Source organism: Thalassophryne amazonica, chromosome 3 (genome assembly GCF_902500255.1).
Source record: "Thalassophryne amazonica chromosome 3, fThaAma1.1, whole genome shotgun sequence".
In the NCBI taxonomy this organism is placed as follows: domain Eukaryota; kingdom Metazoa; phylum Chordata; class Actinopteri; order Batrachoidiformes; family Batrachoididae; genus Thalassophryne; species Thalassophryne amazonica.
This window is the reverse complement of record NC_047105.1, coordinates 112,650,258-112,722,346: the sequence shown is the minus strand read 5'-3', so window position 1 is coordinate 112,722,346 and position 72,089 is coordinate 112,650,258. Positions and strand designations below refer to the sequence as shown.

At 41.3% G+C, this 72,089-nt stretch overlaps 1 protein-coding gene, 1 non-coding gene and 1 pseudogene across 4 annotated transcripts; all 3 read left to right on the top strand.

The window, feature by feature from the left end:
* Window positions 1–33,647: 33,647 nt before the first annotated feature.
* On the top strand, window positions 33,648–36,663 carry LOC117507447 (annotated as a pseudogene).
* Window positions 36,664–37,197: 534 nt separating this feature from the next.
* csnk2a4 (casein kinase 2, alpha 4 polypeptide) lies at window positions 37,198–68,890 on the top strand. Of its 3 annotated transcripts, none has more exons than XM_034167323.1 (13): window positions 37,198–37,319; window positions 43,889–44,177; window positions 44,275–44,386; window positions 45,916–46,017; window positions 53,253–53,303; window positions 53,570–53,629; window positions 55,293–55,376; window positions 56,317–56,427; window positions 57,598–57,699; window positions 60,888–60,988; window positions 65,478–65,626; window positions 65,757–65,846; window positions 67,572–67,690. In XM_034167323.1, exons 2-13 carry the CDS (start codon window positions 44,077–44,079, stop codon window positions 67,688–67,690), a joined length of 1,182 nt encoding a protein of 393 aa, XP_034023214.1. In that variant the 5' UTR covers window positions 37,198–37,319; window positions 43,889–44,076. The 3 variants fall into 3 exon arrangements, with proteins under 3 accessions (XP_034023214.1, XP_034023212.1, XP_034023213.1); XM_034167321.1 differs by having other exon boundaries at window positions 37,204–37,348; XM_034167322.1 differs by lacking the exon at window positions 37,198–37,319 and having other exon boundaries at window positions 44,077–44,177; window positions 67,572–68,890.
* Window positions 53,349–53,485, top strand: LOC117508059. Its single transcript, XR_004559968.1, has one exon. It is a non-coding gene; the product is annotated as a small nucleolar RNA SNORA57 (small nucleolar RNA).
* Window positions 68,891–72,089: the final 3,199 nt, after the last annotated feature.

The following is a 72,089-nucleotide window of genomic DNA, read 5'->3' as shown; positions in this document are numbered from 1 at the left end:
TTCTTTGGACAGTTTTGCCCATTCCTCTTTGCAGCATGTCTCAAGCTCCATCAGGTTGGATGGGGAGCGTCAGTGCACAGCCATTTTCACATCTCTCCAGAGATGTTCAATCAGATTCAGGTCTGGGCTCTGGCTGGCCCACTCAAGGACATTCACAGAGTTGTCCTGAAGTCACTCCTTTGATATCTTGGCTGTGTGCTTTAGGTCATTGTCGTGCTGAAAGATGAACCTTTGCCTCAGTCTGAGGTCAAGAGCATTTTGGAGCAGCTAAAATTCTTGCTCTGGTAGTCAGACTACCAGAGCAAGAATTTTAGCTGAGGAAGCGTCTGCGATTTGAAGCGAAATGTCCTCACGTCAAGCAACCCAGTCCAGTCGAAGATTCAAGCTTCTCTACTATGGAAACCACCTGGACAACTGAGAACCGACACAGAAACATTTTGGAGCAGGTTTTCATCCAGGATGTCTCTGTACATTGCTGCATTCATCTTTCCCTCAATCCTGACTAGTCTCCCACTTCCTGCCACTGAAAATCATCCCCACAGCATGATGCTGCCACCACCATGCTTCATTGTAGGGATGGTGCCTGGTTTGCTCCAAAAATGACACCTGGCATTCATACCAAAGAGTTCAATCTTTGTCTCTTCAGACCAGAGAATTTTGTTTCTCATGGTCTGAGAGTCCTTCAGGGGCCTTTTGGAAAACTGCAGGTGGGCTGCCATGTGTCTTTTACTAAGGAGTGGCTTCCATCTGGCCACTCTGTCATACAGGACTGATTGGTGAATTGCTGCAGAGATGGTTGTCCTTCTGGAAGCTTCTCCTCTTTCCACAGAGGAATGCTGGAGCTCTGACAGAGTGACCATTGGGTTCTTGTTCACCTCCCTGACTAAGGCCCTTCTCCCTGATTACTCAGTTTAGTCGGGTGGCCAGCTCTAGAAAGAGTCCTGGTGGATCTGAACTTCTTCCATTTACAGATGATGGAGGCCACTGTGCTCACTGGGACCTTCAACGTAGCAGAAATGTTTCTGTACCCTTCCTCAGATTTGCCTCGAGACACTTGGAGGTCTACAGACAATTCCTTAGACTTCATGCTTGTTTTGTGCTCTGACATGCACTGTCAACTGTGGGACCTTATACGTAGACTAGGGATATAACTTGAATTTTTTGCCTCAAAACCAATTTCCTGTATCATATTTAGATGCGCTTTTATGCATATGCAACTACAGTAACCTTACTCTTTAAAATAGTTCACCCATAAACCCATGTTTGTACTCTTATGCAAAACTGTTTGAATATGGGCAAGGTTGCATAGCAATTTATTGGTTTTCAGTAAATTCTAAAGACTTCAGTGGTGATTAGATTATATTGCAGAGTCATCATGGTTTTTCCCTTTTTTGTTCAACCAGGGTTATAGTTTTTGGAAATCCACCCAAATGCAGCCAAGTATTAAAAATTCCAAAGTGAGTCATGGGTGAATGTTTTTGATCAAATCCAAATAACAAATTAATATTCATTGTTGCCCAATGAATGCCCATCAGAATATGATACAGGATTATGGGATTGCAAAAAACTTGTATACTTAATGTAGACAGGTGTGTGCCTTTCCAAATCATGTCCAATGAACTGAATTTACCCCATGTGGACTCCAATTAAGCTGGATGATCATCCCTGATCATTTCAGGGATGATCAATGGAAACAGGATGCACCTGAGCTCAATTTTGAGCTTCATAGAAAAGGCTGTAAATACTTATGTACATGTGATTTCTGTTTGTTTGTTTTTAATAAATTTGCAAAAAAAAAAAACTTTTTTCACATTGTCATTATGGGGTATTGTGTGTAGACTTTTGTGGAAAAAACATGAACAGGGCTACCTGCTTTTAAAATGGCAAAAAGAAAATACTCTCACCTTAAAAAAAAAAATCAAATGTATTAATTTATATAGGTCCAAATCGCGATGAGGTCGCCTCAAGGCGCTTCACAGAACATCATTTAAAAAGCAGAACAAAATGAATTAGAAGATTAAAAACACAATAAAAGAATAAAAACATAAATAAGTAAAACAAATAAAAGAAAATACATAGTAACATAAAATACTAGTGATAAAACAGGGGAAAAAAATCTAAACTGTCTTCATCTTAGATTAAAAGTCTCCACAGAGTCTGACTTACAGATCTGCGCAGGCAGATCGTTCCACAGAGCTGAGGCACGGTAAGAAAATGCTCTGTAACCCGACGACTTTTTATTCACCTTAGGGACACACAGCAGACCTGCACCCTGTGATCGCAGGACCCGAGCCGGTACATGGGGTTCAACCAGGTTGGCCAGGTAGGGAGGTGCCAGTCTGTGAACAGTTTTGTAGGCCAGTAACAAGACCTTAAAGTCCGATCTCAGAGAGATCGGAAGCCAATGAAGGGATGCCAAAACCAGTGTAATGTGGTCAAACCTTCTGCTTCGTGTCAGTAGTCTGGCAGCAGCATTTTGAACCAGCTGAAGACCCCTAATGCTGGACTGCGGTAAACCAGAAAACAGAGCATTGCAGGAGTCCAATCTGGAAGAGACAAAAGCATGAATCAGAGTCTCAGCATCAGCCATAGATAGGATGGGACAAATCTTCGCTATATTTCACAGATGGAAGAAAGCAGTTTTTGGTTCTTGGTTCAGTGAGACATCGCTATCAACTTGACCAGTTAATGCTTAGCCTAGGCTCGTGTGTCATACACGCAACAAAAATATAAACGCAACACTTTTGGTTTTGCTCCCATTTTGTATGAGATGAACTCAAAGATGTAAAACTTTTTCCACATACACGATATCACCATTTCCCTCAAATATTGTTCACAAACCAGTCTAAATCTGTGATAGTGAGCACTTCTCCTTTGCTGAGATAATCCATCCCACCTCAGAGTAAGGTGTACAGGTGTGCCTTAGACTGCCCACAATAAAAGGCCACTCTGAAAGGTGCAGTTTTATCACACAGCACAATGCCACAGATGTCACAAGATTTGAGGGAGCGTGCAATTGGCATGCTGACAGCAGGAATGTCAACCAGAGCTGTTGCTCGTGTATTGAATGTTCATTTCTCTACCATAAGCCATCTCCAAAGGCGTTTCAGAGAATTTGGCAGTACATCCAACCAGCCTCACAACCACAGACCACGTGTAACCACACCAGCCCAGGACCTCCACATCCAGCATGTTCACCTCCAAGATCGTCTGAGACCAGCCACTCAGACAGCTGCTGAAACAATCGGTTTGCATAACCAAAGAATTTCTGCACAAACTGTCAGAAACCGTCTCAGGGAAGCTCATCTGCATGCTCGTCGTCCTCATCGGGGTCTCGACCTGACTCCAGTTCGTCGTCGTAACCGACTTGAGTGGGCAAATGCTCACATTCGCTGGCGTTTGGCACGTTGGAGAGGTGTTCTCTTCACGGATGAATCCCGGTTCACACCGTCCAGGGCAGATGGCAGACAGCGTGTGAGGCGTCGTGTGGGTGAGCGGTTTTCTGATGTTAATGTTGTGGATCGAGTGGCCCATGGTGGTGGTGGGGTTATGATATGGGCAGGTGTCTGTTATGGATGAAGAACACAGGTGCATTTTATTGATGGCATTTTGAATGCACAGAGATACCGTGACCAGATCCTGAGGCCCATTGTTGTGCCATACATCCAAGAACATCACCTCATGTTGCAGCAGGATAATGCACGGCCCCATGTTGCAAGGATCTGTACACAATTCTTGGAAGCTGAAAATGTCCCAGTTCTTGCATGGCCGGCATACTCACCGGACATGTCACCCATTGAGCATGTTTGGGATGCTCTGGACCGGCGTATACGACAGCGTGTACCAGTTCCTGCCAATATCCAGCAACTTCGCACAGCCTTTGAAGAGGAGTGGACCAACATTCCACAGGCCATAATTGACAAGCTGATCAACTCTATGCGAAGGAGATGTGTTGCACTGCATGAGGCAAATGGTGGTCACACCAGATACTGACTGGTATCCCCCCCAATAAAACAAAACTGCACCTTTCAGAGTGGCCTTTTATTGTGGGCAGTCTAAGGCACACCTGTGCACTAATCATGGTGTCTAATCAGCATCTTGGTATGGCACACCTGTGAGGTGGGATGGATTATCTCAGCAAAGGAGAAGTGCTCACTATCACAGATTTAGACTGGTTTGTGAACAATATTTGAGGGAAATGGTGATATTGTGTATGTGGAAAAAGTTTTAGATCTTTGAGTTCATCTCATACAAAATGGGAGAAAAACCAAAAGTGTTGGGTTTATATTTTTGTTGAGTGTATATATATATATATATATATATATATATATATATATATATATATATATATATATATATATATATATAATAGCCATATAATAAACAAATTATTAACCTCAATTGCTCCATCTGTATGGGAATATCAGACCTCCATGTTTTTCTCACGGACCTCGCGGTTGCTCAGTCCGTACTGTCAACACATTGGTCTGATATTTTCCCGTACAGACCTTGGGCTCATTTAATAATCCTTTAATATTACATAATTTAAAATAAAATAAAACCCAGAGCCAGCATTTATCCAGAGCAACTCTATAATTTAATGTAGTAATTGCTCACCTCTCTACCAAATTTATTAAATAAAAACAAAACTGTAAAGTGACTGTAGGACAGACATAGGTCAAAAAATAACCACTAACCACCTTGATGGAGGTTGTCAACATGACTGGCAAAGGAATTTAAGTGAAATATGTTATTACTGTATAAGAGCAGCAGAACACGTTTGACAAAATACAACAGTAGTGCTGTCATCCAAAAAGGCAAATATGATCACAGTGTAGTACTGAGAAAGGCGGACAGATGTTCTAGATTCTTGTATATTGTTCTAAATCCCACGTGAAGGGAAGGAAAGTTGAGAGTATCCATAACTGCTTTTACGTCTTATAAAAGTTTGTGATATCCCAGTACAGGACAGTATAATGTACACTCTGAATGTAAATTATCCTGTCAAAGTCATCCACAGCACTCTCCTGATCTTTGTACCCATCTGGTAAGCATTTGCGGAGCACACCATGGAGCAGATAGGAAGGACTGAGACTGCGATCCACCACACTTAGACCTAAACAGACCCTTATGGTGCTGGAGCGCTGTTTGACGAGGCAGACGCCTTCCGCCCTCGTGCTGCCTCTTATTCGACCCTACAGATCCCCGGCCACCCCGCCTATCAGAGGAGATAATCGCCATCGGACACGCACTCATGTGCCTTTCATGGGACAGCCTTGGACAGGCCGCTTCCGATTTTTACGATTGTTTTCCACTGAAGGGTGGAGTGGGAGAGAAGGGAGCAAACTAATCTCCTGCTGGAGCCAAAAGAGTCTAAACTGAGCCAGACAGAGCAGGCAAACAGTAGTGTGTGTGTGTGTGTGTGTGTGTGTGTGTGTGTGTGTGTGTGTGTGTGTGTGTGTGTGTGTGTGTGTGTGTGTGTGTGCGTGTGCATGTGTGTGTGCGTGTGCGTGTGCGTGCCTGTGTGCATGTGTGTGTACGTTTGTGTTAGTGTTAGGACTGGACAAAAAAAACAAGGCTGATACCAGTACTTTAAAACCCTAATAAGTACTAGAAAGTGATACAGAAAAACATTACAAAACCAAAGTGTGTTAGCGGCTTACTCTTACATTGTTAAAAAAAAAAAAATAGCCGTTGTTTTTACAAAAAAAGTGTGCAAATATCTTTACAGAAAATACTGTAAATTGTACAGTATAAAACCACTGTAATTTGTAAAATAAATAATAATAAAAGCAGACCTGGATACAGACAGCCTTGAACTATGGATGTTCTGCTGGGGAAGCAAGTACATTAACTGCTCGCACCACCGTTTTACCGAGAGGTGTGAAGTCTGAAAATGTAATGAACTGCAGAATCTGCTTTATCCTGTTGATATACAACCCCTGGCAAAAATTATGGAATCACCGGCCTTGGAGGATGTTCATTCAGTTGTTTAATTTTGTAGAAAAAAGCAGATCACAGACATGACACAAAACTAGTCATTTCAAATGACAACTTTCTGGCTTTAAGAAACACTATAAGAAATCAGGAAAAAAAATTGTGGCAGTCAGTAACGGTTACTTTTTTAGACCAAGCAGAGGGAAAAAAATATGGAATCACTCAATTCTGAGGAAAAAATTATGGAATCATGAAAAACAAAAGAACGCTCAAACACATCACTAGTATTTTGTTGCACCACCTCTGGCTTTTATAACAGCTTGCAGTCTCTGAGGCATGGACTTAATGAGTGACAAACGGTACTCTTCATCAATCTGGCTCCAACTTTCTCTGATTGCTGTTGCCAGATCAGCTTTGCAGGTTGGAGCCTTGTCATGGACCATTTTCTTCAACTTCCACCAAAGATTTTCAATTGGATTAAGATCCGGACTATTTGCAGGTCATGACATTGGCCCTATGTGTCTTTTTGCAAGGAATGTTTTCACAGTTTTTGCTCTATGGTAAGATGCATTATCATCTTGAAAAATGGTTTCGTCATCCCCAAACATCCTTTCAATTGATGGGATAAGTGTCCAAAATATCAACGTAAACTTGTGCATTTATTGATGATGTAATGACAGCCATCTCCCCAGTACCTTTACCTGACATGCAGCCCCATATCATCAATGACTGTGGAAATTTACATGTTCTCTTCAGGCAGTCATCTTTATAAATCTCATTGGAACGGCACCAAACAAAAGTTCCAGCATCATCACCTTGTCCAATGCAGGTTCGAGATTCATCACTGAATATGACTTTCATCCAGTCATCCACAGTCCACGATTGCTTTTCCTTAGCCCATTGTAACCTTGTTTTTTTCTGTTTAGGTGTTAATGATGGCTTTCGTTTAGCTTTTCTGTATGTAAATCCCATTTCCTTTAGGCAGTTTCTTACAGTTCGATCACAGACGTTGACTCCAGTTTCCTCCCATTCGTTCCTCATTTGTTTTGTTGTGCATTTTCGATTTTTGAGACATGTTGCTTTAAGTTTTCTGTCTTGACACTTTGATGTCTTCCTTGGTCTACCAGTATGTTTGCCTTTAACAACCTTCCCATGTTGTTTGTATTTGGTCCAGAGTTTAGACACAGCTGACTGTGAACAACCAACATCTTTTGCAACATTGCGTGATGATTTACCCTCTTTTAAGAATTTGATAATCCTCTCCTTTGTTTCAACTGACATCTCTCGTGTTGGAGCCATGATTCATGTCAGTCCACTTGGTGCAACAGCTCTCCAAGGTGTGATCACTCCTTTTTAGATGCACACTAACGAGCAGATCTGATTTGATGCAGGTGTTAGTTTTGGGGATGAAAATTTACAGGGTGATTCCATAATTTTTTCCTCAGAATTGAGTGAGTCCATATTTTTTTCCCTCTGCTTGGTCTAAAAAAGTAACCGTTACTGACTGCCAGTGTTGCCACAGTTACTTTGAAAAAGTAACTTAGTTACTTTACTGATTACTCAATTGTAAAAGTAACTAAGTTAGATTACTAGTTACTTTTTTAGTTACTTTTCCCAGCTGCCGACAACAACCCTCTGCCACCTCAACATGACAATGATACCTGTTTTGCCAAAACTCACTTTATAGTCACCCTTTCTTGACTTCAATGAAAATAAATACTTGTTTTATAAAAAGTAAAATAAAGACGTCTTTCTTGACCTCATATTTAACTGTTGACAGCACTGTAACAGTAAAACTTGCAATTTCGAGCCTACATTGTTTATAAAGGTAACTATTAAATTCTAACATTTTTCTACCATTTAAATTCTCTCTAAACATTTTACTTGTCGAAATTATTATTATTTTAAGCAATATTAGTTGTAGTAAAAAACGGCTTCAAAATTGCACCTTTAATCTAGGGGTGTTGTGGGGGAGGGGGCACATCCTTGCCCCACGCCCCCATTCCATCTAGATTCGCCCCTACTTTGGCGTTTGAGCACAAAGAATGGATAACATTTATTTATGCAGAAAACAGGACCAGATTTACAGGTAAGAAAGTTTTATTGCGTTTTCACATCATGTGGTCCTCAGAAAGAGAGTTTAGGTGCATTTGAGTGGAAAATAGTGTTAGTTGTTGACACGTCGCGGAGGATCAGCTGTTTTTAACGACCAGATACAGAGCGGCTCAGCTCAGAATTCTAAATAAAGGAGGGAAAAAAGTATAAAAATGTCTTTGTAAAGTTCAGTGCAGGTGTGCTGATCACCGCCCTTTAAGAGGTGAGGACGAGTCGAGCAGCTGCAAAAAACCGCGGATTAAAAGCTCACAGCTCACTTAAAGTGGGACGTTCAGTCGAACCCCGACCTCCTGCCCACGGACCAAGTTTAATGCTGCTATCGACCCACAATGAAAAATAATAGTAACGCACAGTGACATGGAGAAGTAACTTTAATCTGATTACTGATTTGGAAAGATTAACGCGTTAGATTACTCGTTACTAAAAAAAGTGGTCAGATTAGAGTAACGCGTTACCGGCATCACTGCTGACTGCCACAATTTGTTTTTTCCTGATTTCTTATAGTGTTTTTTAAAGCCAGAAAGTTGCCATTTGAAATGACTTTAGTTTTGTGTCATGTCTCTGATCTGCTTTTTTTTCTATAAAATTAAACAACTGAATGAACATCCTCTGAGGCTGGTAATTCCATTATTTTGCCAGGGGTTGTATATATCCTACTCAGTTCAATGCTTCAGAGCACCTCATATGAACAATGTGGCACTTAAATATAACAAGTCTTTTTGGCTTCTCCCTTGTTCAACCTGAGGTCTCCACAGCAGATCGAAGGTGGACCTGCATGTTTATTTTGCACAAGTATTGCATCGGATGCCCTTCCTAACACAGCTCCATGATACATGGAGGATGGGCAGGGGTGGCCTTGAACCAGAAAGCTTTCGCACCAGAAACAATTGCACTTACCCACTTAGTCACCACCCCTTGGCCCATTCTGCTTGACCATTGGTCTGGAGATAGAAACTGGGGAAAATGCTGTCCAAGGCCCCAACAGCGGTGCAGAAAGCCTTCCACACAAGTTGTGAACTGAGATCCTCGGTCCTACACAGTGTCCTTTGGTGTGCCCTGTAGCCTAAACACTTGATGGAGTAGGAGGTCAGCCGGATGGGAGTTTGGGAAAGGCCAAAAAGTGAGCTGCATTGGTGAATCAGTCTATGATAGTTAGGATGGTGGTTTGTCTGTTGGAAGGAGGTAGTCCTGTGATGAAGTCTAAACTGATGTGAGGACAGGGTGACAGGGTATAGGCAGTGTCTGAAGCAGTCCCACTGCTGGGTGGTGTGATGGTTTACCCCTGGCGCAGAGAATACACAAGGTCCTTCTTGACAGGGGTTAGTGTGGGCCACCAGAAGTGTCTTACTACGATGTCCAAGGTCTGATTAATGGCAGTGACATGGCAATTTGGAGGAGTCACAGAACTGCAGGGATGAAGAGATGACGGGGGGGGGGGGGGGGGCGCTCCTCCTGAACCAGGGCATTGTTGCTGTTCATCTTTGTTGACCTTCTCAAACCCCCAGGTGAGGTTCTCCACAGTCAGGGAAGAAGGAATGTTGGTGTCAGGAGTGAGAGTGTGATCAGGAGCGGAGAACTGCTGTGAAAGTGTATCTGGTTTGGTACTCTTGTTTCCAGGTCAATATGTGATTGTGAAATTAAAATGTCCAAATAACAGGGAACACCTAGCCTGGCGAGGGTTTAGTGTTTTGGCTGACTGGATGTAGGCCAAATTTTGGTCGTCAGGGTATGATGGCACCCTCCAGCCAGTGCCTCCACTCCTCCAATGTCCATTTGACTGCTAACAGCTATCTGTTACCAACATCATACTTACACTCAGCAGGTGTCAGACAGCAGGAAGAAAAGCACAGGGGGTTGTTTATGGTCAGCATTAGATTCCTGTGAGAGAACGGCACCTATTGGTACCTAATTGTTTTTAATGGGTATGGAGATGAAACCCCTGAAATCAATGCACAGATGCGTAGTCCTGTCTTTCTTTTCCACAAAAAAAAACATGCCTCTAATGGCGATGATGATGGTCCGATTTATGCCTGCTGCTATTGTGTCTTTGATGTACTGTTCCATCGATTCCCCTTCTGGGGGCAACAGGTTGTACAACTGACCAGATGACAGTGGTGCACCTACGAGTAAATTGATGGAACAGTCATAAGGATGGTGAAGTGGAAGAGACAGCTCCTGGGGCCTCATGTACAAACACTTGCATGGATTTCCTACTGAAACATAGCACACACTAAAACCCAGAAAATGTTGTACGAACAAAAACATCCAGATATATCAAAGTGTGCGTACACATGGATCCAAGTACATTCCTTTTGTACATCCCAATCAATGTGGAATTGAGTGCACCTGCAGAAGTACCAAACCTTTCCCTTTCCACTGTCCACCTGAATATGCAAATTTATGCAAATTGAATGGAATTCTTCAATGCCATTGCACAAAATACAATGAAATTGGATAGCAGTCCTCTTGGTGCTCTAAAATAAAATAAAATATCGAGTACTAAAATAATATAAGGCAATGCAAAAAAATCCTGCGCATACATCTCCCCTCACTGCCCTCCCCTATCCCCAGAAACCTCACATACATACACATACATTCTCCATACTCAATTGGAATGGCAGGTGAGGTAGACTGGAAAATGTGCATAAGTGCAAAAAGTGCATGCAGTCAGACCCTCAGAAGGGCTCAGTCCCTCAGATCTTGATGGACCGTGTGTGAATATGATTGGAAGTGTTCAATGTCCGTATTGTAGTGGGGTAGAAACTGTTTTTGAATCTGTTTGTGCATAATTTGATGGGCATGAAACGTTTGCCAGAGGGCAGCAGTGCAAACATATGATGACCAAGGAGTGAGGGGTTCTTCAAAATGCTTTCTGATCTGGTGATACAGCGGGAGTTGAAGATGTCCTGCAGGGCACAGTCTGAGATTTTTTTGGGGCGGCGTTAATAATACATTGTAGGGCCTTCTTGTCCATTGCTGAGCAGCAGGTATACCAGGTGGAAATGCAGTAGGCCAGCACGCTCTCAACAGAGCAGCAGTAGAAGGACACTAGCAGTTTCTCCTCCAGGTGGTGTTTCCTGAGTATTCTCAGGAAGTGGAGTCGCTGCTGGTCCTTCTTGACCATGTGGTAGGTGTTGATAGACCAAGAGAGGTCCTCTGTAATGTGTATGCCCAGGAAGGCAGGAACCCTCTCCACACATTCCCCATTAATGTGAAGGGGCTCCATTGCTGACTTTTTCTGTGAAAATCCATGAATATTTCTTTTGTTTTGGAAGTATTGAGGAAAAGATTGCAGTCCTTGCAACACCCCACCAGTCTGTGGACTTCTTCGCGGTAGGCAGCCTTGTCTCCCCCTGAGATGAGACCAACGACAGTTGTGTTGTCCACATACTTGATGGTGGTGTTTGTAGGGTGGGTGGGGGTACAATCATAAGTGTACAGAGAATACAACAGAGGACTCAGTACTCAGCCCTGCGGGGAGCCAGTACTGAGTGTAAGTTGGGATGAGATATGTTTGCCTATTTTCACTGTTTGAGGTCGGTTGGTCAGGAAGTCCATAATCCATTGGCAGATGGATGGGAAGAATCCCAGGTTAGTGAGTTTGGTGATAAGTTGCCCCAGTATGATGGTTTCTGTGTAGGCTCTCAGTTGTCCAGGTGGTTTCCATAGTAGAAAAAGCTTGAATCTTCGACTGGACTGGGTTGCTTGACACGAGGACGTTTCACTTCAAATCGCAGAAGCTTCCTCAGCTAAAATTCTTGCTCTGGTGGTCTGACTTCTGTCTTGATGCTTGTAGAGAAGAATTATTCTTCTCAATATTTTTTGGCTTTCTTTAGGGCCCCCTCACACGTAGCACAAATAAGTAGCAATCAGGGCAGAGCACAGCAAAACAGCCCAAGTGAGCGAACCACGAAAACATCGAGCCGACCTCAGGAGGAACACATGATCGGGCAGGCGTGGATGAACCCGCCGTGACAGTTTCATGCACATGCATGAGCATGCACGAACTGTCACAGCAAGAACACAGTGCAAGCAATGGGAGCATGTGAAATAACATCACACAGCTGCTGTGGAAAAAAAACACATGCCACCCACAGGATTCGAATCTGCAATTTACAAAAGCTTTGATTAACAGACGGAATCTTTACCACTGCATTATCATCACTGTCCTATAATCAGAGCGTAAAATGCCTAAAATCAACAAGGAGATAACCATATTTTTAAAAAGAGAAAAGCGCCGTAATTGCCGCTGTTGTGGAGGAAAGAAAAAAAGATGGAACTGCATCACATCATGGCTCTGCTGTGGAAGAAAAAATAAAAAATAAAACCACACACCATAAAAAAACACAGCATTTTATTGAATCCCTCTTATTGAGCAGACAATACAAGTATGAACCGTCTGTTCCTCTGTAGATGACCCATGGTCACAGACATACAGTCATGACATGACATAAATGAAGTAGCGCGCTCTTATCTGCTGGCCCGGTGTGTCCAGCCAGCCCCGTGTGCATGTCAGGCCCGACACGTGTGTCCTGTGGATGGCACGTCACAGGACAAACATCACATCATGTTGAACAGAGCTCACGTGGGTGATGTGAGATTCAGATCGCCTGCTGCATGTTATGATCTGACCATCCGTTTCACCTGGAACAACCTGTCAATGTGTGTGTTGTGTGCTTGCGTAGTGCTCGCTGCAGCCGGTCGCAACAATGATACATGTTTTTATGTATGTCCATGTGAGGACAGCAAGCAGACACACGCGAGTCACAGTGGACAGTTGTAAGGTCATGTCCGTCAAAACACAGTATGTGTTCCCCAGCTGGGACGTCCACAACCACAGATCTCAACAGCAGCTGGTGTCGGTTGCCACACCCCCCTGTCAGTTCAGTGCACACACCAACGTGTCACTCTGTTCCTGTGTTATGTGATCTTTTTTTTTTTTTGTTATTTGTTATGTAATTGTGTATGTAGGTAGTATAGTACTTATTAATATACCTGTCCTGGCTGTGGTCTCTGTGTTTTTAATGTGACATGTCATGTGCACTGAACCGTCATTCATTTGCAGCTGTCAGTGAGTCTCTAGTCAGTGGCTGGGAGGCAGCTCGCTGTGCTGTGTGCACTCTGACGTGGCTGGCTGCTCGATCTGTACATCCATATCAGCAGTTCATGCAAGTGAGCTATACGCTCTGTGAGGGCCTTTCTTTCTTTTTCAGTGTTTGTCATGATTTGATGCTGCATGTGAAATCTTGGTATGAAAATGACAAATATATCAGTTAGAAATGCACGGCTTTGTACTGGGTGTAAGATAAAGCCCAGGACCTTTTATCTGCTGACTTGTCAATGAAACTCTAACATGCTGTTAAACATTGTTAATGTCAAAATAGATATTGACCTAACTATGTATTAATAATTTTCTAATGCACATTTCAGTGTCCAGTATGCATGTATCATTGTCAAAGTAATCTGACAGGTGGAGTGTACTGGCGGGCAGCATGCTGAGCGGTTAGCACTGTTGATTCACAGCAATAAGGTCATAGGATCACTTCCCACCTGGGGCCTTTCTGTGTAGGGATTGTATGTCCTCTTCGTGTTTGCGTGGGCTTCCTCCCACATCCAAAGACATACAGATTAGGTGAACTGGATACTTCAAATAGTCCATAGGTGTGAATGTGTTTGTCTGTCTGTGTGTAGCTCTGAGATAGACTAGTGTCCTGTCCAGGTTGTACTCTGCCCAAACCAGTCTCACGACAGTTCATGATTGCATTACGAAAAGTCAATTAATCTATGGGTTTGTGATATCGTCACGAAAATGGGGTGCTTTTCGTGATGGGGGCACAAAATGTGGGGTGACTGGTGGATTATGGTTAGGGTTAGGGGAAGGGGAAGGGAGACACTTATGTTATGGTTATGGTTAGGGGGAGGATTATAAATAGTAAAATAAAAAAAACTGAGTCATGAAAAGCGCCCCATTTTCGTGACAGGAGCATGAAAAAAGAACGTGAAACTGGGCTGACCCTGCCTCATGCCCTATGACTACTGGGCTAGACTCCAGCCACCCCCTGTGACCCTTAATTGGAGTAAGCGGGTATAGAAAATGGATGTTTATTCACCCTGTTGAGATATCCCATAATCCCTTGTGTGCCAGGGAGTTGCTGCAGTCTAAATAACATGGAGAAACCACATGACGACAATTGCAAATGAACATTATACGACCAAAATGTAATTTTTTTATGCTTTTCATTATATTCGTAAGAGACTGCATGCATGAGACCCGTGTCTGCTACGTTTAACCTGCATGGAATTTAATAAATGCAAAACAAATTTCAGACATTTTATATATATTACTCTGGAACAAACACAAACAGTGCTGTAAAGGACAATAAGCAGGATGTTAAAGAGCAAACTTCACTTTCCCCCAGAACGACATGAATAGGAAGCGATCGTGGCTCACAGTGATTCCCACTGAAAATAACAGAGAAACAACCTGAGCTTCTGGCATGTTTACATTAAACAAACACACTAACAACACCTATAAACCCAGATAATATATTCACCAGAGTTTTAGGCACAACATACAAAGAGGTTTATGCTGCGATGTTAATGCTGTTGTCCGTGTGCAATGGTTTAACTGCAGCCTGATCTGAGCATCTCAATGCATTTCTCAATGTTAATGACATCTTGCAGAGCGGCGAACTCTTTGAAGTGTTGCGAGATTTTGCGGGATTTGAAACCTCAATAGGGCAAATTAGACTGACAAACAAGTTCTTCATTGTCCAAAGGTCGATGGACTAAGGTCATCTTTACTTTAAGGTTATCGAGATTAGTGTGTGCGTAGGTGTGGGTTGTGTACAGGCAATGATGTTGACACACTTCCTTCTGAACAGCGGACACGATCAGGACTGTAGTTTCCCTCCAAACATGCCATGAAGGAAACAGTGGAACGACCTGAGACATTAGCACAGACAATGTCAGTCTACTGGGCCAAGAGCCAAGCCGCACGCAATCAGAGGATTGCGTGCGGCTTGGCTCCTGCACCTCAGTTAGGGCAGAGGTTCCTTAATGCAGAGGTAAAAGGTGACTAATCTGGAGCATAATTTGACCCACTATCCAATAATACTGCAGTATTTCTGCAGAGACTGAAGGAAAAAGTAGAACTCCAGGAAAGCTTGGTGTCCATTACAATCTCCAAAGTATTTCTTGTCAGAGTGCTCTGGGTGTGTCAGCATGTTGTTGTTGGTGGTGGTGGTGGTGGTGGTGGTGTTTTTCTGTGTACACAACATTCTCAGCCCAGTGACAAGGTGAACAAACTCAATGTAAGGAAGCCTGTGGATCTGCATTTTCACCAGACATGAAGAATGAGCTTGGGCCAGTAAATGCAATTGTTCGGGACTTGGAGCGTCCTGTGACTGAGATGGATGGGAGGAAGAATATACATCTGAAAACTTTGAACTACTTTCAACACTCAGAGCAATTGTTTTGAGGATATCCTCAATCAAGGCCCCAAAGAGCACAATGAATAGCCTCACTGACAGAAACTTACTACCCTCCAGCAACCTTCACATCCCGCCTTGTGCCGAAGAGACAGAATACCCGGACTCGTGCTCCAACAACAACACTGCTGACCTCTGAACTTGGTCTCTCACTGGAGAATTCAAAATGAACCAGCTGCAATTTTAAACACGTCACCAATCCAACAGTAACTGGTATTAAATAAATCTTAATACTGTATATTCAGTTGGTGTCAAATTCACTTTTACTGTAGATTTCAGACTTTATTCAGCTTTATATTAACCGCATTCTGTATTCAGTTTGCTGTATTATTTCCATCAAGGAGGTTCAGCTTTTGTGACACTTTACAGTTTTTTGTCAGCATGATATCTCCAAAGGGCAGGAAGAGATTTAAATTAAGTTTGGAGGAAGAAGAAGAACAAGAAGAAGAAGAAGAAGAAGAAGAAGAAGAAGCAGAAGAAGAGCTCGAGTCAAAGAAAAGTTGACTACATTTTGGTTCACGCACACACACACGCACACACACACACACACACACACACACATATATATATATATATATATATATATATATATATATATATATATATATATATATATATATATATATATATATATATATATATATATATATATGTCTATTTATATGGGATGTGTATTTTATATGTAGTCTATGGGAACCTGTAAATTATCCAATAATTGTAACATCATCATCTTAAATCATCATTTATCTAAAATGATTGGAATTAATGATCACAGGTGTTTAAATAATGGCAGTGGGTCTAGTTGAATGTGATAATGGCAGTGGGTCTAGTTGAATGTGATAACAATGAGTAGTGGGGAGCGGAATAACTATTGGTTTCCGTATGAGGTGACTGCTGACTGAGATAAAGGATGAGGTTGTTGACCCCTGGCTCATAGCATGGGAACATGTACAGATTCTGGACACCATAGGCTAGAAAATGAAGTACCTTGAAATATGTAATGTAATATACCATTTTAAAGGGCAATGCCTGGAGTATTAACCTACGAGGTTTCAGAGCTTAATACCTGCTCAGTGTGGAGACAGCTGAATCAACTTATGTATTCAGATCACCTTGCCGCGAGCAAAAACAAACAAACAAAAAAAAAACACACACATTTTTGAAGATTCTTGGACCATACTTTGACTACGATATAATGTTTGTGATAAGAAAGAGCTTAAATGCACTCAAGGGTATAGAAAAAAAACGTAATTGAATGTAAAGAAAACATTTTACAGTATTGTAACAAATGGAGACAAAAAATTGAAACAATGTTTGATTAAAAAAAAATATCCCTCCATTTTGGTAAAACTAAGTGTATTTGAAAATAAGTCCAGGAATTTAAGCAGAAATTTATTATTACATGATACTGAAATTGAACTTGTAACTGAAACAAAATTTCTTGGGGTTTTTAATTGATGAAAAATTAAGCTGGAAAACACATTGATTATGTTAAACCTAACATGTCTAAAACCATTGCAATTCTGTATAAAGCAAAAGCCTTCCTCTCGCAACAATCAACTATTTTATATCATTCATTACTTGTTCCATATATGACCCATTGCACTGAGGTTTGGGGAAACATATACAAAGCCAATATTTTTACTACAAAAGAAAGCCATAAGAATTATCAGTAACAAACCATACCATGAACCAACAAACCCATTATTTGTCTGTTTAGATATTTTAAAATTCTGGGACTTGGTTGATTACACCACAATTCAAATCATGTATAAAATTAAAATAAACTTTTTCCTCAACATGTCCAGGATCTGTTTAAAATGAGGGAGTTACAGTTTGAGAGGAACATTAGTATTTGAGAAGTCAAAGATTCGAACTACTGTAAAAAGTCGTTGCATTTCTGTTAAAGGTGTTAACATCTGGAATAAATGTCCTGATAACGTCAAATTATCTGGTACCTTAGTTGGCTTTAAAGTGTAGGTGACACCAAATAATGTGCACAAATAACCACAAAAAATGATGAAATATTGATATTTAAAAAAATCCTGAACAATAAAAGTTGAAGGATAAACACCTGCGCTCTATTACAGCCCTCAGCCGTGGCCATACTGTTACTACGTCATCACAAGAACAGGACCTGCTGATTCAAGCCCAAATCAATTGAAAACACGAGGGAGGTCAAGCTGTTTTTGGACGATTTTTTTTCTAATGAACTTTTTTTAAAGTCCAGTCTGAAGGTGATTCTGAAGAAGCTGTGGGGACGCAGCCTTATGGTTCTGAGCCTTATTTAGACCACGACGAGGGAGAAGAAACCTTGGAGGAAAACCTTCAGTCTGACAATAGTGACAATATTGGCAGAGTTCAGAACACAGAATGGTGATTATAAAATAAATAAATAAATAATGCAGGCGATTTCGGCATGCGGGTGGAGATGATAAACGGTTTTTTGTTGTTGTTGTTGTTTTTACCAGCTCTTTGGTCGTAATGAACTGATAAAAAAAATAGTTTGTTTTTATTATCTGTGACATAAGAAAAAAGTGACAAGGAAGTGTGGATTTTTTGTTCATGTTTTTTTTTCTTCTTCTTAGAAACACATACATACATTTCAAATCTGAAAAATGACATGAGGGACTGAAAATATCAGCTATTTTTAAAATAAATCTTGTTTCCGTCTTGAACACAGTTAGTGTACTGTACGTTAGTAACATGTTATTGTTAAATATTAAAACCATTCACACAAAGAGTAAATAATAAAGACTTACTTGTCCGTTTCATTAAGATCATCTTCACAGTCTGATGAAACTGTATCCACATAAAGCCTGAATTTGGAAAACGATGTCTGAAGGTGATTTAATCCTGGCTGAAGAAAAGTCCCCCTGTGACAACGGCAGTTTGCGCCAGGATACAGCGCTGACACAGGTGTAATCTGTTGACTGTGTCTGCGGCTGATGGTTCGAGTCTCTGCTGTGAACGGAGCCTCCTCTTCCTCCACCGCCAAAGTTGAAAGAGCAGCAGCTCATCTGCTTATAATGTCTCAGTCTGCATGCGATGAAATTACCTCATGAGTCACAAAACAATGAAATAAAATAATGTGAAAATACTCAGTTTTGCCTCTGTGTGGAGTGGAGAAGCTGCACAACACCATGCACACGCGCTCATCAATATAAGCATTCCACCTGCCAATCAAAAGGATTCTACATGCCAGACTTAAGCGTTCTGACACGTATAATACCGTGCAGCACCACCCGAACCACTCAGTGGAAACGGGGCTGTCAGTAGCCTGTAAAAATCCATAAATTTGCTGCATCATTATTTAAGTCGCATTATTTAAGTGTGTGTGTGTGTGTGTGTGTGTGTGTGTGTGTGTGTGTGTGTGTGTGTGTGTGTGTGTGTGTGTGTGTGTGTGTGTGTGTGTGAGTATACATTTTACTTTTGTGGTAAAAGGGGTGGTCGTTTATAAGCTTTTGCTTCTGGCCACACCCTTTCAGTCACACAGGTTCACTGTTAAATTTTCAAAGACAGAAAGTAGTTTTGAGAAAAAACAAAGCTTACAAAAATACATGATGATGTTGATTAAATTAGTGACCAATGATTTTGATAGTCAACATAATCGTGACTAGTCAACTAATCATGGCAGCCCTACTCTGTAGTCAGCAATGTGCTGTCTCTCACTAATCTTGTACATCTCACTCTCCTCTGCTGTCATTTTTGCAGCTCGCTTGCTTTTTAAACTCCTTTTTAAATAAATCTTCCTATAAACTATGAGATTTTACATATTTTTTCATGCTAAATCCTTGCGTAGAATCTCAGAGAACAAAGGGACCCACAGCAAACTATATATCGTGTTGTGAAAGTGTCGTGACACGGACCCACAACAGGGGGCGTTAATGAACGGACAATGGATAAGCCAAAAAGTAACAATTTAATGTTGTGAATCGCACAACAACGTACAGACAATAACAATATGGTGGACTGTCAATCATACACCAGGTGACGTGTGGGCAGGCTCGACGATAGAAGACGCCTGGAGAGAGAAGAGCTGGATCCCCACACAGCTTCCAACACCAACGGAGCTGAAGAACACCGGAGCCGCCAAGCCCTGCGCCCCAGGTGGCCGCTGTCTTCAGCAGTCAGACCCGGTACTGCTGGCAGAGAACAGTCCAGATGAGTGTGAGTTCGCACACTCAGTAATCCCACAGTCTGTATTAAGTAAAGGAGGGAAAACCTCCACCTCCAATCACACACACTCGTGCAGCTCCTGGTCAACCACTTATCTGAGTTGGGGTGTGAGGCGAAGCCGTCGCTGTCACACCAAACGCCAATCCTCCAGATAAGGAAAAAACTCCAGGAAAACGGCTGCAAATAGAAGTTCAGGTTAAACACACACAGTGTCAGGCAGCAGAGAAATTACCTGAATGGTAGTTGATTTCTCGGCGAGGAGGTGGAGTTGCAGTCCGGTCTTTGTAGTGGTGGTGATGGGTGACAGCTTGTGTTGATTAATGACAGCTGTCACCTCCAGCAAAGCCGACGCCCTCTCGTGCTTGAAGCCCACACTTCAAGCAGGGCGCCATCTTGTGGTGGTGGGCCAGCAGTACCTCCTCTTCAGCGGCCCACACAACATATCACATTGATTGTTGGGAAAACAGCTATCACTTCATCTAAATTGCCAAAATTAAAAATTAATATATATATATATATATATATATATATATATATATATATATATATATATATATATATATATATATATATATATAAGCCTGAGAAGGAAACAATAACTGAGTGAACATGTTCCCTTGCAACGAGCTCCCCAAAACATGAATCTGCTGCAAATCGTGAATTATCCGCAACCCATTAATTGGAAGTCTCACGGGTCTGCCCAGGTCTTCCACCATTCAGAAGATTCAGACGGCTTTCTGTGGCTTTTTAGTCGAGTGAGTATCCGAGAAATTGTGGAGACCTGGGCATGTCCCAGCATGTCCCGTGAGACTTCCAACACAGACTTGCTTTTGTTCTCCGCCATTGTGGCTTCTTCCCGATGCGCGAATGCCTCCACACGTCTTTTCATTACAAAATCTCCTGTAACAGTGGAATCTGATGAAAAATGGCTGATGTCCACCTTTTCTGCCATTTCTCTGGTAGTCACACGACGTCCCGGATCAACACAGCCTTCACTTTGGAAATGATCTGCTCGTTTCGGCCTGTCGATGGCCGCTTGAATCGCGGCGCACCCTCAGCCGCTGTGGGCAGTCTTTAATCCGGTTGTAATGCTCCTTAATCTGTGTGATGCCCATTGAATCTTCACCGAAAGCCATCTGAATTTTCCGAATGGTTTCCACCTGGCAGTCTCACATAGTTTCTGAAAAAATTTTCATGCAGCAAAGCGGCAGTCGCTCGGCCGTTTTCCTGACAATGAAAATCCGACTAGGAGGCTGGACCACTCCTCCCACAAGGCGTGCTCACAGGCGAATGACGCAACCGACAGGCGTGAAAAAACTCACGCATGCGCACGAAGGTTCAAGCTTGGCTGATGCAATCGCACATGATTCAAATCCATATAGTTTTTGCAAAAAATAAAAGGTCGGATACTTTTCTAACAGACCTCGTACAGTCCACCAAATCATGAAGAAATTCACATTTTGAGAGATGTGCATTCACGTTTAAGGAGATATTTTTCAGTATTCACATTTCGCAGTTCATGGTTTGTTAACAATCACAGTTTGCAGCTGATTCACGTTTTTGGGGGTTAACAGGATTAAATAGATCCTAGCAGGCTACAACCACAGAATAAATCTCCATGGTGTCTTATGCTGTAACATATCCCACTTTCCACAATCCTACTTTTGTGCAACTGGATCACGGATAATTGAGCCAGGATAACCATGATATCCCAGCTTAATCCCTTATCTTTCTTTGGTGCAATGGGGCCTAGGGAGTGGATCTATCCCTGATTTCTTTCTTTGTTTTATTTTGTTTTTCTTTTTGTCAAATTTCTTTGATTGTGATCAAAGAGCAGATCCACCCTTTGATCTGTGATCCCTGGTCTTTAATCGTGTTTCTGTTGATCTAATTATAAGATCAAAGCAACCAGCAATCAGTGTGAAACATCTGTCAAAAATGGGTGATCAAGATCATAGGTCAGCAGTCACGATCAAAGGATGCTGGAGAGGAGATCCAAGGAACAGCTCTCTCACAGTACAAAGACGTGTGAACACAGAACTCTTGGTGAGGTTATGTGTTTTCTGGGTTCTCTTTTCATGCTCACCTTGTTTAGATCCAGCTTGTCATAGATCAAGTTATTTTTAGATGCAATCAACTTTATATACAGAGGCTGGGGAAGGTCAAGGGGCATGTTTTGAATGCTAGCACCACTGGATATCAGCAATAGACCTGACCTGATGTTATTATAAACAGCCACTGTTCACACACAGTACTACTGCAATGAAATGCTACTTGTGGATGCATCACATGGTCATTTTTAAAGGTTTGTCTACATTTAGTGAGGTAAATGTGCATACATTTAGCACCTTATTGATGTTTCTGTATGTTCATTGGTGAGGAGAAGCAGTATATTCTTGAAACCTTGGTGCCTTGTAAAACAACATTAATAAGCCCATTAGCTTCTGCTTGCTAACGTGGTGGTTGCATTATAAATAAATAATACACCACTTAAATTAATTTTGCTTTCTGTTGCATGAAGCATTAGCTGTGTTTGTCTAAAAAAAAAAAAAAAAAAATTCCACCTGCATTGTCCCTCTCATGTGGGACAATCCTGCTGATTCCCATCACTTCCAAGGAAAATTCCAGCATCTTCAACTCTACTTCATGTCTTTTTATCCGCACCACCATCTCTAAGCTGTACAACATAACTGGTCCCACTACAGTTTTATAAATTTTCTGTTTCACTCTTGCAAATTATCCTGCCAACAGAAATCCCTTTTACAGTCTTCCTCACCCACTCTACCCTGTTTGCATTCTCTTCTTCACCTGTCTAACATGCTCTCCATTGCAACAGTTGACCCTAGTTACTTAAACTCATGTACCTTCAGCATCTGTAGTCACTGCGACCTCACCATTCCACCATGCTCCCACTCATTTAGGCCCATATAGGCTGTCTGGCTCCTTTTGACTTTCATTCCCCATCTATCCAAAGCATATCTACACCTCTCCAGGCTAGTCTCAACCTGCCCTCTACTCTCATCACAGTCATCTGCAAATATTATTGTCCATGGAGACTCTTTATTTATCCAGCACTGAGAATGCACCTGCTTGTACACCCTAGGAGGCTGAGTTAGTTTGTTTCAGTGTTGTAAAATTGTCTCATACAAGGTCTATTAGATAAGAAACCGACACTTTTATTTTTTTTTTAACTGTATGGATTTGAATGACATGCGATTACACCAATCATGCTTGAACCCTCGTGCGCATGCGTGAGTTTTTTCACGCGTGTCGGTGACGTCATTTCCCTGTGGGCAGGCCTTGAGTGAGATGTGGTTCAACTCTCTCGGCTGAATTCCTTTGTTTCACATGCTGCTCGAGACGGCGCGCGTTACTTTATCAAAATTTTTTCTGGACCTGTGAGGAATATCCGAGTGGACACTATTCGAGAAATTTAGCTGGTTTTCGGTGAAAATTTTAACGGTTGATGAGAGATTATGGGGTGTTTCTGTCGCTGTAAGGACTTCCCACGGAGCGGGACGTCATGCAGCGCTTCCAGGCGCCGTCGTTGGCCTGTTTTTACCTGAAAACATCCTAATTTAAGGCTTAATTCACCCAGGACGTCGTGAGAGAACAGAGAAGATTCAGAAGAGGCCGGCATGAGGACTTTATGCGGACATTCAACTGTTTAAGGACATTTTGTAATGAAAGACATGCGCACAAATTCGCCGAGTCGTTTCCGTGACAACTCGGCGAATCTGTGTGCGCCGCGACAGGAAAAACACCTCCGTGTTGAAAACCATTTGTAAAATTCAGGCGGCTTTTGATGGCTTTCAACAAGTGAGTAACTGAGAAATTGTTTAACAGCTTGGGCATGTTCCAACTTGCCCGTTAAGGTTTCCAACGGAGGTATTTTTCCTGTCGCGACCCCCCGCGGTCGGGTCCGGCCCGACATGCGACTCTGCCCGCACGTTCTTTCATTACAAAATGTCCATTAACAATGGAATATCCGAATAAACTCCTCATGCCGACTTCTTCTGAAAGTTCTCTGTTCTCTGACAACTTACTGGGTCAACAGAGACTGAAATGTGGAAGTTTTCAACTTGAAACGGCGAGACGCTGCCGCCTCGAAGCGCAGATCGCCGTCAGGCGCCGTGGGCCGTCCTTACGGCGACACTACCAGACCAAAATCTCTCATCAGCCGTTAAAATGTTTACCAAAAACCATCTGAATTTATCGAATGGTGTCCACTCAGTTGTGCCTTACAATTTTTGAAAAAATTTTTATCAAACAAAGCAGCAGTCTCTGAGCCATTCCTAAACAATGAAAAAACGACGAGAGGGTGGGCGACTCCTCACTCAAAGACTGCCCACAGGCGAATGACGTAACCGACAGGCGTGAAAAAACTCTTGCATGCCCACGAGGGTTCAAGCATGTCTGATGTAATCACACGTGATTCAAATCCATATGGTTTTTGAAAAAAAAAAAAATAAGGTCGGATACTTTTCTAACAGACCTCGTATGTCCCGATTTGTGGGTTTGTTTGTTTAGGGGCTGTTGATTGTTCCTTCTCCAGACTTAAAACTAATGGAAATTGTGCTCTGACACCTAAGTTGTAAAACACTTTCGCTGTGCATGAAGTGGTCATATTATACACCATTCAGTTTAAGCTGTTATACTAGGAAACTAGGTGTCAAACAATAGATATTAATATTTAGATTTTTTTTTTTCCAAAAAAAAATACCTTGCTGAAACTAATGTGATGCAACTTAAAAAGTACAATAAAACAATAATAACTAAAAACAAAACAATAACTTTCAGACTGCTAAGAAATAAGTAGTATTATTTTTTCCCCAATATTTATTTAATTCATTTAAAAGAAAAGCAGAAATGAGTACATTACAAGACACTGAATGAAAAGGAGCAGAGAGAAGAACAAGTCTTATATTTTCTGCCCCTTTTTACAATACAATCTTTCAATTTTAAGCATCATTATTCAACCTTATTTAACAGATTACATTTTTTTGACTTTGTCACATACCACTGACTTATTTCATAATTTTAGCTATTATTTAAAAGATTACATTTTTAATAGGTTACATGTTAGACTTAAAACATTTTAGACATTATTAACAGATTACATTTTAGACTTTGTCACAACCCACTGACTTATTTCATAGTTTCATACTTACTTAATACATTTAGTTTAATATGTTTTTTAAATAATTTAAGCGACCTTGATTCTTTGATTTCTTTGTTGAGGTTTTTCCATAATTTTACACCATTCACTGCAATACTCCGTTCCTTGACTTTGGTTCTGAATCTTGGTTTTTTAAAGACTTCTATTTCTTTCAAATTATAACTACTTACTCTTTTTTTCAAACATATTTTGAATGTTTATTGGTAAGGTATTTTTATTAGCTTGGTGCATTGTTTGTAATAATTTCAAATCAACTAAATCATGAAATTTAAGTACCTTATACTTAATGAATAATGGATTAGATGGATCTCTAAAACGACTATTGCTAATCGTTTTTAAAACTCTTTTCTGCAGAATAAATAATGGTTGTGTATACGTTTTACATGTTCATCCCCAGATTTCTACACAATAAGTTCAATATGGGACAATCAATTAATTGTACAATGTTAATAAACCATAACTATTCAACAAAAATTTTACTTTATGCAAAACAGCAATGGCTTTCGCTATTTTTCCTTTTGTGTAATTTATGTGTGACTTCCATGTAAGATCTTCATCAATCATGACTCCTAGAAATTTTGTTTCTTTTACCCTTTGTATGTCCATTCCATCTATTTTTAATGATACATCATTTTTTTCCACTCATTAAACAATATGAAATTTGTCTTATTAAGATTTAGTGACAATCTGTTTATATCAAACCAATGTTTAACTTTTTCCAACTCTGTATTTATCACTTGTACTACTTCCTGTATATCTGATCCAGAGTAAAATAATGTTGTATCATCAGCAAATAATATGCTGCCAAGTACTTTAGATACATTCACAAACTCATTGATATACAAAATAAACAGTTTGGGTCCAAGTACCGACCCTTGTGGTACTCCATAAATAATGTTACACAATTCTGATTTAGCATTATTTATCTGAACAAACTGTTTTCTATTTTCTAAGTATCTTTTTACCCACTGATGAGCAATACCTCTAATTCCATATTGTTGTAATTTGTAAAGCAATCTTGAGTGGTCGATAACATCCAAAGCTTTTTTCAGGTCGATAAAAATACTTACAAAATAATCCTTATTATCTATTGCTGTTGATATTTTCTCTGTTAATTCCATAATTGCCATAGCTGTCGAATGTTTTGTTCTGAATCTGTACTGAGCATTATTTAAAATATGATGTTTCTCAATGAATTTATCCAACCTTGTCACAAAAACTTTTTCCATAATTTTAGAAAACTGTGGAAGCAATAACACTGGCCTGTAATTTGAAAAATTGTGTTTGTCTCCATTTTTATGTAATGGGACAACCTTGGCAATTTTCATTTCGTCTGGGAAAATTCCTGTTGACAGAGACAGATTACAAATGTAAGTGAATGGTTTGATAACAGTTTCTATTATACTTTTTACAGTCATCATGTCTTTTGATTACACAGTTTTTTTTTTTTTACAATATTTCTTATTTCATCTTTTTCCACATTGTCAAGGAAAATACTATTGACCGTATTTACAAGTGTATTTAATTTATCTTCTACTATTAGTTTATTTCCCACCAGACTTGATCCCACATTTGAAAAATAATCATTAAACTCATTTGCAACTTCCTTTATGTCATATATCTCTTAATTTTCCTTGACAAAGTAATTTGGAAAAGCTGATTTCGCTCCATCACTTTTAATCACACTATTTATAATTCCCCATGTTGCCCCATGTATTAAATGGCTACAATGCTATGCCCGCTCTGATTGGCTGATTTCCGGTCTGATATTTTTCCATATCAGACCGGTTACCATGACAATCGGTCTGGAACGCACATCACATTTGTTACAAGCCATAAAGCTAAAAACACGATTAGAAAAACCAAGTCGGACATAAACATACTCCATAAATATCTAAACAGCATCAAAAAAAAAAAAAAAAAAACACAGATTGAAAGCTTACCAGCTAACGACCGGACCATCTGCTATGGAGGTGAACAGGTCGGACTATGAGCCATCAGCGTACGTTTGCTTGTGTGTGTGTGTGTGTGTGTGTGTGTATATATATATATATATATATATATATATATATATATATATATATATATATATATATATATATATATATATATATATATAAAATAAACGCTCATTTGCTCGGTTAATAATCCTTTAATATCTGAACCCTGTTTTTTGTTGTTGTTGTTTTTATACAGAATGCATGGTGATGTCACACAGAGCACAATAAAGCTCAGTGAATGTGTCTTACAAAAAACCTCAAAAGTTCAGATGTGAATTTCCTTGATGAAAGATTGTCATTGATCCTACACGTGTCACTGACGTCTAAAACACATTTTTGTTCTTTGTCATAAATTTTTCTCATAATAGTGTAGATTCCACAATCACAGTCATAGAACTGAAGTATTTTCAGGATATTTAACCCCTTTCATATTTTAATATAACAGAACAATAAACACTAACTTTACACAATAGAAACCCTTTAAGATTTGACACTGGTCACATTTGAAAAAATAAAATAAATCAGAATTGCTCAAACCAACTAGTCTAGTTCAGGTTAGATTTTACCAAAAAGTTGTTTTTCTTTTTCTTTTTCTTTTTGAAGTGAGAGCACTCTGTGATCTTTGCTGTGTAAAGGTTTGGTTGTTTTTTCACACAGTACGAGTTGTTTCTGTGTGTGCGCGCTGCCCCCCTTTGGAAAAATAAGGAAACGTTTTATTCCTGCCTTGTTTTGTCATTGATTTTTTTTTTTTTTTTTTTTTTTTTTTTTTTTTGCTATCGTTCCTTTTAATCATGATGATTTTTCGTGATCAAAAAGTAAGACATGAAAACAATGTCATACTGAGATTATTTCGTTGTTAATTGTGCCCTTTCAGACATTCCCCTTTCTGCTGTAATTCAATTCTGAACATGGGTGTAGTAAGAATGGTCTTTGTTTTGATTGCCCCCCTTTTCAAAGTAAAATAAGTGGTTTGCCATGAATGTGTTCAAAATGAAGCCAAAGCAGAAGTGGCATATTTTGCAGTTCCTTGACAGGCAGCTTGAACTGTCTCCAAAAGATTCACTCACCAGGTTAAATTCATCATGTCAAATTTTGAACTTTTAAATCCAGACTTAAGATACATTTATTCACGCGCTCGTATGGCTAGCATACTGGCATAGTATGGTACTATGCTTCCTACCCTTTTAAATTAATTTTATTAGTAAACACACATGGAGGTGACTTCATGTTGTAGGACTCCCCAGTTTCCCTGATCTGGACCAGGTGTCCATCATGAAGGGTCTTAATGACTGAAAGAACAAGGTCACAGATACAAGTGGGGGAAATAAGATTCCTTCGTTTAAGTATCTGGGTTTACACTCGGGGCTAAGACAGGGCCAGACAGAGTGAGAAGCTCAAATATCCAGGAGGGACTCTAGAGTAGAGGTGTTGCTTTTTATTATTGAAAGGAGCCAGCTGAGGTGGTTCACACATCTACTGAGGATGCTCCCTGGTCAACTCCCTAGGGAGGTCTTCCAGGAACGTCCAACTGGGAGGAGGCCCCAGGGAAGACCCGCCACCATGACCAAGATAAGTAACAGAAAAATTAATGAACAGATGAAATCTTCATATTTTTTAGATTTCTATATTGCTTAGTACTACTTAGTGCAGAATGTCTCAAACTGATTCCGGAAAGGGCGAAAAGGGTGCAGGTTTTCTTAGGCTTCCACCCACTCCACCAGGTGAGTTCACTGATAAACTGATTCCATCTGCTCAAAGTGATGTGAATCCCTCAGGCAGCACTGCATTAAAAATCAACATCATTGTGTAAAGGATCTTACCGCGTGGGCTCAGGAACACTTCAGAAAACTATTGTCAGTTAACACAGTTCGTCGCTACATCTATAAGTACAAGTTAAAACTCTACCATGCAAAGCGAAAGCCACACATCAACAACATCTAGAAATGCTGTCACCTTCTCTGGGCCCGAGCTCATTCGAAATGGACAGACGCAAAGTGGAAAAGTGCTGTGGTCTGATGAGTCCACACTTCATGCAGTCCATTTACCATTTCAAATTGTTTTTGGAAATCATGGACGTCGTGTCCTCCGGACAAAAGAGGAAAAAAGACCATCACCAGTGCACCAGAGGGGGAGGTGATTGTCTAGTGGTTAAGGCATTGGCTTGAGACCAGAAGATCCTCGGTTCAAATCCCAGCCTGACTGGAAAATCACTACGGGCCCTTGGGCAAGGTCTTTAATCCCCTATTGCTCCTGGAGTGTAGGGAGCGCCTTGTATGGCAGCACGCTGACATTGGGGTGAATGTGAGGCATTATTGTAAAGCGCTTTGAGCGCCTGATGCAGATGGAAAAGTGCTATATAAATGCAGTCCATTTATTTACAGTTTACCATCCAGATTGTTACCAGCGCAAAGTTGAAAACCCAGCATCTGTGATGGTATGGGGGTGTGTTAGTGCCCATGGCATGGGCAACTTACACATCTGTGATGGCACCATCAAAGCTGAAAGGTCCATCCAGGTTTTGGAGCAACACATGCTGCCTTCCAAGCAACGTCTTTTTCAGGGACATCCCTGCTTATTTCAGCAAGACAATGCCAAGCCATATTCTGCACGTGTTACAACAGTGTGGCTTCGTAGTAAAAGAGTGCGGGTACTAGACTGGCCTGCCTGCAGTCCAGACCTGTCACGCATTGAAAATGTGTGGCGCATTATGAAGGGCAAAGTACGACAATGGAGACCCCGGACTGTTGAACAACTAAAGTCGTACATCACACAAGAATGGGAAAGAATTCCACCTACAAAGCTTCAACAATTAGTGTCCTCAGTTCCTAAACACTTGAGTGTTGTTAGAAGGAAAGGTGATGTAACACAGTGGTAAACATAACAATGTCCCAGCTTTTTTGAAATGTGTTGCAGGCGTCCATTTCAAAATGAGCAAATATTTGCACAAAAACAATAAAGTTTATCAGTTTGAACATTAAATATCTCGTTGTTGTGGTGTATTCAATTGAATATAGGTTGAAATCACTGTATTCTGTTTTTATTTACATTTCACACAATGCCCCAACTTCACTGGAATTGGGGTTGTAGAAAAAACAGTGACTTGACCAAATCTAATTTTTTTCTAATTTATTTAATTTATATGGCGCCAAATCACAACAAAGTTGCCTCTAGGCGCTTCACACAAGTAAGGTCTAACCTTATTAACCCCTAGAACAAGCACACAGGTGACAGTGGTAAGGTAAAATCCCTCCAATGATTTGAGGAAGAAACCTCAAGCAAACCAGACTCAAAGGGGAGACCCTCTGCTTAGGCCATGCTACTGACACAATTTATCAAATGAATATACAGGAAATTTTGGGCATCCATGTTGGTTCACAGGACAGGAGGCTTGCAGAAGAAGACAAGAAAAAACAGAATCAGGCGGCAGAAAAACAACAAATGCATGTTAATTTGTCAGCATTAAGCAACAAGAACAGAAGAAGAAAAACAGGTGAAAACAGAAGAAATACTAAGGTGATCGCTGGCCACTAGTCCTAAGCTTCACTAAAAGACCCAGAATTTAGGTAAATTTGAGGCCGCGCCACGCTCCGTTTGCTAATAAAATGAATTTCAAAGAGTAAAAAGCATAGCAAAATACTATGCCAGTATGCTAGCCATACGAAAGGGAAAATAAGTGCGTCTTAAGTCTGGACTTGAAAGTCTCTACAGAATCTGACTGTTTTATTGACACAGGTAGATCATTCCACAGAACAGGGGCACAATAAGAGAAAGCTCTGTGACATGCAGACTTTTTATTTACCCTAGGAACACAAAGTAGTCCTAGAACACAGAGCCCGGGCCAGTACGTAGGGTTTAAGCAGGTCAGCTAAGTAGGGAGGTGCTAGTCTGTGAATAATTTTACAGGTTAGTAACAAAACTGGACAGGAAACCAGTGAAGAGGCACCAAAATGGGTGTAATGTGGTCAAACTTTCTGCTTCCTGTCAAAAGTCTGGCAGCAGCATTTTGAACCAATTGGAGACCCCTAATGCTGGACTGTGGTAAACCAGAAAATAGAACACTGCAGTTGTCCAATCTAGAAGAAACAAATGCATGAATCAGCGTCTCAGCATCAGCCATAGACAGGATGGGACAAATCTTTGCGATATTTCACAGGTGGAAAAAAAGCAGCCCTCGTAATATCTCTAATGTAGAGGTTAAAGGACAACGTAGAATCAAAAATTACCCCAAGGTTCCTCACTTTGTCAGTGTGATGTATGACACACGAGCCGAGGCTGAATGACCTATGCAGATGACCTTGTAATCCTCAGTCCAAGTGTTGGTTTGCAGCACCTCCTTATCATATGTACTGAATATGGTGTCCAATATGATATTAAATATAATGCCAACAAAAGTGCTGTTTTAATATGCAGAACCAAGAAGGACAAATTGCTCAAATTTCTAGCATTCAGTTTATCCAACAATAGTCTTGAGGTCTGTGAAAGGATTAAATACCTTGGTCATTAGATAACCGATCAAATGAATGATGATGACCTGAACAGTGTGGTGTGCTATGGTAAATACCATTGCATGCAAGTTTAGTCTCTGTTCCACTCAATGTTTCTGTGTAGGCTCTCAGTTGTCCAGGTGGTTTCCACAGTAGAGAAGCTTGAATCTTCGACTGAACTGGGTTGCATTACTCTAAATAAGGGAGAGACACTCCTCTTCTTCTTGTCTCTGTCTCCTGTCTGTCTGGTCTCTTTGTTCTCTGGGACGTCTGCACTTTGTCCAGGGACCATCGTGGGTACCCACATACTGTGAGTGCTTTCTGAACAAGTTGTTCAGGACTCTTCAACACAGAGCCCTACAGGTGCCCACAACTGCAGAGGGAAGGGCTAAAGAACAACAACTTGTTCAGAAAGCCCTCACAGTATGTGGGTACCCACGATGGTCCCTGGACAAAGTGCAGAAGTCCCAGAGAACAAAGAGACCAGATAGACAGGAGACAGAGACAAGAAGAAGAGGAGTGTCTCGCCCTTATTTAGCAGGAATAGGGGAAAACTACAGAGGATCTTCAGACAGCACAAAATCCCAGTTTACTTTAAACCGGTTAACACCTTGAGACAGAAATTACTTCACCCTAAGTACAGGATCCCTAGTTACAAACAGAGCAATGTAGTGTATTCTATCAGATGTCAGGAAAACTATAACGAACATTACATAGGTGAGACTAAGCAACCTTTACACAAAAGGCTATACCAGCACCGCAGAGAGGTCGCCAGTGGACCTCAGTCTGCAGTTCATCTCCACCTTAAAGACACTAACCACACGTTTGAGGACAAGGAAGTTAAAATTTTAGCCAGAGAGAAGAAATGGTTTGAGAGAGGGGTCAAGGAGGCATTCTATGTGAAACAGTTGAAACCCAGCCTTAACCGGGGAGGGGGTCTGAGACACGCTTTGTCCCCTGTTTACAATGGGGTACTCAGGTCAAAGCAGTTTCAGTCTTTAGGAGGGGTCTGGTTAGGTATAAAACTCCAGCTTTTGTGGCTTCTGTTTATTCTTCTCTACAAGAGTCAAGACAGAAGTCAGACTACCAGAGCAACAATTTTAGCTGAGGAAGCTTATGCCATTTGAAGCGAAACGTCCTCGCGTCAAGCAACCCAGTCCAGTCGAAGATTCAAGCTTCTCTACTATGGAAACCACCTGGACAACTGAGAGCCTACACAGAAACAAAGTGGCTCTGTTTAAAGCATATTGCACACTGCTGTACACTGCCCAACTGTGGTTAAGTTACGAAATAAATAAATAAATAAATAATAAAATCTGGCATGCAGAGGTTACAAGCCATGAGGTGGGTGATACCGGAAATTTTGGCATTGATCCGATTCCAAGTAAATACAGACCCAGTATCACCGATATCGATATCGATATCGATACCGATACTGATACTTTTTCATATTTAAGCTTCATAGATCCAAAGGATCCAAAAGACCTAGGATAGAATTTCGCCAAACATTGTACGTGACAACAAAATACTTTATTATCACAATCAACATTTTTGTTTAAAAAATCACTCAACACAACTTAAAACAAAATCTCCTGAGGTAGAGGGCTGACAAACCACAATACAACAAAATTAACACACCAGCGCCGCTGAGTCACGTGACAGCGCAACAACAAAAGACCAGAGGGGGGAGGGTGCGCTTCTCTGTGTTGTGTGTCACAGCGCAGCACTGTTCTAACAGACAGGGAGTAGACTTTGATGAATCTCCATGTGCAGCAGTCAGTGCGTGCGGGAGAGAAAAAAAGCTTGAGTATCGATCTTTTTACACAAGGCCCTACAGTGAGATACCCCCAGGAGATCCTGAAAGGGGGGGAGGATGAGATCTCCAATCAGACGGACCACACGGTGATGACCCAGGCAAACAGACAAACGACGAACGTAACATGCATTTGCGGAAAGCTGTGCAAGAACCATCGTGGCCTGAAAATCCATCAGGCTAGAATGAAATGCTTGGAGAAAGACAATGAGGTACAACGCTCAGGTCTTGTACCTGGTGAGACGCAGGAGGAGCCCGGCCAGGAGGCAACCCACAGAGCCCAGTCCCTCCACATACCTCAGACTCTCAATCCCAGCAGAGTAAGTCCACAGCAGCGGATTAAGTGGCCCCCAGCCAGCAAGAGAAGATGAGTGGCAGCAGTTTGACAAGGATGTGTCAAACATCATCCAGGCCACAGCCAAAGGAGACGCAGACAGCCGACTCACATCAATGACCACCATCATCATCAGCTATGCCTCAGAAAGATTTGGGCAGGTGGACAAAGGAAAATCAAAACCCACTTCCTACACAATGAGCCGAAGGGCCACCCGGATACATCATCTGCGCCAGGAGCTTCGTACCCTCAAGAAGCAGTACAAGGCTGCAACTGAGGAGGAGAAGCAACCCTTAGTGGAACTGAAAAACATCCTGCGCAAGAAGCTGATGACTCTTGGCATAGCAGAGTGGCACCGGAGACGGGGTAGGGAGAGGGCAAGGAAGCGAGCGGCTTTCATCGCCAACCCCTTTGGCCTTACCAAACAACTGCTAGGGGACAAGCGCAGTGGCCGGCTTGAGTGCTCTAAAGAGCAAGTAAACCGCTTCCTCCAGGACACTGTGAGTGACCCTCTGAGAGACCTGGAACTGGAGCCCAACAAAGCTCTCATCAGCCCAGATCCCCCAACAACGGAGTTCAACCTGAAGGAGCCAAGCCTGAAGGAGGCTGAGGAGGTCGTCAAGGCGGCCTGCTCTGCGTTAGCACCAGGCCCCAGTGGAATTCCTTATCTGGTCTACAAGCGCTGCTCGGAGCTTCTACGGCACCTGTAAAGGATCCTGAAGGTGATTTGGAGAAGGGGAAAAGTGGCCGACCAGTGGAGGCATGCTGAGGGAGTTTGGATCCCCAAAGAAGAGAACTCACGAGACATCAGTCAGTTTCGATCCATCTCACTGCTGAGCGTGGAAGGGAAGGTGTTTTTTAGCATCGTCTCACGAAGACTGACTGAATTCCTCCTCAAGAACAGCTATATTGACCCATCAGTACAGAAGAGGAGGGATCTCTGCTCCTGGCTGCTTGGAACACACTGGGATCATCACGAAACTCATCAGAGAGGCCCATGAGAACAAAGGCGACCTAGCTGTGTTGTGGTTGGACCTGGCCAACGCCTATGGGTCCATACCACACAAGCTGGTTGAGCTCGCTCTCCACCTCCACCATGTTCCCAATAAGATCAAGGACCTCATCCTGGATTATTACAATAACTTTAGGATGAGAGTTACTTCTGGGTCAGAGACATCGGACTGGCATCGCATTGGGAAAGAGATAATTACAGGCTGCACCATCTCTGTTGTCCTCTTCTCCCTAGCCATGAACATGGTGATCAAGTCAGCTGAGGTGGAATGTAGAGGGCCCCTGACCAAGTCAGGTGTACGACAGCCCCCCATCAGAGCCTATATGGATGACCTCACCGTAACAATCATGTCGGTCCCAGGGTGCAGGTGGATCCTGCAAGGGCTCGAAAAGCTCATCACCTGGGCAAGGATGAGCTTTAAGCCCTCCAAATCATGATCCATGGTGCTGAAGAAGGGGAAGGTGAGTGACAAGTTCCGCTTTTCCATCTCAGGAACTGTCATCCCAACCATCACGGAGCAACCCGTGAAGAGCTTGGGGAAACTCTTCGACTCCACCCTGAAGGACTCAGCAGCCATCCAGAAGGCCAGCTTAGAACTTGGAACCTGGCTCACCAAGGTAGGCAAGTCTGGCCTGCCTGGTAGGTTTAAAGCCTGGATCTACCAGCATTCAATCCTGCCCTGCATCTTGTGGCCCCTGTTGATTTATGCAGTCCCAATAACAGCAGTTGAGTCCCTAGAGAGGAAGATCAGTGGCTTTCTTCTAAAGTGGCTGGGACTTCCTCGCAGCCTTACCAGTGCTGCCCTGTACGGAACGAGTAACATCCTGCAGCTTCCTCTCAGTGGTCTCACAGAAGAGTTCATGGTGGCACGCACCAGAGAACTTCTACAGTACAGGGACTCAAAGGACTGCAAAGTGTCAGCAGCTGGCATCAAGGTGAGGACAGGAAGGAAGTGGAAGGCATGGGAAGCAGTGGAGCTGGCAGAGTCACACCTAAGACAGAAGGCATTGGTGGGCACTGTGGCAACAGGCAGAGCAGGCTTGGGTTACTTCCCAAAGATCCTCATCAGCCAGGCCCGTGGGAAGGAAAGGCACCACCTGATCCAGGAGGAAGTCAGAGCGGGTGTGGAGGAAGAGTGGGTGAGCAGGGCTGTAGGACTATGGCAACAGGGAGCATGGACAAGGTGGGAGAGTGCACTACAGCGCAGGATCACCTGGACAAACATCTTGCAGCCAGATTTTCAGCGGGTCCACTTCCTGGTGCAAGCTGTTTACGATGCTCTGCCAAGTCCAGCAAACCTCCATGTGTGGGGGGAAAAGTGAGACACCTTCCTGCCCGCTGTGCTCTGGTAGAGGCTCTTTAGAACACCTCCACAGTGGCTGCCCAAAGGCTCTGGCAGATGGTCGCTATCGCTGGCGCCATGACCAGGTGCTTAAGGCAATCGCTGAGAGCGTAGCCTCAGCCATCAGCTCCAGCAAGAACCATCATGCTCCAAAGAAGGCAATCTCCTTTGTTAAAGCTGGAGAAAAACCCAGAGCAAACCAACATGTGACATCAGGACTACTCCACACAGCAGCTGACTGGCAGTTGCAGGTCGACCTGGGTAGGCAGCTGAGGTTCCCCCAGCACATCACAACAACATTCCTTCGCCCAGATATGATCATGACCTCTCAGTCTTCGAAACAGCTGATCATACTGGAGTTCACAGTGCCCTGGGAAGAAAACATCGAGGAGGCCAATGAGAGGAAGAGGGCTAAGTACCAGGAACTGGTGGAAGAGTGCAGAGAGGGAGGCTGGAAGACGGTCTACGAGCCCATAGAGGTAGGCTGCAGGGGATTTGCAGGGCGGTCTCTGTGTAAGGTCCTCAGCCGCTTGGGCATCGTAGGAGCGGCAAAGAAGAGGGCCATCAAGTCTGCAAGCGAAGCTGCCGAAAAGGCCACCAGGTGACTTTGGATGAAGAGGGCAGATCTGTGGGCTGCTACTGGGATGCAAGTCGGGGCTTGATCACCCCCGGCTGGGTCGCCTGGGTGAGGGTGTATGATGTTGCAAGACCCGAAACACCCGATGACCCCAGGATACATCACTGATGATGCGTCCCAGTGCATCCATGAGGTGTATTTTGAATATTCAATATCAATACCAGCGTTGGTATCGATATTGTCGATATTAGGATCGATCCGCCCACCTCTAATGAGAATCCTTTGTGTCCCCAGAGGCAAGTGTGCCAGTCAGATGTTTGTTACTACAGGAGTATGCACTTTCAATGCACTTTTGAGAAACCTGTGTTGTTAAAGTTTACGCAGTGCCTGGGTGAGTCTGAAAATAGGGTCAATATTGCACTTTCAAATCTCATTGTGAGCTACTCACGCTTATATTCCAGGCTGAACTGGCACTGGTTTAAATGTATGCACTTTAACTGATTTTATTTTAATTTTTTTATACGTTTTAGAGTTTTTATATTAGGTTTGTTTTGAATCTGTCCTGTTTTATGTGTGTATTTGTGGACACTGACTGGAACACGGCTCCACAGGCTGCCACTGACGTGTCATTACTGGCCACTGCCACTAGGGGGCCCCCGCTGCTTCTCCCGATCGGCGTTCAGATTTTCAACGAAACCAAGTATCGACGCACTGCTTCGCCATTTCGAATCAAGGGTCGAATCGCCGGCGTCGTCGGTGGCAGTGAACAGCCATGTTGTCACTGATACAGCAGAAATCTCGCAGTGAGGCGCACCGGCTGCGGAGGGAGGCGCGGCCAAAGCAGTATTAACTGGGAGGTATTTTACTCATCGGATTGATTGAGGGGGTAAATATTCATTCCGGTGTTTCTCGCTTTTGAGGGAACTGACTGATCTGTTTATCCCCATGGTGCGCTAACATTTTCTATGCTAAAGTTAGCAAGCTACCACGGGGCCTGTAGTGGAGCCAGTAAGTTAACTTCCGTTCACACCATCTGCAGCGATATTTTAAATAAAATACTCAGCAGGTGGTGTTAATCCGTCGAAACACGATAATCAGGCACAGGTTTTTATCGGAACGGCGATACGGCTTGTGCTACAGATGTAGCATTATTCTAGTTAACATCTACACTTGATTGTTGCACATTTGTGACCACATTTCTACTTTACAATGTGGGATAAAAGCTCTACTTTATTCCAGGTGATGGTTGTTTGTTGCTGAATGGAAAAACTTATCCTCCTATTGCAGTTTGTGAGTAAAGCGTTTTATTTTATCAGTCTTATGGCTAAATTTCACCTTAATATTGCATGCTTTATATGTGAAATTGATGCTATTTATAAAGCAGTCTAATATTATTGAGTTATCTTTTGAACTAGTACTCTTGCTGGATAGGTTTGCTTGCCAACTAAAGAACAGTCAAAAGCAAGATAAATTGTTATAGTAGAACCATAATGTAAATAAGCATCCTATTTTGGAAGCTTTCTTGTTAGTGGCTATATTCCTATGGGTTGGAGCGGAGACACATCACTTCCGGTGAAGTAGCAGGTCCGAAGGTGAGAATTTGTACTTTCACGACTGGCCGCTCGATGAAAACAAGCTCGAGCTGCATTGATTGTCTATTGAAATCAGGTGGTTTTGTTTTTGTCTCCTAACTTGCTTCTAACAGCCAGCTGATAGCTATCATTACCTGGAACGATGAAATTTATACGTCAAGCTGACCTGAAATGAACCATTGTACATTAAATTGACTTTGTTGACTGGCAAAGGCTATTCGCCCAACCGATGGGCAGATAAGTCATACATTGAACATTACATGCACAACCATTGGGCAGATAAATATAATGTATTATCTTATTTGCCCAACCGTGATTGTGTATTTGACACGTTTTGTGCATCTAAACTATGTTTTTTTTACACCACTTTTTAAGGCTCTATTTTGGCGTATGTTTGACACATTCAATGGCGCTGTCTTTAATTACTGCGAAAACACTGCAATGGATCAAAACAGACAAACTTCATAAGCATTTTGATTGGAAGCCTGTTAACAATGATGAAACAGTTTTTGAACAAAATGCTGCTGGTTGGCTGTAAGATGGTGTTAGATCACAGTTCCTCCGCGGGCTGCGAACCCTCCCACAGCCGGCGAGAAAATATCCGCCTTTTTTTCCCTCCCGCGTTGAAACCGGAAGTGAGCTTACAAGCGCGCGCATTGGTCGGTTGTGGTTGGGCGTATATGCTCGCGAATTTACTTTATTGACCCAACGGTTGGGTGTATAGCCACTCCGTTATTGACGAGTCTGACCCCTTAGAAAAGTGACCAAATTACATGTATTTGTGTTGAGCTCAGCGATGCTTTCATTGACCAAAAAAGGGGTGCTCGGTGTAAAGTCCGCGCCAACCCATAGTGAAATTCTATTCGTTTGAAGCACCTCTCTCATTGGTCAATATAGGTCACGTGATTATTGGGCTACACTTGTGCATGTATTTGCTGTTTATACATAGATTCCTAAAGTACATTAACCACAATCTCGAACACCAACCTTAACAAGGGTGTACTGTGTATGAATAGAATTTAGAATGATTAATATGGCTACTTACAGGTAGCCACTTCCTTCTTGTTATCCTTAGTAGTAGATTTCTTTTTTTGTGTTTGTTAGTTTGTACTATGAGAGTTTACTTCCCAAATGAAAATTAATCATAGCAAGTCATAGGACTTCTAAAATCCTTTCCATAGGTAGCAAGTTATTGTGCAATGTGTGTATGATATAAATTAACTAGATTTATGGTTTGTAGACTTGAGCATTTAGTTGGTGGCAGTGGCTGTCCATACTTAGCTGTATTAATAACACAAAATGCTATTTGTACATAGCATTTCTCATTTGTCAGTATAAAGTAATCATGATTATGGCAGTACACACATTTTTGTATTTATATCTAGGGCCAAAATTACCACTTTTGTGGTTCTGTCACAAATATTTGTTTTGTTTTTGTTTGTTTGCTTTCCCACAGTCATTTAATAATTGACATGAGGGATGAAAATATTTAACATGATTGTAACGCAAACCCATACCACTGGCTCAGAAATTTGAGGCCCTACCACTCAGGTCACAGTGTCTGCCACTCTGCAGTTGGTCATAGCGTAAATTCATCATACATACAGTTGTGGTCGAAAGCTTACATGCAGTCATCATGGGCATGAATGTCATGGTATTTTGGGTTTTTAATGATGTCTTTGAACTGTTCTAATGATTGTAATGATTGTACAGCATACATCATAGTACAGCAGATAACTGTAAGAATCGTTCAAGGACTCCTCTGCAAATATTCTGTTATCTGCTACACTATCATTAGTGATTTTAAAAACAAGAATTTGGTGCACATGTTTTCACCCTGTGTGGATTAGAGATTTCTAAAATAAATAAATTCAGATTATACATACAGGCTCAAATACGTTTGCTTAAATCTTTTAATAAGTGGTACTGAAGATTCTACAATGTCTTTTAACGTGACAAGGCCTAACTCTTTTAGTGATCATGATCGACTACAGCTCATAGTTTCATTTTGCCAGCATAAAAAGGATGTGTTTGACAACACTCATTGGACTGACCAATACTCAGAACAATGGGAAAGTCTAAAGAATTTAGGGAGGTCTAAGGAGGAGAATTGTAGGTTTGGGAAGGTCTCTTGGAGTCATTTCAAAACAGCTGCAGATTCTAAGATTATCAGCTCAAACGACTTTATGGAAGTGTCACCACTTTGCATAGGTCTAGAAGAAGACCCAAACTTGAATCCTCAGGTGATAGGAAATTGGTTAGGATGTTAAGGAACCAGCAAGGTTCAGGTCTTCCATGAACTGAAAAGTACTGGAACACCTGCATCGCTGTCCACAGTGAAGCAAGATTTATATCACAATAGATTGGGTGCCAACCAAAAAAAATAAGCCCCTGCTCCAAAGTCGACACCTTCAAGCTAGACTGAAATTCATAGCGAGGAGTGAAGGTGAAGCTTAAAAAAAATCTAAGAACATTGCACCAACTGTCAAGCATGGTGGTGGTAGCATCACACTCTAGAGCAGTTTTGCTGCCAGTGATGCTGAGTGAATGGAATAATGAAGGATGAGGACTACTTACAAATTTTTTGTCACCTCAAATCAACAACTAGATGGTTGAAATGTGGCTACAATTGGGGGTTCCAACAGGACAATGATCCCAAACATAGATTAAAAGAAACAAACTTTCATCCCAAACATGAAAGTTTGTGAACACCTTGAGATCTGTTTTGATTTTTTTTTTTTTTTTTTTTTTTTTAGGACAGCAGGCTTTTTATAAGAACATTTCTGAAATTATGCCCTTTAAACTCAGAATAAAAAGTAATCTCTAAGTCATGAATTTAAAGAACTAAAAATCTAAAAGCCAAAACGATGGTATGAATAAGCAAGTGCACCCTTTAGTATAGCACATGTAAACCATCACTTTTACATCCTGTTTTCTTCAATCAAGTCAGAGGATGGATGCATGGACATTTCCAAGACACTGATTATGTCTTGGACTTTATTTACAACAGTGATGACGAAATACAAACAGTATGTTCTCTATGGTAAATATGTGTGGAGCAGGCAGTTTTCAAAAACTGAGTGACTGTGCAAGAAGGAGGCGGCCCAGACAACCCTGAAGGAGTTGTAGGGTTCTGTGGCTGCGACTGGAGAAATTGTGCATAGTGCAGTGATGAAAGGCTTCCGGAAATTAACGGAAAACCAGGTTTTTACTCATGTGGTGAATGTGTCCGGGTTATTTTTGACGACATACATCAGAATCCATTCATTCATTTCCATTTCAGTTCCACGCCTAAACAGTTGTTGGTGGTAATGCACCGTGTTGGTTTGCAAGCCACCAATGTCCAAAGAAGGGTTATTTTGTTTTGGTTGTTGGGAGTTTAGTATTAAGTCATATTTTTGGCGACTGCGTGGTGGTTCTCCTAACGGTTTACCGTGTTGTGGACTTTAAAAGTTATGAGCTGTTTTTCCTTTAGTAATCATACATTAAGTGGAACTAACGGGTGCCGCTCTCACCTGAGAGTTTAACTGCCTGTGAGTCACAAGATTAATAAGTTTGAGCAACAGACAAAAATTTGATTGAGGTGAGTGAAAATATTCGTGATGTTAGTGCTCTGCTAAACTTTATCAGCTAAATTAGCTTTTAGCTGCAGGATGTTGAATCAATCACTGTCGAGCTGAGTGTTAAATGTATTTTTATTTTTACCAAATAAAGCTACACAGTTTTATAATTGTTACTGCCATATCTACAAGAAAAGTCTCAAGTTTAAATAACTTAGATTTTTTTTTTCTTTTTTTTTTTTTTTAACTATCAAGTAATCAAAGAAAATAGCACAGTGCTGGTTCATATTTCTTTATATTTTAAGAAATATATTTCTTGTCCCACATCAGAAACATTTAAACATTTGCTGAATGAATGAATCTACCATTACTACATGTACACATTACTTTTCATGCTATTTTATTTGTCTAAATATATTGTGAAAAGTTGATGCATTAATGTGCCATAAATACTCCTATTGTTCCATTTTAATTCCTACTGAGAATTATTATTTTTGAGTTTTTTGAATGGTCATTTACTGTGTACTTTTCTGAGCCACGATGTATGTTTTTTGGATTAAAGGCTGGTAGCACAATACAAGTTGTATGAAAAGACTGAGATGGAAAGATTTTGCATCTGAGATCTCACCTTTTTCTGGGGGAGAATCCCCAGACCCCCTGCCAGGGCTTTTGGGTCTTTGGACCTTGCCAAAAATTTTCGCTTTTTTTTTTTTTTTTCTCTCACCATGGTCCACTTTCATCAATGATGGTGCAAGTTATCATCACCACTCATAGCTTCACGGTAGAAGAATTTTCTTTCAACAAAACTGAATCTGAAAAATGGAGGCTTGCATTGCTGAAGTGCCTTCTGGCAAATTGTAGCTGAATTTTCACTTTTTTTAATCCTTTATACCACTTTATCTTGAAGATGTATATAACATGATGCATATCGAGTATTGGTTGTCCAATGATGCACATCGTGTTACATCGCGTTTTGAGAAATGATATAGAGCCTTAAGCCCCGTTTACACATAGACGGTAAGAGCTCCCGGAAGCGTCCCGGAAGAGTTTTTGGCCGTCTTAAGGATCAAACGCCGTTGTCAATGCCGGCACTAGGGGGCGTGGCTTAGTTCCGGCTTTACCGGGAATCGTCGAAAAAATTATTCAACATGTCGAATAATTCCGGGAGCGCTCCCGGAGAATTCGCGTGACGACGGAGACAACGCGAACAACGGCGTTTGATACATTTTAATCGCTGTTTCATCCTGCCGCTTCCTGTAGTGCTGCAGTTTACACCGCCGTAATTGGCAGCTGGTGTTGTATCCCTAACCAACGGCGTGTAAAACGGTGATAGAGCTCATATCGGCGTCCTCAAAGGCGTTTTAACCGGCGACAGAGGCAGACAAAACGGCGGCGCTAGCGGACAGTACATCGTTCTAAACGCCACCTCCTGGTTAACGCCGTTCCAAACGGCCGATAGGCGGCGGTCAATATAAAAACGCTAGCGCGCTGCATGCAGGCCTCTCACTCGTGGCCAGCTCCAGATATTTTTGCAGAGAAGCTCCAGTATGCCTCCTAAAAGGAAAATTGGCAGCGGCAAGGACTTACCAAGAGGTCTGGTTCAGAAGCAGAGGAGAGCCCTGTAGTGGAGACGAGCAACACGTTGAGGAGGGGAAAAGGAAAGGAGAATAAAAGGCTGAGAGATGAGCTCCCTCCCCCTGCAGTGACAGCTGCTTCAGCGTATTATACGCTGGGGGCGGTGCCTATATGCAAAAGTTCCTGGAGTAACGCAGGATTTGCCTGGATAAATCCAGCGGTACACAGGGCATTATCGGCGGCAGCAGAACACTGCCGTTCTCACGCGCGTCTTAACCTGCGATTGTAAAGGATATTAACCCCCGTTGCCTGACGTGTGCCAGATGCTACGGCGTCAAAACGGCGCTTTATTCGGCGGATTTAGCGGCGTTTTATCCGCGCATTTGCGGCTAGTACGGCGCTCAAAACACCGGCGAAATGCTCCGCCCCTTTCCACCGCGAAAACAGCCAGAACTACCGCGAACTTCGGTCTACGTACTGCCTGCCGACAAAACCGTCTGTGTAACCTGGGCTTAAGAGTGGAGCTGTGTCAACTGTATTTATTGATTTGTTTGTTCAACTTCATAATAATGCTGCTTGTAGAGCTGCTTACATTTTGTGTGAAGGTCATGTTGAAAGGTTCTGTGAATTTAACGTATGCTGTAAGGCATTTCAAGAAAGTTTTGTGCTGAGTTGTCCCTATCTTACCCTTTGTTGCAGGTATCCCATTGTGCTCGTTTGCCCCTCCCCGCCCTCATACAAAACCCCCTCCCCAAACCCCTTGTCCTGTTGGGAACAAGCCTCCCTTACCTTCCCTCCTTTCCTCTCCTCCCCACTCATCCCTCCTGTTTTGCAAGCTCCTTCAGCTATAGCAAGAGCTTCTCACCATCACTGCCAAGCTGTCGGACATGTCAGGACCCGTTCCGAGCCGGGCCCGGGTGTACACAGAGGTCAACACTCACCGGCCTAGAGAGTACTGGGACTACGAGTCTCATGTCGTTGAATGGGGGTAAATATCTTGATGAACATTGAACATCTTTTGTGGCAGTGCGCCGCTTCACATTCCTAATACCAGCTGATGATGATGTTTATTTTCTTCTCTCCAGGAACCAGGATGACTTTCAGTTGGTGCGGAAGCTAGGTCGTGGCAAATATAGTGAAGTGTTTGAAGCAATCAACATTACCAGTAATGAGAAGGTGGTGGTGAAAATACTTAAGGTAAACCTGTAAACTGACACTGTTCAGTCAAGGGGTGTGATTTAATTTTGAGTTCATAGTTTTGACCTCATGGCTAGGGCTGTCACGATTAGGAATTTCTGAAGACGATTAATTGTCACAAATAATTGCGATTGACGAATATATTGTCTATTTTTTCTTTTTTCCCCAATTCTTTATATTCTACTATTGTAGTATAATTACGCAACTCTGGAAGAACGTTTGGCTTTTGTGAGTGGAGAAACTGGGAATAGCGCAACATTTTTATTTTTATCTTCATTTTACATAGTCTCAACTTTTTCTGATTTGTGGTTGTTTCTGTTGGGTTTCTGAAATTGTTTCTCCTCAGCAGTCATGTTTTGTGCTTAAACACTACACTAAGCTCAGGATTGAACAAATAAATACCTTTGGAAAATAGCAGCTGTTAAAGTTCAGAGTTCTCACCTGCTTTTTGTGATCAGTGCGTCTGAACATCACCACAGCTTCTCCGCGTCAGGTTTTTTTTTTTTTTTTTTTTTTTTGCTCAGTTCATTCATATATTATCATTTTTTAAAATATGTTTTTAAAGATATTTGACCGTTTATTTCATCTCATCAATCAATCAAGTTTTATTTCTATGGCACTTTACAACAGTTTTCACTGAACCAAAGTGCTTTCCAATAGCACCAGCTAGAGATAAAATAAAAAGAAAAGTACGTAAAACACAATAAGAGCATCCAAAATAGAATAAAAATAGACAAAAAAGTGTCAAAGAAATTATGTGCAAAAAGCTGCCCTGAACAAGTATGTTTTTAACTTAGCTTTAAACAGAGGCAAGCTATTAATGGACCTCAGTTAGGACCTGCTACTGCAAAAGAACGGTCACCCCATTGTTTGGACCTGGACCTGGGAACCTCAAGAAAGTTTTATGAGATCTCATGATCTCATAAATTCAGTATACGACGCGCACATGGTGTGAACAGGACAGTAACGACAGAATCACACCGGGAGAGAAAGTTCAGAGAGAAGTAAAAGCAGCTCCACGGTTTGGTTTGTTTTTTTTAACATGTTCACTCGGGTTAAAATCCTCTCTCTGCTCTGCGCTCGCTGTGTGCACTGATAGTTCTCAGCAGCGTGTCGTGCCTCCATTCAGGAATCTCCCTCACCCACCCCCTCTCGCAGCCTGTTGACTCCGCGCGCGCACACACACACACCGACAGCTCCTTCGGTAAACTCCGCATTTTAGATGGCTTTAAAGAAGACGGCCACTGTTTTAATCGGCCGTCTTATCCAAACGGCAGGACGGATCGCTCCTCAACCTCCGTGTTATTGTCCTGCCTTAAGACGAGAGCTAAACACAGTGAGCGAAGCTGCAGCACAATGACGTCAGATTCTGAGTTGTTTTATGCTTTGTGGATAAAATAAATAATTCACGGTAATCGCGAATATGAAAAATAATCGCGATTGTCGAATATTATAATAATTGTGACAGCCCTACTCATGGCACTAACTTTGTGTCTCTGATTTTTTTTTTTTTTTTTTTTTTTTTTTAGCCAGTCAAGAAAAAGAAAATCAAACGCGAGATTAAGATTTTGGAGAACCTACGTGGGGGTCCTAACATCATTTCTCTTATCGATATTGTGAAAGATCCAGTAGTAAGTATAACTAATTCACATTAATTCTGTCAGGCTTTGATTATAAATGGGTGTTAGTGGGAGAGTCCAAGGGTAGTAGAGATCCAGTTTTAGGTAGCTATTGTTTGTTTTCCTGGTACCATTTTCATAATTTGTATAAAATGTACATTTTGTGTTTTGAAGTAACATTGCTTTACTATTAGCTTAGTCGGTTTGCCCCTTGTGGAAGCTTCTTGATTTCTTTTGGGCTTGGAAAGTTTGTGTATGTAAGTACCGACTTGTAAGAATACTTGACTTTCTTTGGGAGAGCGAGATCAGAAGATCAGTATGAAACTTGTGTCTGAGTAGATAAAGCAGAGGTGGACTCTGGATGTGTTCAGTGTAGCTTGGCATAAAGCCTGGAGAAACAACTCGAGTGGGTGTACTGCAAGTTTAAAATAATAATCAAAGCATGATATCATCTTGACTAGTGGTGTAACGGGTCATAGTTGACTTGTGAACTGAATGAACCCCCCCCCCCATCGGTTCGGCACTCATATGAACCACAGGTTTGTATTATAGTGTGGTTATATACAGATTTCTTGCCATGGTGATGTCTTTTTAAAGTAGTAACTGTGAATCCTGATGCAGAGTTGCAGTGAATTCAAAGTGTGAGTGTAGTGAAAATGTCTGCGTGCCTGTCAAACAGCCTCTGCTCCCCTTCATGCTTCACCAGAGACAGTCTACCTACTACACACTCTGCACACTTCTGGATCCAAACATTATCTTTTGAAAAAGATTTTGAACTTATAAACTTAGGTCTCCTTTGCTCCATTTCTTTATTATTATTTTTATTCATTGGTACGCTTCATCTACCCTTTTCAGGTTTCAAATCCCGCAAAATCTCGGAGAGTTTGCCGTGCTGCGAGATCTCAGTAACATTGAGAACTGCATTGAGATGCTCTGATCGGGCTTCACTTTAACCGCTGCACACGGACAACACCATTAACATCGCAACATAAAACTGTTTTTATATTGTGCCTAAAACTCTTGTGAATATGTTCTCTGGGTTTATAGACGTTGTTATTGCGTTTGTTTTACGTAAACATGCGAGAATCACAGGCTGTCTCTGTTATTTTCAATGGGAGCTGCTGTGAGCTACAATCGCTTCCTGATCATGTCGTTCTGGGAGAAAGTGAAGTTTGTTCTTTAACGTCTTGATTATTGTTCTTTACAACACTGTCCTCTTTGTTCCAGACTAATATATATAATATGTCTGAAATTCGGTTTCTGTTTATTAAATTACACGCAGATTAAACATAACAGACACGGATTTGTTATAATTGTTTCAGCAAGTTTTCAGGGTATCATGCAGAAGTCTCTTATTAACGTGATGAAAAGCATAAAAAATTACATTTTAGTAGTATAATATTCATTTACAATTGTCATCATGCAGATTCTCTGTTTCGACTGCAGTGACTCTCTAGCGCACAAGGGATTATGGGATACGTGAAAACACTGGATGTCAATTTATAACAAGTGTTTTATTTAAGAAATATTTCAATATTTATCTCTTTATTTACTGATTTAGTTTGTCTGGTCAAAAAATGATCCCATCCATGATTTAAAAACTGTGATTCTATCCGATGTTACAGAGTGAACTGTCCCCCCCTAAAAATTGATCCGCACTGCCTCCACTCTGCAAGTGTCATTTTGGACCTCAGCAGCTTGTCTGAGACAGTCTCTTCACCCAAAGCAATCAAATGGATTAATGTGATTATTAACCATCAGATGACAAGGTAAAACCCCTTAAATCATTCTGTGAAGTGCAGTGAACACATCAACTAGCAGCTCGTGCAGCTGCAGCGCTCTGATCACTTCCTCCATCTTTTATAATAAAATAATCCTGAATTTATGTGGAAGTGATTGTTGTACAAAAGCGTCAGATATCTGTCGCTGAGATAGATGACTGGAGTGCAGTTTGAAGCAGAAAAGGTGATCTGTGAACCGCGGCTAATGACGCATGTGCAGTGAAGGCAGGGTGGACCGATTTTTTATTTTATTTTATTTTTTTTTAGGGAGGACTGTTCGGTCAGCGACACGGGATTGTGGGTTTTCTGATTTGTTACACCCCTAATCTTGAACCAGTGTGTCCCTATAGCAGAACATCAGTGTGGTTTTGGCTACATGGCCAAGGGCATTTCATCAATTATTTTTGTGATGAAACTCTTTACAAGAAAATTCAGTACGCTTTCAAGTGCGATGAGAAATAAGTGACAAAACTGAATAAAAGCCAATACTATATCACAGATGATACAAAAACAATACTGTGCACCTGGAAAGTATTCACAGCGCTTCACTTTTTCCACATTTTATGTTACAGCCTTATTCCAAAATGGATGAAATTCATTTTCCCCTTAAAATTCTACACACAATACCTCATAATGACAATGTGAAAAGTGTTGGTTTTTTCTTGTTTGTGGTTTTTTTTTTTTTTTTTTTTTGCGCAAATGTATAAAAAAGCTAAGAAATCACTTGTACATAAGTGTTCAGTCTTTGCGATGAAGCTCAAACTTGAGCTCAGGTGCATCCTGTTTCCACTGATCATCCTTGAGATGTTTCTATGCCTTAATAGTGCATCGCAGTTTCGTTTGGACTCTGCGTACCATTGCTGTATTTGACCGCTTATGGGGACAGCTGTTCCCGTTGCATAATGTATACACAGCATAACTTAACACAGGAAAATGGTGTACTGTTTTGTTTTCGGCTGCAATCACCGAAGCAGTTGTAAAAGTGCATTTTTTTTTCGTTCCCAGTGGTGAAGGGAAGAGGTAAATGGGAGACGTCATGTCGGTAAGTGTTAGCCTACACAGCTAACCAGAGTAGCTGTGTTCTCTCACCTGTGCAACTGCATCACCACGTTTGAGCTCTGGGTCGTAAACAAACCGCAACACGTTCACGCTCCACCGCATCGTCACTTTTTCTTTGTATTTTCATTTTGTTTGTGTGTAATTTGCCCAAAATCTCAGAGAAAGTGCTGTGTTTCTGTCCCTGGAAGTAGAGAAATTACGTCATATGCATCATATTTGACCCCTTTAGTACCCGCCATCAAACAAGACTGTGCTGCCCAATTGGAGTCCACCTGGGGTAAATTCAGTTGATTGGGCATGATTTTTAAACACACACACACCTGTCTACATATAAGGTCCCACAGTTGACAGTGCATGTCAGAGCACAAACCAAGCATGAAGTCAAAGGAATTGTCTGTAGACCTCAGACAGGATTGCCTTGAGGCACAAATCTGGGGAAGGGTACAGAAACATTTCTGCTGCTTTGAAGGTCCCAATGAGCACAATGACTTGCAATATCCGTAAATGGAAGAGGCTTGGATCCACCAGGACTCTTCCTAGAGCTGGCCGCCCGTCTAAACTGACCAATTGGGGGAGAAGAGCCTTAGGGAGGTGACCAAGAACCTGATGGTCACTCTGTCAGAGCTCCAGCATTCCTCTGTGGAGAGAGGAGAACCTTCTAGAAGGACAACCATCTCTGCAGCAATCCACCAATCAGTCCTATATGGTAGAGTGGCCAAATGGAAGCCACTCCTTAGTAAAAGGTACATGGCAGCCCACCTGGAGTTTGCCAAAAGGCACTTGAAGGACTCTCAGACCATGAGAAACAAATTCTCTGGGTTGATGAGACAATGATTGAGCTCTTTGCCTGAAAAGCAAGCATCATGTTTGGAGGGAACCAGGCACCATCCCTACAGTGAAGCATGATGGTGGCAGCATCATGCTGTGGAGATGTTTTTCAGCAGCAGGAATTGGAAGACCTGTCAGGATTGAGGGAAGGATTAATGCAGCAATGTACAGAGACATCCTGGATGAAAACCTGCTGCAGAGTGCTCTTGACCTCAGACTGGGGTGAAGGTTCATCTTTCAGCAGGACAATGACCTTAAGCACACAGCCAAGATATCGAAGGAGTGACTTCAGGACAACTCTGTGAATGTCCTTGAGTGGCCCAGACCTGAATCCAAATGAACATCTCTGGAGAGATCTGAAAATGGCTGAGCACCAACACTCCTCAGTCAACCTGATGGAGCTTGAGAGGTGCTGCAAAGAGGAATGGGCAAAACTGCCCAGAGACAGGTGCAACAAGCTTGTGGCATAATATTCAAGAAGACCTGAGGGTGTAATTGCTGCCAATCTGATTTCTTAGTTTTTTTATTTTCAATTAATTTGAAAAAAAAAATCTAACTTTTTCATGTTGTCATTATGGGGTGTTGTGAGTACAATTTTTTGGGAATAAGTGAATTTCATCCATTTTGGAATAAGACTGTAGCATAACAAAATGTGGGAAAAGTGAAGCACTGAATACTTTCCAGATGCACTGTATGCTCATTAGCCCACTGAGAAGCAAATGAAAAGTCTTTTACTGGATCACAATTTGTAAAACGCCACATTAGTCACAAATTAATCACACACGTGTTTATACAGTGATGGAAGTTTTCTGGAAATTCCTGGAAATCCTGTTTTTTTACTTGTGTGATGAACTTTTCCAGGTTTTCCAAAACAGTTGGTGGCAGTAATGCACCATGTTGTTTGCAAACCGCCAATAAACTCAATAGAAGAACAGCAGTTGGTGGCAGTAATGCACCATGTTGTTTGCAAACCGCCAATAAACTCAATAGAAGAACAGCAGTTGGTGGCAGTAATGCACCATGTTGTTTGCAAACCGCCAATAAACTCAATAGAAGAACAGCAGTTGGTGGCAGTAATGCACCATGTTGTTTGCAAACCGCCAATAAACTCAATAGAACAGCAGCAGTTGGTGGCGGTAATGCATGTGTTGGTTTGCAAACTGCCAATAAACTTGAAGTTGTTTCCATGTCATTTTTGTTTTCCTGGCCCGCATCGGATTTAGTCTGTGGTCTGTCTTCACAATGTTTGTATGTGTAAAATTGTTTGGAAATGGCTCTGATGAGACGTCAGTGGATATTAAGTGTCGAATTTTTACGTCCTGATCCGAGATGGACTATGTAACATGGCGCTGCTCATCCACACAGCAACGAATGAGAGACGCCATTACAGATTTTAAAATGAGCTCCATGTCAAAAGTTCATCATGAAAAAATTCAGATGGGGCTGATTCGACCCAAAGGACCAAAATGCTGACCTGACTTTGTAAAAATCATCATTTATACGGAAAAGTTAACTCCCATTAATATCACCCAGTGATATGTTAGCTTGCTAAATCTGCATTTTATGATTTCTTCTGTTACATGGGTGTGAAATATTCATGTATTTTTTTTTTGGGGGGGGGGGGGGGTAAATGGACCTTGAAAGTGCCCCAGAATGCATCTGAGATTTCAATTTTTTTTTTTTTTTGGGAGAGGACCCCCATACCCTGCCACCAGGGGCTTTGGGTGTTTGCACTTGCCAAAAACTCAGGGTTATTTTTTCTTCCCATGGTCCACTTTCATCACTGGTACAGAATAGCTTTTAACACTGCAGTGGAAGTTTTATGTTAAGGGTTGTGTGGTTTGTACATCTTGTATCAATTTGACAGCTTGTTGAAACTCATGAAACATTTGTAAAGTTGTTCTGCCCATGTCCTAACATCCGATGTCAAAATCACCAGGGTACCATCAGATAGGATATCTTGGCACCCATCTACAATCCGTGTCTGCAAATTTGCCAAATTTTGATAGCTGTTTAAAGCTATTGGGCCACCCACATTCCACTAAACTGACAAAAATTTAGTTACACCTGAAATCCAAGCATTATAATTTAGGTTTGTTTGTTTTTTTTTCTAGAAATATCTTGTAAAATTACAGTTTATTTTAATGAAGAGAACATATTAATCTGGGGGAATTCCACAAAAAAAAAAATTCCTTTTCTTTTTAACGCTGTCTGCAGGAGGGCATGCGTGTGAGCATTCATGAGCTTTTGAAAAGACCGAAAGTTATCGTGTGATGCGTGATGCGGAAATTTCTTGTAAATTACAACAGAGGTTAGAAAAACAGCGTTTTGCATTTTCAAAGTCTTTGTTACATATCATGTAAAATCTAGTGAGAATTAAACATCTTAGATTTTCACAAAAACGCCACGGTTTGGGGGCATTTTCAACCATGTTGAATTAGGAGCCAGCGAGAGACCAGCCAGTGATGTCACTGTACCTCTTTACTCTAATTGGCTGCCAATGTGTGTTTCCCATAATTATATTCACAAGTCTGGGGATGCCCCTAGGTGATCTATAATATCACTGTCTAAACAATCGCTGTTGTAAGTAGTTCAAGGCCGTCTGTTCTTTTGAAATTTTTCTCTTCAGGGGAACTTTTTTATTTTTTTGAAACAATGCAAATTTTGGTTGTATTGGAAATGTCATAGTATGAATCCCTACTTAAAGGCTAATAAATAAAATTATCGTGGTGTCAGTGAAAATTCTTTTTATACCTTAAATCAGAGATCACCAGTCCTGTTCCTGGAGGCCCTGCATGCTTTCTAACTGATCCTCTCCCAGGCAGTTAACTCTATCAGGTGTGCTCACCCAATCAAGAGCTGGAAGACACCACTAAAAAAAAAAATCAGGTGTGACTTGAGTAGGTAGACGTGGAAAACAAGCAGGGCGGGTGCTCTCCAGGAACAGGGTTGGTGACCCCTGCCTTAAATCTTTAAAATCTTAGTGGCCCTATACCTTTAAGGTGAGATAAGTGACGACTTTCTATATCTCTGTCTTCAGTACTCAGAAATAAGATTGATACCAGTCTTCTCATCTCACTTTCAGAAAGAATGACCAACAAAGCTTTTCTGAAAATGTTTGTGTGTTTGTGTGTGTACATGTACATACACACACAATGCACAATGGCTACTTAACCAGTGTTGGACAGCATCAAATAGAAATAAATAATAATCAAACCCACAATTTCAACACTCACACCAACAAATACAAGCAACAGTTCCTCAACTGTTTCAAAATAGTCTGTTCAGTGTAGAATTTGAGGTAAGTCTTGTCAATAGCAGTAGTTTGTTACATAGATAAAACTGGTCAATATATTGTTAATGACATGACAAGACGTGAATTGGGAATTGTTATAATTTGATTGGTTTGGTGGGAGCAGTGGGTTTGGCTATTGTTGTGCTCATAGTGTGACAGCTTACAAACATCTACAGTACTTAGTGCTTTTTCCTCCCCAGTCTCGTTTTAATGTTGGGCTTAATTAATATGTCTGGCTTTGGATAAAAGTTCAAAAATTAATTGCCAGTGCTCGTCTTTTTCAGTCTCGGACTCCCGCCTTGGTATTTGAACATGTTAACAACACAGACTTCAAGGTAGGAAACAAACTCCCGTCTTTTGTATGTTCTAAGATCCTGTATCCTCCTTTCTTGGCATACTCGTTGTTTTCCCGTACACGTGTGTGTATGTGATGGAGGAATAGGAAAGGCCAGTGTTATGTCTTCGGTGCTAGAAGGTCAGCCATCTTCTGGTTCTATCCTCAGCCACTGGCACAAACTCTGAATCAATGGGTGTTTAAATGTGAACAATTGATGTTTGAGCACAAAAAGCAAAAGGATAATGTCTTTGTTTTGATCTCCAGCAATTGTACCAGACCCTGACAGACTATGATATCCGCTTCTACATGTATGAGATCCTGAAGGTGAATTTTAAATCTCTTAATGTGGCAGACCTCTATTCAGGCTTTCAGCATGTGTTTAGGGATGGGTATTGATAAGATTTTATCTATCGATGCCATTATCGATTCTGCTTATCGATCTGATTCCTTTATCGATACCTCTTGTGAATTTTGTACTAAAAGTAGGCTTTACAGGTTTTCTATGTATTTCATTGAGTCTTAAAGTAAATAAATATGAAATTGGTCACTGTATCCTTGATCTCTCGACCATAAATAAAAATAAACAAAACGGTGTTTGACTTTTGAAGTTATTAATTCTGACTGGATTCTATCGTTCTAACTTGACTCGGCAGAGAGCCATGCAGTGTTTGGAGCTGTGTGAACAAAATGGAGAATGATTCTCGTTTCTTTCTCGCAACAAGACAGGAGTCCCAGTTAGTAACTTTAATTAGCACAAAAGTGACTCATGATTGACACATTCAGGGATGAAAGTGTGAAAAACAAAAAAGCTGAAACCCAAAATTACCCCCCAACACCATGTGCACGAAAATGTTTGAATTCCAGAAGCTCTGAAACGCAATCTGGGACTATTCCAGACAATAAACTGCAGTGAGTGCAGCATCCATTTAGTGAGGAAAAAACAACTTTCCTTATTAAAATTCATTCCAGTAGTATTCTGTTCTTACAAGGATGCAGCAGTTTTCTAGTTTGGCAGATAGTTCTGGAGGAAATCACTGAAGAAATTAACACATTGAAAATATGGTTTGACCGAAAGAAACTCATTAAACTTAAATAAGACAGGGATGAAATGGAGGTGTGAAAGTCACTAGGTGTTCACAGGAAACATTGACTTATTTCTGTGTATGTATGTATTTATTTATGTATGTTCATTGTTAGTTGGTTTTATATTTTCTGTTGTTTCTATTCAGGTTCTTTTAGTCTCTTTCTTTAAAATTGTATATAATAACTAATCATTAGATTATTAATATATAAACAAAAATAAATTTAAAAAAATTACAATTTGTAATACATTTGACTCTTTTACGACAACAAACGCTTATTATACAGAAAACAAATGCACCGAACGTGCTGGTAGCTCCAACTGCTTAATGCTAACTTTAACATTGAAAATGCCATAGACATGCTAATGCGTTAGCATCGCTCCCGTTTTTAAGTTATAAAACACATCTATCAACTGTTTCAGAAGACCATAACAGGTTGGTTTAACATAGAAAAGGTAAATAATATTCACAGACGTATGCTCTTTAGGGTTTTAGCGGGGGAAAATTAAGATAAAGCGAAAGGGGGAAAAAAATGAATAAATGAAGCAATAGATCGAAGCACTGCTTCAATCTGCGAACCACTGCTGCAATAGGTTCAAAGCAAAGCCTCGCTGCAGAAAAGTTGATTACGGACCTGCTGCAGGGTCTGTAATCAATGTAGAGAAATGATCATTTTCCTGACAAACAACGGCCACTCTGAAGGACCGATAACGGAATTGTTAAGCAAAAAGCTTGTTGATGTCGGTGGATTGAATCATTTCTTAACGAGACCTGAAAGCAACCGGTTCTCGATACCCATCCCTACATGTGTTCATAATAGATTTGTGTTAAACAAAATTCCATGTTTTGAGCCTGGGTGAATGCAGCATGGCTTCAATTATGTCACCATGTGACTCTTTCTGTAGGCCCTGGATTATTGCCACAGCATGGGAATCATGCATAGAGATGTGAAGCCACATAATGTGATGATTGATCATGAACACCGCAAGGTAAGTGAAGATGCTCGTTTTCCTTAACAGGGGTGAAGGTGGTTGTGCTTCCTTGTTCTGTTGCAGTGGTTAAGGATGGCTTAACACACCAGCATATATGTACCTGATGCCTCTCTCTGTAGATAGATATAAAATAAAAGTAGTCAGGTATATTTACACGCACACACAAAAAGCCCAAATTGAATGAGTGCTATCTAAAAATCATGTCTAAAAACGTGGATACAGAAGATAAGATACAGTATGAAGTAAAAGACAGGCAACTGAAACAGCCCCGACTGCTGCCTTGGTGCATCATATATTCACCTCTTGCTCCTGCTATATGAAATGCACCTTATTAAATATTATGAAAAAGTACAAGACAGAATGAAAGTAAATGGTTATATGGGCTGCATTTGTGTCACGCTTTTCCATCTGCATCAGATGCTCAAAGCACTTTACAATTATTCCTTGCATTCACCTATTCACACAGACACTCTCTCACACCGATGTCAGGGTGCTGCCATGCAAGACACTCAATACACATAGGGAGCAACTTGGGGTATAAGGACCTTGCCTGAGGGCTCTTGGTGAGTTCCTGGTCAGGCTGGGGTTTGAACCAAGGACCCTCTGGTCTCAAGCCCAACGCTTAACCACTAGACCATCACCTCCTAAGGAAAGCGATTGACCGTTGATGAATTGTAGGGTTATATTTGTTATTGGTATCAGATATTGCTGTCTCTGGGCTGTCAGATTATCTGTCATTGTCCATGCATTCGTTGTTCAAGTTCGCTTGATAAGTCACTTGAGAAAATTGCAGAGCACGCGAGATAAGACGTCTGTTTCCCAACATTAGTTTTAGTCTCTTCATTTGATCAAGAACAGATGGTGCGTAAAGCTGATGTTTGAGATAATTATCACTTAGTTAACACTGAAGCCAACTTATTTGTTTCTCTGTCTGTAGCTGCGCCTTATTGACTGGGGTTTGGCAGAATTTTACCACCCAGGGCAGGAGTACAATGTCAGGGTGGCCTCTCGCTATTTCAAAGGACCAGAACTCCTGGTGGACTATCAGGTACAGCTGTGTGTTTGCTTGGTTTGGAATGGTCATGTTTGAAATAATGTTTAGGTTATAAATAGAGTACTATATTTAAACCCTTTTTCTTAAAAATTGCCTGACAGACTTTTCAGCAGCATCTGGTGATGAAGTTTCACATTGCAACCCTGCCAATGCCCTGTGTGCTGTTCTTGCTCTTAAAGGAATGTGTTTTTTTTTGTTTTTTTTTTTTTTTGTGGTTCTTGTTTGTTTTTTATTTTTGAGAAAAAAAAATCAGGATATAGTCTTTTGTTTCAAAGATTTGATTTTAGTTTGTGTTATATTGTTATTAACATATGTTATTGAGGCCGGAATGGGGTATTATAATTGGTTTATTTTTGGAGAGGCAGTTGCTTATTTGTTTCATCAAACCTAGCAGCTAATCTTTTTTAGTTGAGTTTGAAAGCATTTCTTACTGTGTTCTGTCAGTTAGGGTTTGGGATTTGATGTTTCAACAAAACATCAAATCTAGGCTTGCATCTTAGATGTACCTTCTGGCAAATTGTTCCTGAACTTTTAGGTCTTTTTAAGAAAATCCTCCTCCTCTATACCACTTCATCATGAAGCTATATAACTGGGGATACAACTTATCCTCATATAAAATCAACAATAGTGATGATAATAATAACACAAACAGAGCTCTGGTATCAGAATATCGGCAGATATCCAAATTCAGGTATCTGGATCGGCTCTGAAGTAAAAAATTGTGGATCTGTGCATCCTAATAAATCAACAACAGAACCAGAGCTGGGTTAATGCATGGGGTTGTTTGGGCTGGAGACCAGCTTTCAGAGTCAGATGGGGCTTCAAATTATTGTCCCTTAAAGTGTTTTGGAGAACAAACATAGCAGGAACACAATTAATGAATGCTTGCGTGCAGTGGTAAGACTATATGCAGTTGAAAGATTGAACATTCCATCTTCAGCAGTCTTTGTTTAATTGCCGTCTGAATCTTCACCACTAGATGTTACTAATTCCTCTACATTCTACTGCACTGTATCTTTAAGTAGTTAAAATTATTGTTTTTGAATAATTTCTTGTCTGTTTGGACAACTGTTCGATGTTCTTTCCCTTTCACTGGTGCATGTTACTGAACTTTGTGCTGACCTTTCTTGTTCTGTTGTGTAATCTGAGCTATTTGTGCTTCAGATGTACGATTACAGTCTGGATATGTGGAGTTTGGGTTGTATGCTGGCCAGCATGATCTTCAGGAAGGAACCCTTCTTCCATGGCCATGACAACTATGACCAGGTACACAAAAATACAATCAGCTGATCAAAGTCAAACTACTTGCCACTTCCAGCGGCTGAGTAGGGACATTCAAAACATGGACATGTCTTTAGGTCCGTCCTGTGTCTCCTGTGTACAGGCCTGCAGACACGGTTGGGGTCATTCCATCTGAAATCACCCAGTTTTGGAAAAAAAATTCCTAGGTCACGCCTCAGCTTTATTCTGTCAATTTTATGTTAATCACATTCCAAAGGTAGGGCGAAATGCCAAATATTAGGTCTGTATCTTGAAAATGTTTGAAGTTACAGCCTTTGGATATTTATGGACCTTTTTACATATGAAAACTGTGTTTTCTACCAACTTAGCATGTTAATAATGGGCTCCCTATATGCATCACAGCTTTGAAACTGCTCATGCCAGGCTATCTTTTGGTGTAGGTTTGGGAGATTGTGGCAGGTTTGGTGTATCCAGGGCTGTGAAAACTCTGCGGGATTCCACGGATTTCATCATGGGGAGGGAGGTGGGGTGTTAGCGATGTACTCTTTAATGAACATCACTGAGTTTTTAAAATGCTTATCGCAAAGTGTTCTCTTTTTTTTACAACGTTGTGTAAGTTTTATAAGTCTACGGACACTGATCTGTGTGTTACAGATAGAAATCAGTTTCCTCGGATCCGCGAAGTTTCACGGAGGAAAAATGCCACTCAAAGCGTAGCTGTTACGACACTTGTCATAAAGCAGGACTGGTTGGTTGCTGCGGCGACGCTGTGTGGCTCTTGTGCGACGCTTAAGCTAAACTTAGCATGTGGACATCCCAAACCTTTAGAGCTTTCAAGTTTTTAAAAGATTTGTGCAGCATGTCTGTGTCACGGACCGCCGTTGCACAGAGAGAAGATGGCGGGAAAGACTGTTTCAACAAGTCTTATAAGGACAATCCGTGGAATTGTCGCTGGCTTCATCAACACACCTGAAAGATAAAAGAAACGGGAAAAGTGAACTGTGCCCTCTCAGGAAAACACGGTAAGAATTTTTCTCTCCCTGGAAAATAAACGTTCTGCTGTTCAAACAGGATTTTAGACAGGATTATGTGACTTTTTTCACTAATCTAGACTTTCTTTCATTGTAAAAAAGACATTGTGGCTTTGAATGGATTTAGGCTGTGACTTTTTACTATAAGGTATGTTATTGATATTTTACCATGACTTTCCAAATATTCTACAAGCTTTAGCTGTGGTTTTTGAAATGCTGTAACAGTCTTTTCAGTCTTCATAAATTTCATGTAGTTTTAATTGTTCTGAGTTAATGCATAATTTGGTTTACAATTAAAAGGAAAATCATTCCAGGTCCTACTTCCATGTCATATTCTGTTATTTGAACATCATCATTGACAGTTCAAATAAAAGGTTGAATGTAGGATCATTTAAATATTCACTAATTTTTGAGATTTGTTCTTCCAGGAGATGCTGAAAAAGTATCATTAGATAAAAATTTAATTCTGGGGAGCTGTACCCCCCAGACCTCCTGCAGATTTTCCTTAGATTTCACAATTTTCATTTCACAGCCCTGTGTATCTAGTGTGATCTACCTTCCACAAAGGCCTCAAAATGGTAGAAAACCCAAGATTGAACATGCCGTTCATATCTTTGCTTAGTTCAGAATCAAAGAAATATACCAGTTACGGCTATAGAACTTTTTGTATCATGGTTTGTGATATAATGGAACAGATCTACACATTGAAATGATACACCAGGTTGTTTTAACAAAATTTATAGTTGTTTAAAAGAAATGCTAATTTTAAAAACGTGTTGAAATATACCGATTTTTGTCACCCCAGATGCCAGTGTGGATAGTTGACTGTCGATTCATATTTTTACCATATATTCGTACGTCTCAAGATGATATGGTGTTAATATGTTAACATGGTGTGACAAATTTCCAAAGGCTGTAACTTCAAATGTTTGCGAGATACAGACCTAATATTTAGCGTTTCACCATAACGTTGTAATAGGAATAACATAAAAAACTGGCAGAATGGAACTGAGGGGTGACCTGGGAGCCTCTGGGTGACTTGGAATGGAATGACCCAGTTTAAAAACTTCACTGGTGTGTTTGTGTCACCAGAAATACTTCAGTTCATGCTGAAATCAAATGCAGGAAGTGGCTTTTTGCAATAGAATGCATGCACAAAGTTGATCACTCTTCTTTTTAGTAGTGAAGTAGTACTGAGTTCAGTTTATTTTGTTTATATAGCACCAAATCACAACAAAGCTGCCTCAAGGTGCCTCACACAAGTAAGGTCTAACCTTACCAACCCCTAGAGCAAGTACACAGGTGACAGTGGTAAGGAAAAGCTCCCTCTGATATTTAGGAAGAAACCTCAAGCAGGCCAGACTGAAAGGGGTGACCCTCTGCTTAGGCCATTCTAACAGGTACAAGGTTTTTGCAAAGTTTTACAAAGCTGAAAAAAACAGAAGGTAGGAAAACAAACATAGCAGCAAAAGAAAAGAAGATAAGTTTGATGAGAAGTCCACGCAGGCATTTTCACCATCCAGCATTCCTCATGCCATCAGTGGGCCTGTTCCTGTAACAACATCCATTCCAAACGCAGACTGCAGTGTGCAGCACCAGCTTACATGGAAAACAATACAAAAACTGAGACTTTTTTGTCTGGTGACTGCGAATATCTGGTGTATACGATGCCGGTTTAGGTGAGTTTTACTGTACATGGGACTGAACAATAAATTTACCTCTCAAAACTTTGACGATGAAGTCGGCTTCCATCCCACACAACTTATTTTATTTTCCCAAAAGTTTCTGTACATCTTGAAGCCCTTGCTGTGTCTATTTGTGCATCCAAATGCACAACAACCCGGAATTTTCAGCGAATAAATAAATAAAATAGCTGGATTTACATGCAAATAGATTAACAGCAAATGATATTTTGAACCCAAAATGGCACCATGAGTCACTTGACCCCCCCCCACCCCCGACACGTCATACGGTGACTCTACCAGCCACTAGCCCTAAGCTTCACGAACAGACCCCAAATTTATGATGAACTTGATGAAGTGGACACACTTGTTGTAAATAACCAAAGATCTTCTTATGGGACCGTGCCGTTATAAATGATTTGATGGTTATTTTCTGTAAGTGGTCCAACACATGGTGCACATTTGAGCAAAAGGGGGTTCCTTCTTTGTTGTCCTGTAGTTGGTGAGAATAGCCAAGGTGCTGGGGACTGAAGACCTGTATGACTACATTGATAAGTACAACATTGAGCTGGAGCCTCGCTTCAATGACATTCTGGGAAGGTAAGTGCTGTTACTTCATTCACACCGAATGCAGAAGAAAGCAGCAGTGTTCTGGAATATCAGTACAGCTTCTCTCAACTCATGTCCGTTGATTGGAAGTACACTTACAAAAGTGACAGCAGTATTTCCATCTATGATCTGTGACTGCTCATTTTGTAAACGCCAGAGGAAAAAAGTAGGTTTTTTAAAGAGGATTTAAACGTCTGTAGTTCCTTTCATTTTATTAATGCATGTTACAGAAAGAGAAGCAAAACCATCAGGTTTTAAGATGACACACAGTCGTCATGGAGAATGCAAAAGTAAAAGGTGATGGTGTTATTGTACTGCACTGCGCTGTGGAGCAGGATCATTCTGACAGGATTTTAAGTGGCTGATCATCTCGATTTTCTCTCAAATGCCATCAGAACGTCTTGAATGCTGTTGGGATGCCGTAAGATTATTTATATATTTATTAATTTATATAGCACCAAATCACGACTAATCGCCTCAAGGCGCTTCACAAACATTTAAAAGCAGAATAAAATGAAATAAGATTAACACACAATAAAAAATTAACCAGAAAAAGGTAAAAAGTAAAATAAAAAAAGACACACAATCATAAAATACTAATGATAAAACAGGGAGAACAAATGTCTTCAGCCTGGCTTTAAAAGTCTCCACAGAGTCAGACTGTCGTATCTGCGCAGGCAGATCATTCCACAGAGCTGGGGCGCGGTGATAGAAAGCTCTGTAACCCCCTGACTTTTTCTTCACCCTCGGGACACACAATAGTCCTGTACCCTGTGAACGCAGAACCCTAGCCGGCACATAGGACTCAACCAGGCCAGCCAGATGGGGGGGGTACCAGTCTGTGATAAGTTTTATAGGCCAATAGTAATACTTTAAAATCCAATCTCAGAGACTGGAAGCCAGTGAAAGGATGCCAGAACCGGCGTAATGTGGTCAAACCTTCTGCTTCGTGTCAGAAGTCTGGCAGCAGCATTTTGAACCAGTTGAAGACCCCTGATGCTGGACTTTGGTAAACCAGAAAACAAAGCATTACAGTAATCCAATCTAGAAGAAACAAAAGCATGAATCAGAGTCTCAGCATCAGCCATAGACAAGATGGGATGAATCTTTGCTGTATTTCTTAGATGGAAGCAGTCCTCGTAATGTCCCTAATGTGGAGGTCAAAGGACAAGGTAGGATCAAAAATTACCCCAAGGTTCCTCACTATGTCAGTATGATGTATAACACATGAACCTAGGCTAAGCGCAACCTGGTCAAATTGATGCTGATGTCTTGCTGGACCAAGAACCATCATTTCAGTCTTATCAGAGTTCAAAAGTAGAAAGTTGCTAGACATCCAACTTCTCACTCCTGCGAGACACTCCTGTAAAGATTTTATGTGGACAGGATTTGCAGCAGCTATCGGCGTATACAACTGAGTGTCATCAGCATAGCAATGAAAAGCAACTTCTAAACGCCACAAAATGTTCCCAAGGGGTGCCATATACAGGGGAAAAAAGCAGGGGATCCAGAATGGATCCCTGCAGAACCCCGAACTTCATGGCCCTAAAATCAGAGGTAGTGTCATTGCACAAAACACAGTGGGAACGACCAGACAGATAAGACGTCAACCACGCAAGAGCAGTTCCAGTAATCCCGAAACAGTTTACTAGCCTATCAAGTACAATATGATGATCAACGGTGTCAAACGCAGCATTGCATTTAGAATGCAATTTGATATTTCTCCACTACGACTGCACCTCGAATGTTTGGGGCATGAGCTAAACATTTGGGCTGGCCACAAGAATGGTTCCGACTGTTTGGATTGCATTCAGAATACAGTCACTGTTCCGGAATGTACTTAGAATTTTCACTCAGACGGGATTCCGGCTCATTCCGCCTTAGGGGGACTTCATCCAACAAACATGTCAGTGTTGTCAATTTTTGTTAAAGGCAAAGAAAAGGTGAAAAGGTGCAAAAGAAAATACAAATACAATACACATTAAGTAGTACAGTTAAATGGGGGGGGGTTGAGAAAATAGTTATCAAAAAACCCTCCAGAATGCATTCCTGGACATCAAAAACTGAACCCCCCCCCCCCCCCCCATTTTGCACAGGCCTGAGATTTTAATTAGTGCTGAATGAAGTAAAAGCTTTAAGCCTCGGTCCCACCAAACAATGAAAGCTGAAGGAGCCACGCATGGGTGTGGGGTGATTATTTGAAGAATGACCCACGTTTTCATCTTAACACATATCCACTATGAAGGTGCCTCTCTGTACCCCGCATGCTGCCGCGTAGCAGCCTCTAGTGAGCCACGACCAACCTGTCATTACAGCCTCGAATGGCTCTCATCAGCCACACTAAGCCACGTAGTGCCATGATAACGCCATGTTGGCGCATGTTTAGGCATGAGTTTGGTCCAAACCTCCAGCCCTCCCACACCTGGTCCCTTCAAAGTGTGGGTTTTCAATTCACAGCAGCATTTAAAGATGTCCCTTCTTTTTTTTTTTTTAACGCAGTCCAAAAATAGACACTCCATCACAGTTCCGCAGTTGTGCGCTGTGCGCCAGGCTGCAGTCCACCTGTAATGCACCAGACCAGCTAGACCCGAACCACAGGTTCCTGGAGAGCCGCCTCTGTGCTCCTCGCTGGCTCCGCGGCTCTCTAGCTTTTTTTTTTGTGGCTTTAAACACACAAAACTTTGTCTGTTTATTTCTGCAAAATCGCTCTTTTGCACGTGCGCTGCTGTTGTCCTTTCATGGACAGCCGCCTCTCTGCTCTTTCTGGCTTCCATTCCATCCATGGCTTGCTGGCTTTATTTTTTCCCTGGCTTTAAGCACAATCATTTTTACAACATGATTCCACTTTTGACTTTGTTTGTCTGTTTATTTCTGCAAAAACGCTTTTTTGCGCGCGGTGCCGTTCTGCATACAGAATGAGGTGACCGTTTTATTATATACACCTGTGGATCATTTTCAATATATATATATTTCTTTATTTCTTCCGCAGCTTACAAGTCACCGTGATACAACTTTTAACTTTGTGTTATGTCTTCAAAGTCGGTACGCACAGCTCCTGCTCTTAGCTGCTCCACTGGAGTTATCTTCCATGGCTTTAAACACACATCCACTTTCACACAGTCATCCAAATTTTAACTTTGTGTTCGTCCAATATTGACTGAAATATCACTCTTTTGTGAGCTGGCGTTCTGCCTAAATGCTTGTTTGAAGCGTGATGATGAGTCACTGCGTCATTGCGCACACACAGCGGAGCTCATGTGATACATTAATTCCAGAAGTGATTACAGGTATTTTCGGCATCCAAGGTTTGACAGAATGATTAATCCGCTACAAAATAATTATTTTATATAGAGTCCAGCGCACAGAGCAGATGGAATTTGGTGCGCAAAGAGGACACCCACTCCAAAAATAGCCTCTCAGGTCCTGCCTCAGTGCACACACACAGTGATCCATTAACAAGATATTAAATCAACATACTTTACATACAACAGACATCAACATACAGACATACTTTTATAGCAAGGAACTGTTTTATCAAGCTATAAAAAACATTAAAAATAATTACCTTAAGCTGTTCAAAATACATCCCACATGGAGCAGGAAAGAGAGGGGAAAAAAGTGTCCAGATGAAACAGTCCTCTGTGATGCCAGAAGTGATTAGAAGTGTTTTCAACATCCAAGGTTTGGCAGAAAATAATTAATCCACTACAAAATATATAGAGTCCAGCGCACAGAGCAGGCGCAAGAGGAGGAGCCGCTCCAAAAATAGCCTCTCAGGTCCTGTGAAGGTGCCAGGCGCACGGATAATGGACTTTTGCAGACTTGAAAGCACCACGCAAATGCCTCTAAGCCGTCGCAGTAACTCGAACACAAATTGCACCACACTGTTGTTGCTAAATTTTGAACATCTTGAAATTAGCGCCACGCTCAGAGAGGAGCCTCGTTAACTGAAGATAATGCCTCTAAGAGCCACTCTGAGCCACTATAATGCCATGATAGCTCACGAAACAAAAAAAAAACAGGGTGCGTGGCTCCTTCTTCACTCGGTGGGACCGAGGCTTTAGAAACACTGTCCCCTTAAATTGTTTATCCTGAAGTATTTAAATAATGTGTAGATTAAAGACTTTCTATAATTTGATGGCCGTGTTTGAAAAGAGCAGCAATAGTTAGTAACAGAAATATAATCATGTTCAGCAGAGAACAATTCGGTGTTTTCTTAGGTGTCTCCACCTTGTTTACCTTTTAAATCCTAGGACACGATCGCAAAAGAGTTTCTTCAAAAAGGTAGATGGTGAACAGCTTGTAATTTGGCTTTTTTTTTTTTTTTGCTTTAATCCTTGTATTTGTGTGGTTACCACAGCTGTCTCAACTCTACACTAGTTTCCTTGTGAAATGACGGGATTGATCCATGTTATCACTGACGACGGGTAACTTGCCCAAATTGAGCTACTTTTGTTTGTTCTTTGTTCTTTCCTGGAAGACATTCTCGAAAGCGGTGGGAGCGATTTGTCCACAGTGAGAACCAGCACCTGGTCAGCCAAGAGGCGTTGGATTTCCTGGACAAGCTGCTGCGATATGACCACCAGGCTCGTCTTACCGCCAGAGAGGCCATGGATCACCCTTACTTCTGTAAGCCAGCGCAGATTTTTATAACCACTGTAAACTTAACAGTGATGGCAGCATCATCACTTCTAAGAATGTGCTGTATTTAATGACTGTAGATGAGTCATTATTAATTAACCCCCCCTTCCCCAAACAGTCCCTATTGTGAATGATCAGTCTCGTGTTGCCGGATCAGCTAGCCTGCCCAGTGGGAACACGGTCGTCAGCACAGCCAGCATGATCACTGGTGAGAACACAAACACCACTACCAGCTAAGGTGGCAGAACTCCCCCCCCCCCCATTCAAAATAGTAGAATAACACTGTTGTTCGTTTGTGCCAGAAAAGTTAGGTCAACCTGTAACTTACATCTTTTTTTGTTTTGTTTTTTTTACCTAAATGGGAGCAAAATCAACTCTTAACCCATTGTATAAACTGAGATTTTTATTTTTTTTTTTGCTGTTTTTAACTCATAACTCCAAAACATTTAGTTACACATAGTCCAAACTATACCATTGTGTAGTCCTTATAATCAGACAGTGTGGTATTCCTCTCTATATGATTGTAGCATTTTTACATTTTGACCCTTGTGTAATCGTACCTAGCTACATCTTACACTCTGGGATGGCTATCAGACTTTTTTTTTGTTTTCATATCCCTTTAGATTGGTGACCAAAATCCAAAGTTTTGTCACTCTGGGCGTCAGTGACTAACCTGTCTGACCCATGGACTACAAGCGCCTTGGGGCAACTGTTTGTTGTGATTTGGCGCTATATAAAATGATTGATTGACTTGTGAGTGCGTGCCAAAATCAAGAGCTGTGGTCTCTGCGAGGCTGCCTTTTTCTTCTTTTTTTTTTTTTTTTTTTTTAATCGTTATTTACAAACTTTAATTACAATCAGCTGGTTTATTCAGAAGCTGGAACAAATATGTGGTTGGACTTTTACTTTCTGAAGCCGGAGTTTTTCCACCTCTGGATTTTACCATTACTGCATTAAAATTGACAGGAAATTTAAAAACAAGACACCATGGCACAAAATTACATTTATAAAACTGCAATTGATCCGCGCCTCACATGCGTTCTGCACCTTGGGGAGGTGGGGTGCACATTGATTACAGATCAACCGTGACCCGTTACACCACTAAACAGGTCATTTTTCATTGTTAACAACACCATCAATAATATACTTAATTGAATGATAGAACAGAATTTTAGCATTTTACTAGTAGTAGCTTTAAAAAGTTATTTTTTTGTGAGGTTATGCATTAAGTTCTGTCAATCACACATTATTCCCATTTACCTCAGTAAAATGGGTTGACTATCTCTTGTTGCTTGTCTTTTCTCGTTTGTTTTTATCAATGGAGTTGGTGGTAAAATGTGTCAGTTTATAACAGCATCCCACAATTCTCCCCAATTTAATGATTTAAGCCAGGGCTCGCCCAATTTGAGACCATTGGACAGTATTTGGCCCTCACTACCTCTGTGATGGCCCGCCATGGCAATCAATTACTTTTAAGCAGATGAAAGCCCAGTGTTATATTTGTTTTGAGATTTTATTTTAGATTTGGACTGTTAGTTGTTTTAAAATCTAATGCTTTTAGTTATAATGTAATTGTACACATACAACTGACACTGATTATTGATGTTTGGCCTGTGGGCCTCCATCCAGGTATTTTTGTGGCCCATCAAAGTAAAGGCACCTCTGATCTCAGACATTGATTTGTTAATTAAAACAAAAGGAAACTGAGGTTTCAGTTTCCAAACACAGTGTAGAATATGACCGTGCATTCACAATTTTTTTTTTTTTTTTTTTCCCACTTTAGAACAGATGGCTTATATATTTAGGTTTAAATGAGTTGTTGCTGGTACATTTTGCTATGAAATGTGGCCATGTTGTTTCAGGATCTAACGTGGTGATATTGTCCCTGTAATCTGCTCCCTCTGTTAATTTTCCTGCTGTCTGACTTCTTTAGGTATCTCTGCCTTGCCAGCCTCCACTGCCCTGGGTCCACTTACTGGCTCACCGGTCCTGTCTGCTGCCACTAACGCCATGAGCACGCCGGTGCCCACTGCTGCTGGTGCCCCACAGTGACAGCCTGCTCAAACCTGAACCCGCCGTCCTTTGCCAACAACTTCCCCCTCTCCCCTTCCCCAACACCCAAACTGGGGGAGAAACCACACAGGTGCCACTCCGTCAACCCTCGCCACATCTGATTGATCTCGGTGCATCGACTACTCGCCAACCTCCCGGCAAAAGCCCATGGTCAAAGAAAAGTTTTTCTTGTTCCTTGTCCTCCCTGAACGGATGTCAACCAATACCTGAAATGAATGTTCATGTAAATGAAATATACAGGTGTTTTTTACTTTTCCCTACAGACTGTAGTGATAATTAAGGATTTGTGTGCGGTGAATTTGAGTGTGTGTCGACCTTGGCTGTGTGTTTTAGTTTGGAGTGTGAAGGCATTGATGGGAAATTGAACAGGAGGCCTCTCAGAGGTCGGCCACTTGGACCAAATGCAGTATCTTCTGAGTAATGTACTACTGCTGCATCGTTCAAAAAAGTTCCCCAAGAAGTCCAAACGGATGAAGTGTACCCAGCATTTGGAAGCGTTTGGTGCTGTTCTGTGCTCTCGGATGATGTGAACACCCGACAGTTTTGCCTTTCTTGCGGTCCAGTTCAGTGACTTTCTCTCCTCCTGAAATGTTTGGGGCTCCCAAGTGGTTCGGTTGAAGAACCCAGGTAAGGTTCCTTCAGGTGGATTCTCAAAACGTGCTGCTTTTCAGTTCCTTGAATTATTTCAAGTGGCTTTTCTTGAATTACTTCAAGACATAACCAAAGTTTTCTCCCGTTGGTTGAAAGAAGCGACTGGCTGACCTGGTTTCGTTACCCCAGGTTGGCGTTAACATAACCTCAGTGAGACTCGCTAACCATCTACAGGTGGTTCAAGAACAGTTTTTCTGAGTGATTCGCGATCAATACCTCGGTATTTCGGCTTTCACCAACACGTGCAGCGTGCGTACTGGAGTTGAAACGCTGACTTGCATTTGAAGGGTAGTATTTTCTGCTGTGATTTGGTGCCAGAGTTTGGAAGTGTAAATTTTAGACTTTGCTGTACATATGCATCTTTTTTTCCATTTAAAAACCTGAAAATGCAAATAAATCAAAACATGTATACACTGACTTGAATGGAGCAGTTTGAGTCCCTATGTCACTGTATATATTTTTATGTCCTCATGTAGAAGACTAGTATTTGAAAATATTTGTGTAAATAAACACGTTTTATTTATAAGGCACGTCTGACTGCTTTCTATGCACTATAAATGTTGCTGTTACACGAGGATTTGCATTAAAGACAGCAGCGGTCAGAACTAGATTTGCCCCCCTGTTGGGTATTTTCTCCTCCAAACATTTTTAAACCTTTAACAAGACAAACAGAGTCAAGAAACACCAGTGAGACAGAAAGTCAAATATTACGCGCGGAGTGCGGCCAGGCTGTACACCAAGGCTACACTAAAGTCTGGCCTGCTTTTCCGCTCTTTTTATTAAGAGACGCCCTCATCACATAAACAAGAAACTTGTCCTAAGGGTGGGGGTAATGACGCAAGACAAGTTTCTTCCCATAACATAAACGCATACGTCAAGTGCAGCTGTAAGGAAGAACACTTCAGGTCAGCACATCTCATTCGTCTGTTGCAGTTATCAGCTGTTTTGCATCTGCCTGGAACACTAAGCATCACAATCAGTCAAAATTCAACCTTCAGTTCTTTTACTCCCAGTCGTTAGCGGCTACGAAAACAAAGTTATGTTATAACAATAAGTACATCCAGTCCTTCATTCCCAGTTCAGATTGACCCCAGAGTGCTAAAACAAAATTGAATTCTCAGGATTGCATTAAGACAGGTGCAAAACAGCACATCTCCGTTCTCATGAGAAAGAAGACAAAGCTAAAACAAGGTTGAATAACACGTACGTTCTCAGGGTGAAGTGCAAAACAGCACAACACCGTTCTCATGAGAAAGAAGACAAAGCTACAAATGTTTAACAGTGATAACATATTAATTTAAGACCAATTTATACAATTTAAGACCAAAAACAGAATACAGACCATGTGTAAGACAGTATCCATTGAAACCTGATGCAATTGAAGGAATCAGGCCAGTAATAGAGAATTTATTAACAGCAGGAGTAATAGTGCCATGTCCAGATTCACCATGTAACACACCCATATTTCCTGTAAAAAAGGCTCCGCCCTCAGTGGGATGGAGAATGATTCAAGATCTGCAGGCAGTAAATGCTGCTGTAGTAAAAAGAGCTCCATGTGTACCAGATCCGCACACACTGTTAAGCTCATTGAGATTAAATTCTAGTTGTTTTTCTGTAATAGATATCAGTAATGCATTTTTTTTTTTTCCGTACCAGTACACCCAGATAGTCAATTCTGGTTTGCTTTTACCTTTAAAGGACAACGATATACATTCACCAGATTACCGCAGGGTTACGCAGAGAGCCCAACTATTTATTCTCAAGTCATGTCAGCATGTTTAGCTAATTTCGTTCCACCGGCAGATAGCCAACTATTAGTGTATGTTGATGACATTTGATTGCCTCTGACACACGAGAAAACTGCATAACTGACACAGTAGCATTATTATGTTTCTTATTTGATAATGGCCACAAAGTGAGTAAAAACAAAGTTCAGTTGTGTAGGGATAAAGTAAAATATTTAGGACATGAATTATCAGCCACAGGGCGCACAATCCTGTCTGACAGGAAGGAAGCAATTTTGCACGCTCCAAAACCACAAACCAAAAAGCAGATGATGTCATTTTTTGGACTGACTAATTACTGCAGGGCATGGATTCCCTGCTATGCAGAATTGACTAGTCCACTTTCTGATTTGATGTACAAGGATGATATTTCAATGTCAACCGTGTTGGAATGGAACAAAGATGCTGAGGAAGCTTTTGTAAAAGTAAAACAAACAGTGTCATCCACAGTTTTGGCACTACCAGATTATAGTAAACCATTCATTCAAACAGTTGATTGTAAGAATAAGTTCATGACTAGTGTTTTGGTTCAAGTGTATGGCTCAAAATTGAGGCCAGTTGCCTACTACTCATCTAAATTGGATGCAGTAGCAAGTGCTCTACCACCATGTGTACAGGCTGTTGTTGCAGCCTCTATGGCTGTTCAAAGTAGCAGTAATGTTGTTCTATTCCATCAGTTGACACTGAAAGTTCCACATGCAGTCTCTGCACTTCTGTTGCAGACAAACATGAGCCTTTTGTCCCCAGCAAGACATCTTTCGTGTATGTCCTTGCTATTATCACAACCACATCTTACGGTAGAGCGATGTACAACATTGAATCCATCCACATTGATACCCTTACCTGAGTATGGTGAGCCGCACAATTGTCTTGATGTAGCTACGGTCTGTACGAAAGCACGTCCAGACCTCCAGGACACACCCATCCCAAACAGTACAATTGTGTATGTGGATGGTTCTTCCACTAAAAACGCTTATGGACAAACACAATCTGGATATGCTGTTGTCACAAATTCAGAAGTATTGGATTCTGCTTCATTGCCATCCTCATTTTCAGCACAAGCAGCTGAATTAGTTGCTTTAACTGCAGCTTGCTATCTGTTTAAAGGTACGGCTGTATCAATTTATACAGACAGCCAGTACGCTTTCAGTACGCTGTGAAATTGCCTAACCAAATTGCTATATGCAAATGTGCGGCTCACACCAAAGGCTCTGACAGTGTTTCAAAAGGAAATGACGTTGCTGACAAAACCGCAAAGGCGGCAACAGCTCTTTCTATTTTTCTCCTATATGACACCCCTCCGGATATGACCACAAAAGAAACCCATATTGCCAAAAAAAAATATGTTTAAATGGGCAGCTATTATGAGCCATGGCGTGACGCATGTCTCATCAGGGGGTATGATATCGCAATTGCAATCTATTTTTTGTCTTTATGGGTTCGATGCATATGCAAAACAGCATTGTAGAGCATGCATGACATGTGCAAAACACAACTCACAAGGCAATTTGAGACCCCAAAGAGGTAAATTTCCAACACCACAATATCCCTTTCAAGTGATTCATATGGATTATATACAGCTGAGTAAACATGAAGGGAAGGAATTTTGTTTAGTCATAATTGATGCCTTCTCAAAATGGGTAGAATTGTTCCCTACAAAACATGCAGATGCACTTACAGTGGCTAAGGCATTGTGCAAAGACATCATTCCATGATTTGGAATACCAGAAACAGTCTATTCAGATAATGGAGCGCATTTTGTTAATACAATAGTGCAATACGTAGGAGAAGCGCTACAGGTCAATCTCAAAACTCATTGCGCTTATCATCCACACAGTGCCGGATTAGTGGAAAGGACAAAGGGCACAATAAAAATAAGATTAAGGAAATGTATAGAAGAGACAAAACGAACCTGGATTGAATGTTGGACCTAGTAAAATTGT

What these genes read in the sequence shown, in the direction of transcription:
- csnk2a4 (XM_034167322.1), top strand. Translation starts at nt 44,077, where the DNA reads ATGTCAGGACCCGTTCCGAGCCGGGCCCGGGTGTACACAGAGGTCAAC. An exon ending in TGGTGGTGAAAATACTTAAG is followed by an intron (nt 44,387 to 45,915) that starts GTAAACCTGTAA and finishes TTTTTTTTTTAG; the next exon opens with CCAGTCAAGAAAAAGAAAAT. An exon ending in ATATTGTGAAAGATCCAGTA is followed by an intron (nt 46,018 to 53,252) that starts GTAAGTATAACT and finishes CGTCTTTTTCAG; the next exon opens with TCTCGGACTCCCGCCTTGGT.